This window comes from Chanodichthys erythropterus, chromosome 18, assembly GCF_024489055.1.
Source record: "Chanodichthys erythropterus isolate Z2021 chromosome 18, ASM2448905v1, whole genome shotgun sequence".
Lineage (NCBI taxonomy): Eukaryota > Metazoa > Chordata > Actinopteri > Cypriniformes > Xenocyprididae > Chanodichthys > Chanodichthys erythropterus.
The window spans coordinates 66006-138094 of NC_090238.1; the positions used below are offsets into that span (position 1 = coordinate 66006).

General features: G+C 41.9%; 2 protein-coding genes and 1 pseudogene across 2 annotated transcripts; 1 reads left to right on the top strand and 2 right to left on the bottom strand.

Moving 5' to 3' along the window:
• Positions 1 to 10119: 10119 nt before the first annotated feature.
• LOC137006330 (toll-like receptor 13) lies at positions 10120 to 18859 on the bottom strand (annotated as a pseudogene).
• A 6471-nt stretch (positions 18860 to 25330) lies between these two features.
• LOC137007094 (uncharacterized) lies at positions 25331 to 28653 on the top strand. The gene is made up of 5 exons (XM_067368391.1): positions 25331 to 25483; positions 26119 to 26226; positions 26306 to 26439; positions 26522 to 26707; positions 28516 to 28653. The coding sequence occupies exons 1-5, from the start codon at positions 25331 to 25333 to the stop codon at positions 28538 to 28540; spliced, it is 606 nt and encodes a 201-aa protein (XP_067224492.1). The 3' UTR covers positions 28541 to 28653.
• A 1993-nt stretch (positions 28654 to 30646) lies between these two features.
• On the bottom strand, positions 30647 to 41931 carry LOC137007095 (von Willebrand factor A domain-containing protein 5A-like). Its single transcript, XM_067368392.1, has 20 exons — positions 41845 to 41931; positions 41518 to 41567; positions 40743 to 40945; positions 39308 to 39530; positions 39010 to 39170; positions 38806 to 38920; positions 36345 to 36520; positions 36175 to 36263; positions 35945 to 36089; positions 35781 to 35860; positions 35582 to 35696; positions 35331 to 35489; positions 34998 to 35101; positions 33838 to 34055; positions 31748 to 31825; positions 31609 to 31647; positions 31442 to 31525; positions 31192 to 31331; positions 30993 to 31116; positions 30647 to 30919 (listed from the first exon to the last, which is right to left on the bottom strand). The coding sequence occupies exons 2-20, from the start codon at positions 41558 to 41560 to the stop codon at positions 30840 to 30842; spliced, it is 2376 nt and encodes a 791-aa protein (XP_067224493.1). The 5' UTR covers positions 41561 to 41567; positions 41845 to 41931; the 3' UTR covers positions 30647 to 30839.
• Positions 41932 to 72089: the final 30158 nt, after the last annotated feature.

Below are 72089 nucleotides of genomic sequence, written 5' to 3' on the forward strand. Positions count from 1 at the left end.
AACCCGGCGTAACTGCATTTGACTTTTTTAGTTTCGGCACATGCCCCTCAAAAGGTCTGTGCACGGCCCTGAAACCACCCCTTCCAATCCGATCGAAATTTCATTCAGATCGAGCTCAGTCGGATCGATTAAGGCGTTTACATTAATAATTTTCAATCCGTCAATCCGATTACAAATGGATAATTTGGGTGCATGTAAACGTAGCCGAGACCTCATCAGGTGTCTCATCATTGATGGAGATGGCTTTAGTGAATTCAGTCACGTGTTCGTCATTTGTGTGTTTGACTGTCACAGAAGAAACTCTTCTCTATCCTGTCAATCCAGGTACGTCATGTCTTTGTCATGTTTGATGAATTTGGGGTCATGCTAGTGAAGTGTTGTTCAGTTGTGAAGATGAATGTTTGTGATGTAGCTCGTTTGTTTCCTCACAATCTTACAGGTGTTGCAGCTGTGAAAGTTTCTTTTGTGCTGAAGTTGTGTTGTGTGCTGTGACACTTGTTTGATTGTGATTGTGCTTCTTCTAGCGTGTGTGTGTGTGTGTGTGTGTGTGTGTGATGTGCTGCTCACTGGAGTTGTTGTGGTGTGTTGGATGATAGTAGCGCTGCAGGAGCTTGTCAAAGGGGTTTTTCCATTCTACTCACTAAAAAATATTGGGTTAAAAATAACCCAACAAGTAACCCAACTATGGGTTAACATAGCACCTTCCCAACTGTGGGTTATTTTTAACCCAATGGTTGGGTGCTATGTTAACCCATAGTTGGGTTACTTGTTGGGTTATTTACTAATTATGACTATTATTCATTACATTATTTTAATATATAAAATACACTTTGTTTTCTAGATTGTTTATTTGTATAAAATAATATGTTTTAACAAATATATTTTAAATGACAAATTAAATATTGTGGAGCCATTTAATGTAAATATAAGTGTACATATTAAATTCAAAACACACAAGTGTAAATAAATTCAAAACCTATGCAAATTTGTACAAACAGTACACATTCAAAACCTACACAAACATGTACAGAGTAAACTCAAAACATAAATAAAATATGTATACAGAACACAAAAATTCAAAATGAACACTATTTAAACCTACAAAAGTGTACAGTAAATATTAAATTCAAAACCTATAAATTTGCAAACAGTACACAATTAAAACCTATATTTAAAACCTTCGCAACCATGTAAACTCATACATAAAATATACAGAACACAAAAATACAAAATGAACACTAAATGAAAAACTACGAGTACACATAAATTCATAACATTAAATCCTTCAATAAATAAACATATCACACGTACAGCAGGCGCTTGAGGTCCGCAGTGAGGTCGGCCACAGGTAGGAATAATGGAATAGGACTCCGGTTCTATTTTGTTGGTCAACACTGTACATTGTATGCATTGATGTGTTGTAAACATACCTTAAGTAATAAAACCACAAATATGTTGGACCTAATGATGATGATCAAAGTTCTTAAGGAGGCAGCAGTGTTGAAGGAATCCCTCTTAATAGTCAACATTTGAAGTGGATCCAAAAAATATATATATACATAAAAAACTTGGGAGTTCTCTTTGTCCTCAAGGCATCAAGTCATGTGGATCCTGGCTTGTCTCACTGCTCAGGTAGTGCCAACCTTCAAAGAATAAATAAAGTTTAGTTGGCATGCACTGTGACAACATAAGCAATGTAAAATTATGTAAAAGTTACACTGAAGCAGTGCTGTACTGAATTAACATATAGTCACTGCATTACACCTGCTGTTAAAGGGTTAATTCAGCTTCCCAAAGAGCACAGCGTTAAGGGAACAGTGGATGAAGTTTCAGGGCTCGACAATAAGGACTGCCCGGGGCTAGTGTGAACGATGCTCGGGACAGTAGACGGAACGGTCACTTGTCTGATCGGGCCAGTGTTGTAGGGTGTGCGATATGTATCGTCTGTCTATGATATCGCAATTGTTGATTTAACGATCTGAAATTATCAAGTATGTCCCTCAATTTACAAAACCAAACAAAAACACACCCATTGAGCGCACGCATGCAATATGTGACGTAGTCTAGTAACAGTTAGGTTAGACTAGTGCGCGTGCATGTTTAGAGTGTACGCTTTCACTGCGCGTGGTTTAGTCTATTAAAATGCCTTTAGAATGACCCAGAATTCAAGGTAAGAGGCAAAAATGCTCCAGTATATCCTTTATATTTATATCACTTAATATAGTTCACCAACATTACACAGCGCAATTTTTCTCCAAATATCAACAATTTCAAATGTGATATTGATTTTATTCGGCGTACAGTTTAATGAACAATAACTTAATATCAATGGACTTTAATTTTAGACACTAAATAGCCTGTTTCACTCTATTTCGCCAACGAAAATAGTTCCAAACAAAGTCCACAGAATTGTTTTGCGTCTCTGAGCAACACTTCCTGAATTGCCGTTTTAATGAATCGTTTGAATCTCAATGACTCGCTCATTAGCAGGGACTTGCTGCCACCTACTGGCGGGTTTAATTTCAGGTTTAAAGTGTCTTTTCATTTTTTAAATAATTTCAAATAACCCTTCTGGGCAATAAAAATTTTAGTTGCGTGGACTCTTAATGGAGGGACAGAAATTTCTTTAAATATCTTTAAAAAAGATTTTGATTTGCGTTCCAAAGATGAACAAAGGTCTTATAGTTGTGGAACAACATGAGGGTGAGAAATTAATGACAGAACTTTCATTTTTGGGTAAACTAACACATTAACAAGCAGAATCAATATGTACAGAGCAGTGTAATTTATCAAAGCTAATTTTGCAGTGTTGCTTTTACTTACAGGGTGATTGTCAGTTAAGCTGTGCTTCATTTCAGCACCATTTTCCCATCTGTGAGACATGGCGATGATGGCAGGACAGCGGGAAGGGTTTTGAAGGCAGTTTCTCCATGGCCATCTTTGAAAGACAAGTTTAAAAAATTTTATTTATACCACGTGTGTGTGGACAAATTTCATAAGCATGACATGGTCAATACATTTTTTCCCAAAATAAAACAACCCTTCACTATTCTGAACATCATTAAACTCAGCATTCCATTTCTTCAATAGTTTTTGTTCCAAAGGATAAAATCCATGCAGTTTGTTGAGGTGTTGTACGTCTAATGAACACATTAGCTTGGCTGTGAGGACTTCTTGCGTTCTTTTGATACTAAATCGTTGTCAGTCATTAAACAACTTGGATTCTGTTTAAATTAAAACATAATGTATTAAAATGAAGGAAGACAACTGAGAAAAAAACAAAACAAGAGTAATAAACTGTACCCCAGTGTTTCCCAAACAACCTGGTTCTGTAGTAGCCCTAGCACTGCACATTTTGTCTTTCTAATCCTGATTTAAATAACCAGCTTGTTAGCAGAGAGACTCCAAGGCCGGAAAAGGGTGTCAGATATAGAAGACATCACAAATGTGTATTGCTGGGGATAATCTAGGACCAGTTGAGAACCACTGTCATCCAGCAGCATAATAAAACTTTCATCCACTTCTTGCTCTGTGTTACAATAAAACAGAAAAAATGAAATATTGACAGTATTTTAAAAAAGTTGTCACTTATTTAAATAATTACCTTCAAATGTTTCCATTAAATAGCAGGTTGTTGTAGTCTTTGCTTCACAAATTATTCCATTTGTCTAAAACACAAGTATAAACACATTTAGTACAACACAAATGCAAGAACTAACATAACGTTAGCTTCATAAGAAATAATAGTACAAAGATGCTTCAGATACCCCTGTAATACATTTACATGAATTACTATATAGAACATGCATTATTAATATAACTGACCACATTTCTGCAAATACCAGATTTGCATTTAGTGTTACTACAGTAAATCTAATAAACAGTAGGTTATTTATCTTTAACTACTCATGAACTAATCGTTCATTGGTTGCACAACGTTTTTCCAGCTTTCGCATAGAAGCTGTTGGGAATATTGCGCTTTTTCATCTTACTGTAGATTTTAGCGAATTCAAACAGCCCTGTTGTGGTGCCGTATGATCGAGGATTGAGGACCGAGCTCGCGCTGCGTGGAGGGCTGCAATGATGGTTGACTTTCTACAACTTTCTCCCATCTCCCGACTGCATCTCTGGAGCTCAGCCACAGTGATCTTTGGGTTCTTCTTTACCTCTCTCACCAAGGCTCTTCTCCCCTGATAGCTCAGTTTGGCCGGACGGCCAGCTCTAGGAAGGGTTCTGGTCGTCCCAAACGTCTTCCATTTAAGGATTATGGAGGCCACTGTGCTCTTAGGAACCTTAAGTGCAGCAGAAATGTTTTTGTAACCTTGGCCAGATCTGTGCCTTGCCACAATTCTGTCTCTGAGCTCTTCAGGCAGTTCCTCCTTTGACCTCATGATTCTCATTTGCTCTGACATGCACTGTGAGCTGTAAGGTCTTATATAGACAGGTGTGTGGCTTTCCTAATCAAGTACAATCAGTATAATCAAACACAGCTGGACTTAAATGAAGGTGTAGAACCATCTCAAGGATGATCAGAAGAAATGGACAGCACCAGAGTTAAATATATGAGTGTCACAGCAAACGGTCTGAATACTTAGGACCATGTGATATTTCAGTTTTTCTTTAATTAATCTGCAAAAATGTCAACAATTCTGTGTTTTTCTGTCAATATGGGGTGCTGTGTGTACATTGAGGAAAACAAATGAACTTAAATGATTTTAGCAAATGGCTGCTTTCCGTACCCACTGAATATTCAGCTTTCAGATGATGTATCAATCTCAATTTCAAAAAATTGACCCTTATGACTGGTTTTATAGTCCAGGGTCACATATAACAAACAAACAAACAAAAAAATTTAATTAATTAATTAATAAATAAATTAACAAATAACAATATATAATATATAACAATATAAAATAATGAAAACAAAAGGCACTAAACAAGACCAATAACCTTACTGTAGCCGTTTGTATATAAATTTGAAATGGAGTTTATTTATTATGTTATGTATATTATTAATTATTATTATATGTGCATATGTGTTTTTATTTTGTGAGCTTATTTAGTTAATTCACCTGTTTGGGTTGTACGGATGTATATGTCACCGCGTATAAGGGCGGATGGGGAAGTGACAGAGAGAAAACAAATGTTTGGATTTGGGAATGGTGGTTACTAACAGTTTTTTGACCCCTTTAATTTTGCTTGGATTTTCGTTTGTTGGTATTATGAACTTAATTTAGAAATGCTTTTGAAACGAAACTTTTTGCTTTTAATAAACGAAATTAATTTTGAAATGAAAGCCTGCGTTTGGAGTGGAGTGCGTGCAAAATAGGCTAATCGCTATACCTGAATCCACGGCCTACAAGGAAAGGCCGACACAAACCTTGATTTATTAACCCATTAAACACAATATACCCCATTTACTATGATATATTTACTTACAAGTCATTTGCCCATAGCATAGCAGTTTGCCTTCGCTATGCTTCCGCTCATTAGGGAATCGCCCTTGCCGGGGGTCGGAGCTAGAGCCACCTGTGTACAAACTAGTGGTGAGCATAGATTAATTTTTTTAATCTAGATTAATCTCACTGTAATCTTGGAATTAATCTATATTAATCTAGATTAAAATGGCTCATTTGAATTCTGCCGAAGACATTCAGAATATGTGTGCTACCCAAATAATGACTAAAAGTAAACCGCCATTTTGTCCGACAAAGCAGTCAGGAGTTAGAAGATTAAAATCGGTGGAGTTAAACTTGAAAAATTGTGTATATTGACATCTTTCCGCGTTTGAAACAAGATTGATTCTCATGTTCATTGATGTTTATTTGATGCTATAAATGGACTCGTAGTAAGAGATGATCGGTTCACGAGCCTCTTGAGCTGAGGCGCTACAGCAATCTGTCACGATCATGGTCACAACAAATTAAAGAGCCACAAAACGGTTTTTATTGTTTGAATTTCTTAAAAACTACACAGGTTGAATGCTGGGACTTATCCACTTTGATCCGTGATGCATTTATCACTGTGTGTGGCGTGACGGCGCCATGGCTCGTCGGACAAAGCAACAGTTAATAAGGGGGGCGGGTCTTTGCGAAGGGTCAGTTCGGCTAGGTATACATCCGAGCTAAAATATCAAGGTGAAAGTCATCATAGCTTGCGTAGTATAAACCCAGCTCCCAACCCAACTTTGAGAATAGATTAACGGCAATATTTTTTATCGCCGATAAGAGTCTCACGTTAACGCCGATAACGGCCCACCACTAGTACAAACGTTGAGATTTTTGAACGTTTTTCTGCTAGTGCTGTGTAATTATAGCGTAATGAATGTTAAAAGCCATGAAACGAAACCCCCTGTTGTCATTGTGAAACTTGCTGCATCCCCAAACATCCTACAGGGTCCCCGTCGAATAGATAGCAGGCGGGAGTGACTTCAACTAATGAAGTTGTACTGGTGTATTTTGGAGTCTGCTGTTTTTGAATGAGCCGTTTTTGATGATTTGTTTTTCTTTCTCTCTCTCTCTCTCTCTTTCTCTCATTTTTCTGTGCAGGTGGATATCATATCTCAGACAATCTCATGTCAAGGAGACAACGATAAAACACTATGCCCAGAACGAGGCCCAGTACATGAATTACTTGGCTGAAACCCCTCCTTCGACATGCAGGCTAACCAAGACTGTCCTGATCAGGCTTCGGCGGGAGATGTGGCAGATCCTAAAGTCCATGCTCAGAGCGTGGTGGCGCACCAGGCAGCAGTGAAGGCCTCCAAGGAGGAAGCTGCGAGCTTTCGAAACAAGCTATCCCCGAGCTACTGGGTAAATATACGCACATTCGTTCTATCCACAGACATCCTACGGGGTCCGCGTAAGGGCGGCGGCCTCCCACCTGCCACCTATTCGACAGGGACCCCGATAGCAATCCGTGTACAGGCCCTTTGTTTTGTTTTTTGTTCAAGTTGCTGATGTTAATTTGTTTTTGTTTTTTCTCGTTTGTCTGTTTCAGCCACCTTGGAGAGCGCACCCACCGCCAAGAACGTGTGGCGTTTTTACGGCCACTTCTCCGTTTCTCGCCTCCATCATACGCCTCCAGGCGTATATCAAAATATGATCATCCAGGAGGTGGAGGGTGTGAGGAAATCAACGTCGGAGAAATCCTACGTAATAAACGTGAGCGGTTTACATTTTTTAACCCGATTGTTGTTTTTCTAGCCGCACCCGGCACGGTTGTGTTATTACTCGCATTGTGTCGTTTCTTCTCAGATCGAAAGCCACAAGACGAATCAGGCCTACGGGGTGGCCCAGGTGGCGCTGCTGGAGGAGGAGTACGGGCGGGCCAGGCGTTGGCGCTGAGGAACAAGCTGCCGGGGGGGGGAAGACGGCCAAACATTTTTTCTTCACTTCTACGCCGAACCCCTGCAAAAACTTGAACAGTTACTTCCAGGAGGTGTGGAAGGAAATGAAGCTGCCTGGCTGTCTGACCTTCATGGACCTGAGGACCTCGATCGCCAGCCACGTAAGCATCCCTTTCTCGAGCACCTTTTTTGTCTCAGCGTGGCGGTACGTGTCCATCTCACCACCCTTTGCCTTTATTTTATTTTTGCAGGCCAAGTACACTCACGGGGAGGACGACCGCATTTAAGTGGCGAAATTCATGTGTCACGACGTGAGAACAACCGACAAGTTCTACGTGATGAACCTCACGGCGAAACAGGCGTTGGAGCACAGCTCTTTGAACAGGCACTGGAGCCGGATGGGAACTAACAGTTTACTCAATAAATAGATGCTGTAATCCCTTTTCAGCAAGTGTAAAACTGCAATTTATGGGTTTTATTCAAGCGGCAACCTCCCCCAGTTTCTCGTGAAGACAATACGGAAGTAACTTAAACTGCGATTCATCGACTGGCCGCTAGGGACAGGCTGCAAAAGGGAGCAGAATCTCATTGACCACCATGTTAAAACAGCCAAGTTTACTGCAGAAAAAAACATGTTTGCACTCTGGTTCAAATTGAGTTTTGGTCTATACTGCTAATTTTGCCTTTCATGTCAACTCTGAGGGGGGTGAATTTTTTTATAACTCATCCGTTTAAATTATATTAAGCCTTAATGTTCTGCATAATTAAGGGCGTGGTCACTTGAGTGACAGGTGGATTGGCGCTGCTGTCTGTGAGCCGTCATCATGTTACCTCAGTTAATTCCAGCCACTGAATTTGGCATCTCAGCCGTATTTGTGCCTTTTTTCTGGATTATTTTATACAATATATGGCTTGCTGCATACTCGAGACAGATGTCAGTCTGTGTACATGTGCTCGCATGCGGGACACACGTTGTTGGATCGTCGTGGCATTGGCTAAAAGTTTTGTTCCTGAGATTTACAACAATGACAATACCAGGAGGATATACAACTCCGACAGCACTGCTTGGATACTAGACTAAACTGCTGCACTATTTTGAAAAATTATACTTTGGACATGTGCTCATTAGTTTGAGAGAACATTTGAGAGTTATACAGATATCTGGTACTGTATGTATAGAGTTTTACATTATAAACGCTGCTCAGATTGCATCCTTTCTTGAAGAACGATGATGGAGAGCAAATCATTCCTTAGATATGTAATGCAAACGATGGATAATATATAAAGATTTCATGGATTTAATGCTTTCATGAACAAAAAGTAGGGGTTTTTTATGTTTTGAAATGGACATTTTACCCAAGTGCAACAGATTGGATTCATCTCGCGATCTCTTTTTCATTAAAGGTATGAAGTCCCAGTTGATTTTTTGTGTTATTTGCACACCCCACAAATGAATTAGCCTACTGGTGTTAGAGCATCTAACGTTATAACGTTATCTTAAAAATCACCGTAGATTGACAGTAAAACTTTAGTACTTTCTAATGGTATTGTTATCTTTATTAATATTTTAGATAGTATCTAAGATAGATATGCTAGGCGGGCGTGGTTTCAGCAACAAGTCGTATGGGCTCCAACTTCGTCCCGCCTCTTTGCCCATTTTCAGTTATTCGGGAGTGACGTGCGGTCACGTGCAGCTAAGATGGCCGCGGCCTCATTTACGCGTCAAAACTGCTGTTCAGAACTCTATGGGTGACGTCACGGACACTACGTCCATATTTTTTTTACAGTCTGGTTTTATTTACCATTTAAAGGTATTTCACTTGGTAGAAAGGACTGGATTGTTTGACACAAAGCAAGTAAAATAGGCTTCTGCTATAATCATGTAAAAATCATGCTCGATTAAGCAATTAACGGCAAAATAATTCAATTAATAATTTTGATTTATCTGTTACAGAAAAAGTTTATTTGCTATTAGCATGGACATATTACCACAGACACAGAGTTATATGTATTTGCAGGTTATGGCCGTTTGATCATGATAAAATCAGTTGTAGACATGTAGAAACAGGGGCGATACCCTTTAAACATGCTGTGCGCGCTCCCGCGGACGGCAGTCAGTTTTCGGCACGACACCGGCGTCATCCATTCAGGAGCGTCAGTGTTTGTTGTTGTCAGTGAACAAGAGTGTGTCACGATCATATAAACACAAAGAACAACATCATATAACAACATGACATGACATTAAAGGTGCCGTAGAGTTCAGATGCCCTCCCTCTATGACCATTCATTCCCGCACTGTGTGTGTGTGTGTGTGTGTGTGTGAGTGCGTGTGATTGTGTGTGTGTGTGTGAGAGACTGTGAGTGTGTGTTCACTACACTCTGATCCTAATGTGTAAACACAAAGACTACAGAAAGAAGAAAGAGGTTATTTCCTTATTTATTTCAACATGATTATTCTTCAGATGTTGGTAAGAAACACTGAGACGTTTACATGCACAGCGATACGTTACTAACTCCCTGAGATCAGTTTATTGAAATAACCCTGTAGAGAAGTTGTGTTTGTAGAAATGTCCTTTAGGATAATGAATGGAGCATGTCTTTCATATTAATAAGAGATTCAGATGCGCATTAATAAAGATGGTGATGCCTGAGAAAACGCTAATCTTTTCTCCTTTTCATTCAGGATTGAAAAAATACATTTACATTATATACTTTTAGACCCTTAATCCTCATCTGGGATCGTGTAGAGTGACCGGCCAAAGAGAGGGGAACAAAATCTTTCTGCACACTTTTGAATTGGTCTTGAAAAGATCCAAACACTTCTGTGTAATTATTACTCCTTACTATTTAAAACTATAAAGAGCAACTTTAAACACTGAAGCATCCACTGGAAAATCAGAAACTTAGAACATAAACAACAACACAAAAATATAGTGTTAATGAAAAATGATATGAACTCAGTTATCCCTGATTTAAAGAGAAATAAATGTGTAAAAGAGGAGATCATTATAATCAATCATAGTCTAAGAAGGTGGGAAAAGGCTATACATAAAAATAAAGTCGCAGAATATTTTCTTCAGTTAGGTTCAGTTAGATGATCCCTAAATCCCAGCCAATGGATGCTCCGTTTCTGAGGAGTCTTTGTTTTCCAGAGCGACTCTGAGCTTCTGCCAGAAGACCCTGGTGTCCTCTCTGGGTTCAGGCCAGCTGAGATAGCTCTTCTTCTGGATTAGTCTCTTCATCCTGTAGTACGGAGACAGCTGATGACTCGGAATATGCTCCAGGAACACCAGGATGAGAACGTCTTTTTTCTCATCAAAGAGACGGAAACTAGCAACCTGGATCTCTCGGGAACACCACTCACTCTCCAGGTAGTGATGGCTAATCACACAGATGGTTTTGCGACTACTATAAATGCCGTTAACAATATTATCCATGATAGGTTTGCCTGGTTCAAAGTCCCTGTGGTGCAGACACAACTTCCAGCCCTGCTCGCCTTCCAGCTGAGGCAACAGTTCCCTCATTACCCACAATTCATCATGAACATTATAGGAAATAAAAGCATCGTACTGCAGACCGTTGGGCTTTCTCTGCTGTTTGTTATCATGGAGGAAAGCAAGGAGAAGGTAATAGGCATAAACAACCTGCCATCTGAGGAAGTGAAAGAGAAAAGAGCCGAGAAGGGTCATTGACACTAGTGTGGCTGTGGAGATGAAGCAGAAGAACCCCACATCTACGTTACATGAATCCACATCCAGATCCAGGAGTTTGTGTCCTTTGACTTTGTCTGGGTAATTGCACTTGAGTTCATAAGCACTCTCGACTTCAGTGTCATTGCTGCTGATGGTCCAGTTGACGAACCAGGCGTTGGTACAGTCACACGAGAGATAATTTCCTCGCAGATCAAGGTAAATCAGAGTCGGCAGAGACCGGATCAAGGTCTCGTTAATGACTGATAAGGCGTTCGTGCTTACATGCAACAGATGCAGTTTACTGAGATTTGCGTTAATGAGAAAGTCCAAAGATTGCAAGCCAACTTTGGACAGGTGGAGTGTCTTGAGGACCCGGAGGGGCAGAAATATTCTCGTAGTGAGTGAAAGGAGTTCATTCCTGCTGAGATCCAGTTCCCACAGATAAGGAGTGTAAGTGAATGTGTCTGGATCTAAAGAGTTTATATTGAGATTCTCTGCTTGAAGTTTTTCCAAAGACTTCAGTCCCTTGAAAAGGTTTGAGGGCAGATTACGCATTCCTTTATGACCTTGGCTAAAAATGTGCAGAGTCTTTAGCTCTCTCAGATTTTGAAAGGGTGGATGATCAAGAGGCTTCTGGTTGTCATATGAGATATAGTTATTGTTCAACAGAAGGGTTTTCAGGTTTGGGAGTCTGGAGAACACAGAGTCTTTTATTGAACCCCGAGAGAGCTTGTTTGATTGCAAATTCAGGAAAATTAAATTTGTCAATCCATCGAAGGACCCTGCTTCAATAAAAGAGATTTGATTGTCTGGAAGAGACAAATTCTTCAGGGATTTTAAGGACTCAAAATCTCCCCTACGGACCGTGTCCAGCTTGTTATTCGCTAGATCCAAAATCGTAAGTTTTTGAAGATCTTTTTAAAATATCCATTGTGAACGAGTCTGTTAGATCCAATCATTAGAGTTTCTAAGCCTTTCAGATCTTTAAAAGCAAAGTCGTCAATAAAAGATATATAATTACTGTACATCTGAAGGGTCCGTAATTGGGTTAAGTTGGCAAAATCAACACGACTTATGCTCTTTATATGGTTGAAGGTGAGGTCCAAAAACTGAAGACCTGGCAGGCTGCTGATGACAGCAGGAACACTGTTCAATCCGTTGTTGGACAGATCCAGCTGGGTTAACTGTGTGCAGAACTGCATCTCATCTTTGGATATGGATGTAATGTTGTTCCTCTGCAAGCCCAGAAATCTCAGAGAAGAAATCAGACAGACGTTCCTCATCAAAGCTTTCACCTTTACATCCCCCAGAGAGTGTAGCCTCAGGCTGGCCAGAGAAGAGTTGAAGGTCTGCAGGAGATCTGTGATCTTCTCCACGGGCAGCTGTATTCCACTTAGATTCAGATGTCGCACGCTTTGAAGATAGCTTCTGTCCTGCACATCCCATGTCATGTTTTTAGCAATAAAAGCCAAGCTCAAATTATCCAGGCGAGGGAAAATATCGGCAGTGACACTGAACACTTCCAAAGGATTCTGAAATAAATCCAGCACTTTCAGTCTCAAAGATATGTTGGACACCTCCGAGGTCTGAAAAGAGCTGAAGTTATTGCTCCCAATGTGCACTTCCTGTAATTGAGGTAATGAAAAGAGTGGCTGAACTTTGCTTATTTGCTTCAGATGATTTCTGGACAGATTTACTTTTCTTAAACTGATCAGGGGTGAAAATGCAGAGATGCTGATATTTGCGATCAAGTTGTCATTTAGATGCAACACAGTGAGATTTCTCAGATCCTGAAACATTCCTCCAGAGATGTCTATCAGTTTGTTGAAGGCCAGATTCAACTCCTGCAAAGCCACCAAACTGCTGAACGCTCCGTCCTCCACTTCCCGGATCCTGTTGTGTAGTGCAATAAAACTTTTTAGTTTTGTTTAGTCTGATTAGACAGATGAGAGAAATACTCCTGGTGTATCTGCTGTATGACATTGTCAGAAACATCCAGATATGTGGCTTTGTCTGGTATATTCCTTGGTATAAAATGCAGGTTCCTCTTATTACAGAACACATTTATGTTTTGTGCATATTGCAAAGACCCTCTGACGGTACAGTTCTTTACTGAGTATCCATTGACCAGATTCATGAAAACACAGCAGTGAAGCAGCCTTATAGTCAAACCAATGAAGCACAAACCAGCCTCTATCTTCCACATTTTGAGATTTATCCTGTTATTAATCACTTAAATGAGTAAATCATCCAGGTGGAATTCTTGACATTTTCTTCTCTTCAGTTTTCCTAAGAAAGAGAAGACCAGAGTAAGTGCAGTGATGACGGTGTTACGCACAGTGTCAGTGATGCATGGGTAACCCATTTAATCCCACCGATCACAACAGTGACCGAAAAGAAAGTTTTCATTTATGAAGCTAAAACTGTTTTTTAGTGCAATAAAGGGTCTCAATGAAATATGTGCAGTTTCTCATGGTTAGTGCAAATGGTCACATGACCAGAGCAGTTTAATTCGTGTTTGCACCATCAGTAGATGATGGCTGCAGCAAAGCTTTAAAATAAAAGGTTAATAAAGTATGTTAACTACAGAGCCCCGCACATGATATGCAAGGAAGTTAAGTAAATTGTGCAGACGATTAACTAATTCATTCCCTCGATTTGCTAAATTGTGCGCACGATTTATTATTTTGTTACCTCGATTTGCTAAATTGGAGATGGTCCTCACTGCAGAACACAAGTTCCAACTCCACCCACTTTACATATCCCTAAACCTCCTTGTCTCCGCCCCCTGGCTCTAAACCTCCCCATCTCCGCCCCCTGGCTCTAAACCCACCCGTTTCCGCCCCCTGGCTCTAAAACTACCCGTCTCCTCCCCCTGGCTTTAAACCTACCCTTCTCTGCTCCCTGGCTCTAAATCTACCTGTCTCCTCCCTCTGGCTCTAAACCCACCCGTTTCCGCCCCCTGGCTCTAAACCTACCCTTCTCTGCTCCCTGGCTCTAAATCTACCTGTCTCCTCCCTCTGGCTCTAAACCCACCCGTTTCCGCCCCCTGGCTCTGAACCTCCCCGTCTCCTCCCCCTGGCTCTAAACCTCCCCATCTCCTCCCCCTGGCTCTAAACCCACCCGTTTCCGCCCCCTGGCTCTAAACCCACCCGTTTCCGCCCCCTGGCTCTAAACCCACCCGTTTCCGCCCCCTGGCTCTAAACCTACCCGTTTCCGCCCCCTGGCTCTGAACCTCCCCGTCTCCTCCCCTTGGCTCTAAACCTCCCCGTTTCCGCCCCTTGGCTCTAAACCTACCCATTTCTGCCCCCTGGCTCTAAATCTACCCATCTCTGCCCCCTGGCTCTAAACCCACCCGTTTCCGCCCCCTGGCTCTAAACCTCCCCATCTCCGCCCCCCTGACTCTAAACCTACCCATCTCCTCCCCCTGGCTCTAAACCTACCCTTCTCTGCCCCCTGGCTCTAAATCTACCTGTCTCCTCCCTCTGGCTCTAAACCCACCCGTTTCCGCCCCCTGGCTCTGAACCTCCCTGTCCCCTCCCCCTGGCTCTAAACCTACCCTTCTCTGCCCCCTGGCTCTAAATCTACCTGTCTCCTCCCTCTGGCTCTAAACCCACCCGTTTCCGCCCCCTGGCTCTGAACCTCCCCGTCTCCTCCCCCTGGCTCTAAACCTCCCCATCTCCTCCCCCTGGCTCTAAACCCACCCGTTTCTGCCCCCTGGCTCTAAACCCACCCGTTTCCGCCCCCTGGCTCTAAACCTACCCGTTTCCGCCCCCTGGCTCTGAACCTCCCCGTCTCCTCCCCTTGGCTCTAAACCTCCCCGTTTCCGCCCCCTGGCTCTAAACCTACCCATCTCTGCCCCCTGGCTCTAAATCTACCCATCTCTGCCCCCTGGCTCTAAACCCATCCGTTTCCGCCCCCTGGCTCTAAACCTCCCCATCTCCGCCCCCCTGGCTCTAAACCTACCCATCTCCTCCCCCTGGCTCTAAACCTACCCTTCTCTGCCCCCTGGCTCTAAACCTACCCTTCTCTGCCCCCTGGCTCTAAATCTACCTGTCTCCTCCCTCTGGCTCTAAACCCACCTGTTTCCGCCCCCTGGCTCTGAACCTCCCCGTCTCCTCCCCCTGGCTCTAAACCTACCCTTCTCTGCCCCCTGGCTCTAAACCCACCCGTTTCCGCCCCCTGGCTCTAAACCTCCCCATCTCCGCCCCCTGGCTCTAAACCTACCCATCTCCTCCCCCTGGCTCCCCCTGGGCAGGTAAATAAAACATAATTAAATGAACAGTTACTAAAATCACAGTTATACAAAACATCAATTTCAAAAATTATGAATACACACATTTCCACATCATTAAAAACAAATTACCCCCCTCCCTCCATCTTTTGTAAATAAGTCCCCATCACACACACTCACACATACATTCACAAATGTCTACAAGTTTGCTGTGACAGCATCCAATGTTTTGTGCGACATGAGAATGTTTTAAAATCCGTACATGTAATCAGCTCTGTTGGAAGTGCGTTCCATTGATTTATGGCAATAAAAGAGAAAGATGATTTACCAAAAGAAGTCCTGCGTTTAGGAATACAGCATTCTCCCCTGGTAACTGATCGGGTAGCTCTTGTTGTTTTTTCTGAGCAGAGTGTAACCATTTTTTTCAAAGGAGGAGCAGTAGCATTATGAATAATTTTAAACAATAAGCATACATTTGTGTGCATTATTAGATTTTCAAAATTTAAAATACTATATTTAGTGAGTATCTGACAGTGATGATACTGCCGTGTTTTTTTGTCGTGAATCTTAAGGGCACTTTTATATAATGATTCAAGTGGTTTTAGGGCCGTTTTACATGCCTGAGACCAACTTGTCATACAATAGAGAAAATGTGGGAGAATCATTGCATTTAAATATGTATATGATGCTTCAACAGTAAGTGAGTTTCTTATGTGTCTGTAGTTTATAAGATTAAATTTCAGTGTGTTACTCAGCTTTTTAACATGATTTTTAAAACTAAGAGTATTATCAAGGGTAACCCCTAAATATTTGAATTCATCCACATTTTTGATTTTTTGCCCATTTACTGAGATTTCAGGACAGTCCCTGAGTTTGCTCCTGTTTGTAAAAAACATGATTACAGTCTTTTCAACATTTAGAGTCAAACAGGAATTATTTAGCCATTCAACAACCTTTTGTATTTCCTTAGTTAATTTCATTGCAACCTCAGTTGCATTTTTTCCATAAGTAATTATTTTTTAAAACTTTTTATGGAAAAATTGTGTGAAAAGTTTTGTTTTATGGTCAGTCACAACTGTGACCAGTGGGATAATGTGTATACTGAATTAACATATTGCTGCAGTCATCAGAATTATTATATAGCCCAGTTCTTCTCAAAATCCAGCCCATGCATTTACACATTTCATCTCATTACTTATACTCTAAAACCACCCGTTTCCGCCCCCTGGCTCTAAACCTACCCGTTTCCGCCCCCTGCCTCTAAATCTACCCATCTCTGCCCCCTGGCTCTAAACCCACCCGTTTCTGCCCCCTGGCTCTAAATCTACCCATCTCTGCCCCCTGGCTCTAAACCCACCCTTTTCTGCCCCCTGGCTCTAAATCTACCCATCTCTGCCCCCTGGCTCTAAACCCACCTGTTTCTGCCCCCTGGCTCTAAACCTACCCATCTCTGCCCCCTGGCTCTAAACCTACCCATCTCTGCCCCCTGGCTCTAAACCCACCCTTTTCCGCCCCCTGGCTCTAAATCTACCCATCTCTGCCCCCTGGCTCTAAACCCACCTGTTTCTGCCCCCTGGCTCTAAACCTACCCGTCTTCACCCCCTGGCTCTAAATCTACCCATCTCTGCCCCCTGGCTCTAAACCACCGGTTTCTGCCCCCTGGCTCTAAACCTACCCATCTCCACCCCCTGGTTCTAAACCCACCTGTTTCTGCCCCCTGGCTCTAAATCTACCCATCTCTGCCCCCTGGCTCTAAACCCACCCGTTTCTGCCCCCTGGCTCTAAATCTACCCATCTCTGCCCCCTGGCTCTAAACCCACCTGTTTCTGCCCCCAGGCTCTAAACCTACCCGTCTTCACCCCCTGGCTCTAAATCTACCCATCTCTGCCCCCTGGCTCTAAACCACCGGTTTCTGCCCCCTGGCTCTAAACCTACCCATCTCCACCCCCTGGTTCTAAATCCAACTCCTCCCACTTTACATATACCTTAACCTACCCGTCTCCACCTCCTGGCTCTAAATTGATGGAATTTGTTCCATCAATTTGTTAAATTGTGTGCATGATTAACTATTTTGTCTTGTGCATGATTTACCCTACTATTTTTGTTCCTGCATGTCATATGAAGGGCTCCAAGATTTCTGGTACTCATTATCTTTAAGGTGTCTATATTAATATATGAATTCACAATTATTCAGTTTTGTTGAATGTGGTCATAGAATGAGTAATCATGGTGATGGAAACAGTAGTGACCAGTGGGATAATACAGGATTTCCAGTTTCAGTTGTCAGGGAAGGCTGAAAAATGCCACAGTGACAGTTACAGTTAAAATTGCACTAAACTAAAAGTTCAAATGCTATAAAGCAGGTTTCCAAATAACACAAAAGGTTAATAATAACTCAAAATGATGGTAAGGTGATGTAACAACATAACTGAGGGCTTATAAAGACAGCAAACAGATGAGATAACGAGACTAATAAATGAGACACAGCTGAACTGAAGACACTAATAGACACCACGGATACAAATAAGTGGCAGGAAACTAAGAACAAAAGGAGAACATGTGACAAATAGGGCATGGTGCAAAAACAGACAGACATGTGACATAACAATATTATTATATATGTTACAATAAAGTAACATTTTTGAAATATGTTGATGGTTGTATTATTTTGTATAAGGGTTTTTTATGGATAACTGTAATGAGATGAAATGTGTAAATACATGGGCTGGATTTTGAGAAGAACTGGGCTATATAATAATTCTGATGACTGCAGCAATATGTTAATTCAGTATACACATTATCCCACTGGTCACAGTTGTGACCGACCATAAAACACAACTTTTCACCAATTTTTCCATAAAAAGTTTTAAAAAATAATTACTGATTATTTCAAGGGGACACTAAAGACACATCATTTAGATATTTTCATGTCTGGGAAAAATTTGGGATTAAACGTCTTAATAAACAATTGACTCGGCTGAGAACACAGAATGAAAGGCAGTTTCATTGAGCAAACACTTTAAAATGTACTAAATGCACACTGAACAGCACAAAACATCCTTTAAAGTGTCATTATGTGAATCTATACTATGAGAAGTGAGGAAATCTGTAATACTTTTCACCCTAAATTAAAAATGAACTGTTGGGCATATATGAAATATCTGGTGACTTTGAATACAAGTCAAGTGAAGTAACATGTATGTCTCTTGTGTTTAGGTTTTAAATAGTATAAACACGTTGTTTGCGCATACTTAAACAAACTAGAGCCTTATTTCTTCAGAAAGAAACTGTCCTGACTGAAATCTCTCTCAAACAGAGCAGTTATTTTCAGAGAAGCTCAGATTATTTGAAATGTGTGTAAAAGAACAGTTGCACAAAGAGAAATGAATTGATTCAGATGAACTTGTCTGAATAAGGTTAGAGTGCCTCATCTTTTACAAGGATTTAATGAGTTTTGTTTGATTGTTTGAACACTTACCTTTAAACGATTCAAGCAAACGCAGATCAGCGATGATGAAGCGGGTCACCCTAATGACTGCTGATCCATCACAGCAAACACACTCTTTCCCTTCAGTTCATCATGAAGTTCACTCTCGGGAACTGAAACCCTTCTGCTTCGCTGTCGTTTCACTTCTTACTGCCATAAATTACACTCTGAACGAGATCCAGAAGGATGAGGGATGTGAAACCAGGGAAGCTGGAAGTTGTATAAGGGTCAACAGAAGTGTTCTCAGAAGATCTTGAGGAGGACGGAAACCCAGTGATTATATGTTTGCTTTAGTACCCTTTTTGCTGTAATAAATATGTCAAGATGTCCTGGATACTTGAGGAAGAGTCAGAAAGGTTGTGGTCAAAACTCTTCATATGGACACACACATATCTCAGGTTGATCTCGCCACACTTTTGAACACCACGTGATCACGCAGTCTAGATTTAAGACTGATTACTCCTGAGAAAGATACTCACATCTGTCTATTCTGGCCTAACTGACCGAACTATTAAACAATACTTTCAGTTGTCTTTAAGATAATGTTACACTTTTAGTCTAGTCACTGCAGTTTTTCACAATTCTTCAAACAATTCAGCATTTTCTCTTGCACAAACCTCGAACTTCCAATCATTATATTCTCTTCTGTCAGAATCAAACTTTGGCCTCAGATGACGCACAAAACTTGACAAACACAGACTAGTGCACTGCGCAGTGAACACTACTGAGATAAATCCGGTGCACTTTTAGAGTTTTAATAGAGAAACAGTGTGTAGAACAGGCCTGAACAAACACAAAAACACAAAATAAATCAATCATAAATATGCACTTTATCAGTCTGTGCATATAATGAGACATCAATACAAATACTTTATAACTGTGCTGAGTTAACTGAGCGTGATCTAGAGAGTTTGTCCTCATTAACACTTCATGAACCATCATCTACGGCCATCAGATCTCACCTGAGCGACTGCGGTAACGGCTCACTGTGTCGTGTTAATGGAGACACACATCAACATTAACACACTCACAGACACTCATTGTCATGTTACACTGTGATCACCATGACCAAAATAACCCAAACTACTTACAGTCAAACTAAAGTATGGACATTTTAAACATTTTAAGCCTTGTGAATAAAGTATTCAGGACAACAACACAAGGAAATAATGTGTGAACCTGATTACCAAGATCTGGTGATTTATCATTCAGTAGGATTATGCTTTTGCTTTTGAAAGAGTCTCTTCTGCTCACCAAGACTGCACTTATTTTATCAAAAATACTGTAAAACAGTGAAATATTATTCCAGTGTAAATCAGCTGTTTTCTATGTGAATATATAGTAAAGTGTAATTTATTCCTGTGATCAAAGCTGAATTTCCAGCATCGTTACTCCAGTCTTCAGTGTCACATGATCAGTTTAATGCATCCTTGATTAATAAAAATATTAATTTCTCTCTCTCTCTCTCTTTAATCTTACCACAGATGTTTGAATGCATTACTGCATTATTTCCACAAAAAAAATTTCAGCAAAAACTCTTTCAAAGTAAAAATAAAATAATAATAATAAATTATATTTATTTGATTATATTTATAAAAATCATAAATGTTTCTTGATCATCAAATCATCATATCAGAATGATTTCTGAAGGATCATGTGACACTGAAGACTGGAGTAATGATGCTGAAAATTCAGCTTTGAACAAAGGAATAAATTACACTTTATTATATATTCACAACAGCTATTTTGAATTGTAATAATATTTCATTATATATTCACATTTAAATTTACATTTACATTTAGTCATTTAGCAGACGCTTTTATCCAAAGCGACTTACAAATGAGAGTAGTAGAATCAATTAAATCAACATGAGAACAACAGTGTGTAAGTGCTGAGTGAAGTCACAGTTATGTCAGTAAAGTGCTCATAGCGATTTTTTTTTTTTTTTTTTCTTTTAAATAAATAAATACACAGATAGGAGAAGAATATTAGTCAAGGTAAGTGCTACTACTACTGGGTCAAGTGCTGACGAAAAAGATACGTCTTTAGCATTTTTTTGAAAATGGCTAGAGACTCGGCTGCTCGGATAGAGCGTGGTAGGTCATTCCACCAGCCAGGAACAGTCCCGGAGAAGGTCCGTGAGAGTGATTTTGTGCCCCTATGTGATGGCACCACAAGGCGCCGTTCACTTGCAGAACGCAGGTTTCTGGAGGGCGCGTAAGTCTGAAGTAGTGAGTTAAGGTATAGCGGTGCAGAGCCAGCTGTCGTTCTGTAAGCAAACATCAGAGCCTTGAATTGGATGCGAGCAGCTACTGGCAGCCAGTGCAGACTGATGAAGAGAGGAGTGACGTGCGCTCTCTTCGGTTCGTTGAAGACCAGTCTTGCTGCAGCATTTTGGATCAGTTGTAGAGGCTTGATAGTGCATGCTGGAAGGCCAGCCAAGAGAGCATTACAGTAGTCCAGTCTGGATAGAACAAGAGCTTGGACAAGAATTTGTGTGGAATGTTCAGATAGGAAGGGTCTAATCTTCCTGATGTTGTACAAGGCAAATCTGCAGGACCGGGTTGTTGCTGCAACATGATCTGTGAAGGTTAGACCAGCATCCATCACCACTCCAAGGTTTCTGGCTGTCCTGGAAGGAGTGATGGTTGAAGACCCAAGTTGAACTGAAAGGTTGTGATGAAGTGTTGGGTTTGCACCGATCACAAGCAGTTCCGTTTTTGCAAGGTTGAGTTGGAGGTGGTGGTCCTTCATCCAGGCAGAAATGGCTGTCAGGCAGGCTGTGATGCGACCAGCAACCGTCGGATCATCTGGTTGGAATGAGAGGTAGAGTTGTGTGTCATCAGCATAACAGTGATGGGAGAAACCATGATCCTGAATGACCGATCCTAGTGATGACGTGTAGATGGAGAAGAGAAGTGGACCAAGCACAGAGCCCTGAGGTACCCCAGTAGCAAGATGATGTGACTTGGACACTTCACCTCTCCAAGATACCCTGAAGGACCTACCTGAGAGGTAAGACTCGAACCAATGGAGCGCGGTTCCCGTGATGCCCTTCGACATGAGTGTAGACAGGAGGATCTGGTGGTTCACTGTGTCAAAGGCAGCAGACAGGTCCAGCAAGATGAGTACTGATGATTTTGAAGATGCTCGTGCCAGTCTCAGGGCTTCAGTGACTGAGAGCAGGGCAGTCTCAGTAGAGTGGCCACTCTTGAAACCAGACTGGTGGTTGTCAAGGAGGTTGTTCTGTGAGAGATAAGTAGACAGTTGGTTGAATACAACTCTCTCAAGTGTCTTAGCAATGAAAGGAAGAAGGGATACTGGTCTGTAGTTTTCTAAAAGAGCTGGATTCAGAGTGGGTTTCTTAAGCAGTGGGGTAATCCTAGCCTGCTTAAAAGCTGTGGGAAATGTTCCAGTGTGAAGGGAGGAATTGATAATGTGAGTGAGTGCAGGCTCTTCTTATTGGCTCAGCTTCGGTGACATCACTGCAGGCGAGCTGACCCCGCCCACACCTGCACAAACGGACACAAATACAGGAGGTGAGGTCATTGTGATCTGAGCCACACTCCGGAGCAGAAGAGGGCGGTAATGCGCCTACAAGCTGACTGATAACTGCCCTGAAACAGAGAAGAAGAGGAGGAACACTGCTCTCACGCTTTCATTCATCCAAACACAAACTTTTCTCCTTTATCAGAGACTCGTCTGCTGTGACAATGCCTGAACTAACCGAGATGAGGTGAGCTTGTGTTGCCTTTCCTTCAGAGGATGTGTTCTGCGTTTGAGAATTAATCTATCCAAGAATAAACAATTTAATATATGGTGGTCGCATCTGAATGAGGGTTTTATCTGACGTTATATGTAGAGTTTATGACAAAGCAAGTTTGATTATATAATAATAAAAAAATGTTAACAATGTTTTAACTGAGTTTTTAAAGTTTCAGTAGTCGAAGCTGGGCACTTTTTCTCTTTCCCCTGCATCTGGTCTCGCATGTGACGCGTCGCGCTGTATGCGCGTTCACAGAAAACAAGCGTTTCTGCTCTGACAAACGCGACGCGCGCGCAGTGGACTGGAGAAAAGCTGCACTGATTTTAACTTGAGCGCTATATATTATTTATATATATATATATATATATATATATATATATATATATGTATATGTGAACGGAGCTTTAATATAGATTTTAAGTACATGTGACCTTTTTTTGACGAATTAACTTTTGGCGATCTAGCGATTAATAAACAGAACTGCAGGCGTCTTGCGGAAGAACATTGTAGCCGGAACTACTTCTCTGTGTTTATGTCTGTGACGAATCACGCAGACCTGTGCTACTCCGCAGTGGTGCGACCTGAACCAGACTAAAATAGTCCGAATATAAACACTTATTTTAGGTATACTGTAGCGATTCAGGATAAGATAAATCAGGTTTTGGTAAATAGGTTTATGGTGTTTTTTTTATCATTATATATTTTTTGGTAAATTTTAAACAAAAAAGGTTAATGTTTGTAATCACCATTTTACTACAGAAACCACGGCCAAATCTATGGTTAGTTTAGCAAAACCATGGTTAATTTGTGGTTACAGTGTTTTTATTTTATATTAACTAGGTTTTTTTTTTTTTTGTGGGGGTTCAGTAATTGACACCCTTTCTCACCCGCTCCAGTCTCTCACAGTAGAAGTGCTAACAGTGCAGACGCCGTTTATTTTCATTGAATCACTTCTCTTCATTTCATGTCCTTTTTCCTCAGGTCTGCGGATCGCCACATCGTGCACTGCTTGCGGTGCTACAAACCTCACGACAACCTCTCCGTTCACCTGGCCAGGGTGTGCATGAAGACCAGCACGTCCGAGGAGCGCGTGGAGGAGCTGCAGAAGGCCAAGGCTTCCAGCAAGGAGTGGACCCGTAACAACAGGACCTGGACGTACGGACAGCTCTGTGATCTCCTGCCCCACAGACGCTCCCGGATCACCCTGGTCAAGGAGCTTCTTCAGCGTGGGTTCTTCATCTTGAACCTGCCGCAGGAGTCAGAGATGGTCCTGGAGCCTGAAGATGATGCTGCTGCCACCACCGTCACATCCTCCAGAGATCCTCCAACCACACTCTCGTCTGAGAGGACAAAGATGAGGGAGGCCGGTCTGCATCGCAGGTTCCCTGTGAAAACCAAGTTCCTGGTGGGATTTAAAGAGTTCCTGATGAAGACACTGAAGGTGCCCAATGTTCAGCAGGAGGTAAGATCTCTTTTCAGAGTCTTCTGTGTTTTTCTTGGTCTTCATGCAGACATTCATTCTCTCCGTCCTTCTTCACAGGTTGACAGCGTGTCCCGTTTCCTGCGGCACATGCAGCCCACCAGGAGTAAGCTGTCTCTGGACTTCCTCTCCAAGAGCACGGAGACCCGGGACCTCCTGACGACCCTGCGGCGCGCGGACGTGCGATCAGCCTCCATCCTCAGCTACGTCAAGAGCATTAAACGGTTCTTGGAGTACTTGACGGCAAGGCGGGATCTGCGGAGAAAAATCCCACAGCTCCGGAAAAAATGCAGGAGATACGCTGTCATGCTGAGGACTCTGCGGAAGACCGTATCCAAGACCAACGAGGAGAACACCTGCGACTCCAGGTTAGAGGATGACATGTTGATCTTGTACTGAGGTTATTTACAAGCGTTGTTTTAAATAACCTCTCGTCTGTTTAACCCGAACACAGACGGTGTGCTGAGGACGCTCCCGGCATCAAAGACTGCCAGCAGATCCTGCAGGTGGCAAAGCTGGACTTCCTCCGGCTCCACGGGGATCTGGTGGGAGGGAAGGTGCTTTCAAACACAGACATGACGCTCTACCGGTATTACTGCGAGGCGCTCCTGGTGTACCGTCACATACAGTCAGTCCTTCTACAGCTTCGGGACGCTGCAAGTTCATCTGTTTCTCGAGGTCAAGCACTGAATTATGATGTTTCTCACGCTCTGGAAGTCTACAGCAGCCCATAGAGCCGCTTATGGGAAAGTTAGGAAGTTTGGACTCTCTAACTTAGTTCCTCTAGCGCCACCAGGTGTCCAAAGTGTCACATTTATGCTAATAATTTTTGAACCATAAGGGCTAGAAACAAAATTATTTTCCCTCTGATTCCTAAACTCCTCCTCCTGTTGATTTTCATGAACGCTGAACCAGATCATCTTCAGAACATGTCGACAAAAAGTAATGGAATTCAAGCTGATTTGTCAAACTGTTTATGAAAAACGTGCAAACAAATTGAATGAAGCGCTTGCTAAAACATAAATAAGGCTGTATCTCCTGTACCTCCTCAGTGCTTCATTGTTTTCAAATCAAACCTGGTCCATGTCAGTACAAGCATGACCTGAGGTTAAATGCGGTTTCAGCGCAGTGCCACCTACTGCTCTGGAGTTATTAAAAATGACTATTTTTGATTATAACTTCTGAACAATTTGTCCAAAAATCACAAGTTAGATTTGTTGTATCATGCCGAGTCGATTGATTTCCAATTTCCCCCATATTGGCCATTTTGAATTTTGTGCTAAAATGCTGTATGAATGCATTAGTGTATTATGAAACTCAGTATGGGTCATGAGCACAGTGCCCTGAAGGAGCATGGGAAGATTCAAGTGGTAAAATCAAATATTCACATGCTTATTTTCATGGGAGTCATCTCCTTCGACTCCCGAATCCTTGATGAGTCCAACGATGCCAAACACGTTAAGTTTCAGCTTATGGTTTGTGCAACATTGTGATTTAGAGCTTGCTGAATATATTCAAAACTGTTAGTCCGAGATGAAACCACCGTAGGAAACACAAAACCATAGTTCGTTAACAATATGCTAATGCACAAATGTCAGTTTTGAGAGGAAGTGGCAGAAAATCCAATCAAAGCCATCCATGGGTCACTTTTTTTATTTTATACATATAAATGTCTATAACTCCGAAATGAAGTGAGAGATTTTCACCAGATGTGACACACACATGAATGAGGACACACTCTGAGGACACACAATAAAAAAAGTGTGCCTGTTGGTGGCGCTATAATAGAACAAAACATGAAATTTCCATTAAATACAATACAGTATTATGATATGAAATGCTGTATCATATGAATGCACTGATTTACCATTACGAAACTCAGGATGTGTCATCGGCACCATGCTCTGAAGGCACACAATAGGTTTTGAGGCGCCACCTTGTGGTCAAACACTATACTTTTTAAAGTTTTTAAAAAATGCTAATTGCAGCTGGTCTGACGCTGATGTTGGACCAGCTTATCGTGCAGCTATATCAGTGAGTTCACACTTGGTTTGCTGTGATATTTGCACAGGGATGCATCAGTAAATGACACTTTCTCAATGTTTTCCAGGACGCAGACTGGGTGGAGCGGGTCTCTCGGGGTGGCAGGGTGGTGATCGGTGTGAGGAGAGAGAAAACTGCCAGTGTACAGATCGCCCTGACGAAAGAGGAGGAAGCTGTAAGTGTCAGTTCGACTCAAACCGCAGATCTCTTGCGCCAGTTTTTGACAGTCAGTGACTCTCCGGTCTCTTCCACAGGTTCTGCAGCTCTACTTCAGGCAGATCCGGCCTAAGAACATTGGGCTGGAGAAATTCTGCCGGGGTTTTTTTGTTTCATCGTCCAGCGATACAGTCCATAGTGTGTCCCAGGACATGAACCGGCTACACGAGATGTACGTACCTACACAGATCCACGCGCTCACGTGTGTCGTTGCACCTGTCGGGCATAGTCACATGTCGTGTTTGTTCCTGCAGTTATAAGCTGGCCCCTTTCACGAGCCAGGACGTGAGGAGGGCTGCTGGGAAGGCGGCGCAGAAGCTCCCGGCACCACAACAGGAGGCTGTGAACCGGTACCTGGCCCATAGCGCCGGCGCGGCCCAGCGGGACAGGACGCCGCAGGATGTGGTGGACGCAGCGGAGCAGCTGGACTCGCTGGCTGGGTACGTCTCTTCATCCAGTGATGTCCAGCTGAACTGAGCTCTTGTTTTAAACTGTTTTCCTCTCTTGATCAGCACTTCTTCAGACGACAGCTCCTTCCTAGCTGAACCGGCACGGCTGTTTCCAGCTCGTGGAGAGATTTCTGCGCTTTCGTGACCAGATTCCCCGTGTCTCTGGAGGGCCAGCCACCCACCAAAAGACAGCGGGTCGATTCAGGCTTTCCCCAAGACCGCGTCTTTTACAAGTGGCGGGCCACCCAGTACGCCCAGAGAGAGGAGTACCTGCTGTGTAAGTGACTGATATTAATGCGTTGATGAACTCATTGACACAAACGAGTGACGGGCACGAGTAAAGTCCTGTGATCGTCTTTCAGCGCGCTTCACACACCGCAAGCCTTCGGCCGCAAAGGTGGCGAGGCTGATCGCGCAGGAGGGGTGGAAGACCAACCATCCCAAGCCTGAAGAGATCGAGCGCTTGTGGAGACCGCCTCCCAGCGGCACCGTTGAGACCAATGAGGTCATCATAAAATGTGTGTCGGAGCAGACCTGGACAGGCCTGGCCATCAAAGACTTCGGTGCCGAGGAAGGTCTAGGTAAGAAGTGATGACTTCACTCAAACGTTCAGTTCAGCTGCACCAGGACCTGAAGTTTTCCTCTGCTGCGTTCACTAACTCCATGTGATGCTCTCTTCACCGCAGGAGTGGTTGCGACCCGACCGATTTCCAAAGGCGACATCGTGTGTGACTACCACGGGAAGGTGATCCCAGCAGCCGAAGGGATGGCCATGATTCAGGGCCTTCATGGCCGGGTCAGGAACCTGTTCTTCTTCAGAGCCGGACAGAGAGACCTGTGCGTCGACGCTCACACCGTCCCCTGCGAGTGCCACCCCGACACGGACACTGTGGACAGAAGGATCAAACGCTCCTCCACGAGGCCCAACCTGGAGCCCTTCCACTGCGTGCTGAAGCTGAACGGAGCGGACCGCGACGTCATCCTCCTCACAGCGCTGCAGGACATCAGCGTCGACACGCAGCTGAGTTTTACTCTGGAGTGGTCAGGAGGTCCTTCCTTGGCCTGGAGCTGGACTGGCTGGATGAGTAGGTCGTGTTCACGGGTCCAGCAGCCTGAAGAACCCAAATCACGCTGAGCTTCATCAAAACCCGTCTCAGCACGCCTGTCTGCAGCGACGGCACAGATTAGCCTTCACAGTGACCTTTGACATTTGTGTGATGATTGCTGGAAAATGGAGGCAGTGTTTGTAAAAAGTTATTTAAGTTGGGCACACGCTCAGCGTGGAGCCGCTACCGCAGGAACATGGAGCGACAGTCGATCAGCGAGAGGACCAAACCAGCTTCGTTTAAAACTGGACCTCAAAGATAAACTGACTTCTGCAGTGAGCCGCGCAGGACCATTTGTGTTCGAGAGTTTCAACGCTAGATGACCACGTTAGATCTGAGATAACAGGACTCCCAGAATCCGTTCACGGGACGTTCACAGACAGGATCTGCTGTTTCAGTGTAAGTACAGCTGGACTTTGGTTTGTGGAGGTGTTTTTGGATGAACTGATGAAGATGCAGGATTTACAGTGTTATTAATTTAGTAGATTAGTGGTGCGTGTTTAGCATTGCATGTTTTTATTGCAGAACTACAATACATGATCGTGTTTCTTGTGAACCGTTGCACTCCTGTTCTTCAGTGAAACTAGGTGTTTTGAGAGCTGTTTTGGAATCAAAGCACATGTGCAATAACTGAACATGCCTGTAACACTGTCTCTTTGATGTCAAATCATTTATTTTTATTTCTCCTCTCAGAAACATGTGCATCTATCAGACCTGAAGCATCTATTTCCATTGGTATGGATGGACCTGAAGTTCCTCAATCATCTCCAGCAAGAACGTGCTGAAGTACATGGAGGTCAGCAGCTGTGGATGTCACATGCTACATGATTCATTCAGGACTGGCCACATGAGTATTGAGAACCTGTTGAGATCAGTTTGATTTGACAATGACCCTTCAACACGAGAAGATCGGACAAAACTGATCTCCACCCACTCCCATGCTATCTAACCAATCATTTCTTATATTAAATTTATACATATAGTAAATAAACTTTAGAATAAGAACTCTAGAACAAGAAATTATTTGGTAGATAATATATAATATTTGGTTTATTGAAATAAATATTTTGTAAATACAAAATTTGTCTTTTTTTTTTTTTTTCGTTTTTACATATTTTTGCAAATGTATGTGGAATTGCAAAAACAGACACTTCAAACAACAAAAACAAAAAACAAATCTAACCTTTCACAAAAATCCAGATTTTATTGTATTTATAATGGTTAAATATGTCAAAAGTCTGGAATCTGTAAGATTTTTAATGTTTTTGAAAGAAGTCCCGTCTGCTCATCAAGGCTGCATTTATTTAATAAAAATACAGTAAAACAGTGAAATATTATTCCAGTGTAAATCATCTGGTTATTACACTGTAAAGTGTAATTTATTCCTGTGATCAAAACTGAATTTTCAGCATCATTACTCCAGTCTTCAGTGTCACATGATCCTTCAGAAATAATTCTAATATGTCAATTTGCAGCTCAAGAAACATTTATTGTATACAATTGTACAAAATATTTGTGTACAGTATTTTTTTTCAGGATTATTTGATGAATAGAAAGTTCAAAAGAACAGTGTTTATTTGAAATATAATCTTTTGTAACATTATAAATGTCTTTACTGACACTTTTGATCGATTAAATGCATCATTGCTGAATAAAAGTATTAATTTCTTTAAAAAAATAAAATAAAAATTCTTACTGACCCCAAACTTTTGAACACTAGTGTATATTGTTACAAAAGCTTTGTATTTCAGATAAATGCTGTTTTCTTGAACTTTCTATTCATCAAAGAATATATAATAATTTACACTGGAATAATATTTCACTGTTTTTATTGTATTTTTAATTAAATAAATGCAGCTTTGAGCAGAAGAAACCTTTTAAAAACATTACAAAATTTCAAACTTATACATTATTAATGTTTATAAGGTTGTGATTGGAGCCGTTGGTCACATCCAGAAAAATGAATGAATGGATATGATATATATGGTCACAACACAGCTTCTAGAACTGCAATTCCTGCAGGTTTTATTTCTAACCAGCACAATTTTGCCTCTAACGCCTAGATCAATATCCAGAAACAACTCAGTTTAGATCATTTTTTTTTCTTCATAAAATTATATTTCATGTGCAAGCTAATGATTGCGTATGATTTATGGTAAATTGGTAAACAAAAAAAAACAAAAAAAGTAATTATCTCCCAAAACACAGCAGAAATGTTTATGAGAAACACACACACAATGATTATTTTTACTAAAGTAAAAAAAAAAAACCCATTACATATAACACAAAAATTAAATACACATAAATTGATAATTTTTATTTTACTGAAGAATAAATAAAGGGATGGCCAAACGTGTCCCCAAAGGGCTGCTCTGTGACGGACACGAGAGGGTCGAGCTGTTTCTGATGAATTCAGAGTGATTTAGTTTCAACACTGAATAATCATTAAACTGATTACAGTTCAGGTTTTGGGACACATTAATATATATATATATATATATATATAGTATCTGTGGTCAGTCATGGGTCATTTATGACATTAAAAAGCATTAAATTAGATCTGAAGATACCTGTTTTTTTAAACCTGACCAATGTTTTACCACAGTTTTACAATAAAAAGTGATCCAATGATTAATTAGAGTCAGGACGGCACATCAATCATACAGAAATAAAGTGATATTAGCATTATTTCACAAAAGAGAGAGGGTCTGTTTATGATTATTTGTAATCACACAAAACAACATTAGCGTCGAAAGCATGTGCATTAAAAAATATATTGATGCTTTCTCTTTGATAATTTCTTTAATTTTCCGCCCAATGCCCCAGGATAGTGTTCTGAAGTCCAGAACATAGAGCAGCATAAGATTATACATTCACAGTCATATTTAGAGCAATAACATGAACTGAGGTCAGGCCCTAAAGCTTCCCTCTGTCACGATACAAACAGAAATGTGTCTGTGTTTCTCTATTAATTCTGTTCAAGATCAAGAGTGAGTTATTTGTTCTTCTGACAGTCTTCAGATTCCCAGCATGCCTTCAGTCACCTGACATCCCAACAGGACGTTCCCGTCACACACACACTGAGACAGGCCGTCCGCTGAAACACACACACACTGTAGCAGAACATCTACAGGAAGCACTGAACGCTGAATGAATGGATGTCGACTCACGTTTCTGAGAGCGGATCCATGACGCCGCCTTCATGGCCACAAACTGCCACTCCACCTGGTCACCTGATCTACACGAGTATAACCAGATCAGAGCCAGAACGGTGGCCCACACGGACCCGTCCACCTGGAACACACAACCACACGTCACACACTCACGCTGAACTGATCACACACACACATATGACATCATATACCCCACCTGTGCCGGTCTGTGATTGGTCACCTCGTCCTCAGTCTTCCCAAGCACGTAAGCTAAGTCGTAGCTCAGCTCCCAGCATCCCGAGGCCTTCTGAAGAGAGACCAGCCGGAGCAAAGGGTCCATCTGGGGCTCGGGTTCGGCTGAAACACACAGAAGGAAGCTAGACACGTAAAGCAGCGCTATTTCTGATATGATGATTAAAGCAGATAAATGAAATCCAGGGCACTGTTTTCTGGATGTGTGGATTTACCTGGACGTAAAGCACAACATTCATCAGACGAATCAGGAGGAGGTTGTGAGCTGAAGAACTTAGCCACTGATCTACAGGCGCGTGCTGAAGAACAAAAAAGACTATTAGATTCATGTACACATTCAAAACAGAACAAGAAAAGCTCAGTCAAGTATATCTCGACTTACACATTATAGAACCACCTGCTTTACGGGAAGACAACCTTGCTAAGAAAAAGAGAGAAACTGATAAGGGTATATGCTGAAAACAATCATTCAAAGAGCGACATTCAGATATGGAGAAAAAGATAATTAGATTAAAAAAAACACTGAAAAAGAACAAAAGTGGAGTGAAGTGTATTTCTCTTACACTGAAGAGAACAAGCCATCAATCGAGCCGCCATTGCTAAGAATACAGAGACAAAAGCACATGTAAGAATATAAGACACTTTAAAAACACAAATCTGACACAACCACAAACAAAAACACTCACACCAAACCAGCTTCTGATAAAAAAAACACAGTTCTGCATTACCAGCACAAAGAGATAAAGAAAAAAATAATAATACAAAAAGAAGAAAGAAAAAAAGAACAGAAAATTAAAAATGGTCAAGCGACCCCCATTGGACCACTAGTGGTTAAATAAAGAACAATGCATATGATTTCTTTCTATGATTTCCCATAAGGCCACCATACATCGTGAACATTTCTAATAAAGAATGCAATTTCACATATTAATGATGTGAGCACACTAGTATTAAACTATAATGTGGCAGGAAAATGTCTCGGGTTACGCGTGTAACCATGGTTCCCTGAGAAAGGGAACAAGACACTGCACCCTCTTGAGGACACGATGGGGAATGAACGGTGTTTGAAGAACTGAAAAAAAAGGTCGCTGTTTGGATTTAAATAGGCATAAGCTTAAGAGTCTATGAATGGATCATTATTACAGTGATTATTATGTTTTTAGCATGTTATATGTTTAGCAACAGTTCTTTTAACCCTACAGATGGAGTGTGTAGCTTTTCATTTCTTAAACAACCATGTTTTAAGATGTACTTTAAGATGTAAGATTGGCACCTCTGAGTCCAGAGCCTACATTTACTGAGAGTCTTTGGGATGTGCTGGAGGAGACTTTACAGAGCTCTCACCTCTTGCATTGTCAATACAAGATCTTGACCAAAAATTGCTAACCTCTTGATGGAAATGAATGTTATGATGTTATTTCCATCAAGAGGTGCATCAGTATTTGGTGAGAAATATTCTTGTATGTGATGCTAAAGTCTACTAAAGTCTATGAGCTCCCTCTGTTGCTCTGACTGCAATCCTCGGATTGCAATCACATAATTTCAAGGAAAATTTACAGAAATGTGTGGTAAACATATGATATATTATCAATATATTTCTAAATGTGTAAGACTTTGGATTTAAAAGCCTTAATGGAGTTGTTTTGTGAACTCCTGTGATTGTAAATAAATGGAAGCAGGTGTGCGTTCTCTTTTTATGTGAATATAAATATCAGTTAGATTCAGCTTGAATGATGTGCACCCCTGACAAATTAAAATTACTTACTGTAACATTTTTTATTGTAAAACATTGGTCAAATATTGATGTTGGAGTCTTAAGTCTTTAAGTAAAGATCAAGCGTTCACTGCAGTCATGCTGGCCAAACAGTGGAAATATAACTTGATTTTGGCCTCGGTGCTTGAGGTCCGAGGCTATTGGCCCAGCTCGGCACGTTGATAGCCCTGCCTCGCACTGGCCTGACAGTGGAAATGTGGCTAAGGAGGCTCACAGAGAGCCTAACAGCTCAAACACCGGTCATGCCGGAGGCATTCCCTATAGTGTCCTCAAGAGGATGCAGTGTGAGTTCCCATTCGATAGGGAACTGATTATGAAATCATACTCCTAAACAATCCTGATCCTGGTGTACTGCAGAGTTTAGTTCCAACCTGCTCCAACATACTCACCTGGGCCGTGTCCGAAATCACCCACTAGCTGTTAGACGCTGGTCTAATGTGGCTACGGCATAACATCAAACAAGTGTAAATTTTAATTGATTATTAAATCATTTTATTAATGTTTATACATGCTAGTTTCCATGAATTCAAAATAAGACTTTTTATTACTACTGGAGCAGCCAGGTTGCTAATTTTCAAGTAATTATTAAACAGGAATCACAAACTGTGCAAAAGAGGCAGCCCTTCCAGCGCACTCAGTGTCTGAATTCACTCACTCGCTTTCATTTGGGCTGTATTAGTGCACTAATGTGGGGAATAGTGAATGATTTCATATACACCCCTGGAAGTTTCGAGAGAATTTAATAAGGATGGGAACTAAACTCTGGTGGACAGTGTCTCTTCAGGATCAGAACTGGGCAGCCCTGCTGTAAACACACACAGAAATCAGTGAACTTACCCTGTACTGGCACTCTCCTCTGCAGCAGCGGCCCTTTCACCGTCTGTTTGCTGTCTTTATTAACACCGATGAAGGCTGTATGAACGCTGCTCACTCCTGCCTGAACACTGAGCTCCACGATCCTGCTCCTGACGGCCTCCGCGTCTGCTCCTCCGGCCCGCTCCTCCAGCTCCAGAGAGCGGATCACAGACCGGGCCGCCAGCCGGTGGATCGTCAGTCTGAAGCAACAAACACAAACCTGTCAAATATACAGTCTTCACTGTCAGAGACGCAGCTCGGAGATCTGATATGGTGGAGTAATGTCAACACAACCATGATATTAGGTCATATGATCCGGCTCTTCTTTGTATAGTTTCATGTCATATCTATAATTGTCCTGCTAAAGCCAAAACAAGCACTGACTGAAAACTGAACAATAATAAACCCTAACCCGGCTGATAGAAGAGGCAATGGAAGATCACAGAGGTAACAAATTCAGCAACTTAAATAAGTAAATAAATACATAAATAAATATAAATCTGAGTGTGTATCAGTGGTGGACAGTAACAAAGAATTTATATTATACAATTTTATCAGCGACTTAAGTACTTAACTGTACTTTATCACAGTAGTTTTATTTTGGTAAACTTTTACTTTCACTAAATCTACCATAAAAGCTGTTTCAGCCCATTGAAACGCTTGAATGTGAAGATGTCACTGTGTGTACAGAGCAGGCCCAGCATATTCCCCGCTGATGTGTGTGTTTGCACAGCATTCCTCTAGAAATGTTAATGCATTTTGCCACATGTAACATTAGTACAGTCTAATTTTATACTATTTGTTGCCACATTTACACAAATTTTGATTTTCCTATTTTTTGTGGTACATATTTTTACTTGTTTGAACTTGAATTATCAGTAACGTAAACTGATATTTTAGTATATGTTTCAACAGCGTATAACAAACTAAAACGTTTTCTTATTTGCATATCAGTACTTATTAAATGTCTGCACTGATCTTTTATTATTAGTACTCTGACTAATGACTGGCCTGACTAGTAAAAAACAATCAGTATTTTTACATTTAATACCTAATTTAAAAATCAAGTACTTTTGTACTTTACATGTACAATTGAAAAAGAATACTCAAAGGGTTAGTTCAGCCATGAGTGTGTGTGTTACCCCGTGTCTTCCGTTGGTTTGAGAGTAAACTGGAGCTGGTTAGTCACTGGTTGGTCCTTCAGTCTGTATTTCACAGTTACAGCTCCTTCTGCCTCTCCTGAACTCTATGATGAGAGAGAAAGAAAACGTAACGTGCGCATTTGATGATTTTACACTCTTCAGCTCTTTTCTTTCAAGGACCAGTGGTGCACCACATCTGGGTTCGGACACGCCACACAAAATGATCGACATGTTGGATTTTTCCCAGTGGCTACTGGTTGAAGAGCCCTTGGTTTACACAGTGTGGCACTGGTCTCCAAAGTTTCTTTAAATTAACCATTAAAAAGCTTTGACCTGTCCTTTCAGCTGAGCGTAGATGAGCGCCCTCTGACCCTGGAACAGGGTGTTGATGGGTGGTGACAGCGTGTCCACCGTAACGCCCTCAGGAACGGTCCAGTCCACAGAGATATTATCCACAGCCGGCTGGAGAGCAAACCTGAGCGACTGCATCACCTGACAGAGAGGACAAGAAGAAAGAGTGGTAAATAAAAACCCTGAACATCTTGTACTGATTCTGTCCACTCTGTTTCCACAGCAGATCTTACTTTGGGCTGCATGCGGTCAGTGCCTGTGATGAACTGAGCGTGACCTGAACCTTCTCTGGCCATTCCTGTGATGAGAGCCGTACTCGCACCCTCACCGATCCCGAAGGAGAAACACCTGAAGACAGGAGAACACAATCACCTGACATGAGCTAAACGCTGTGATGTCAGGAGATGAGGAGGAGTGAGACGTGAGCTCCACCTGTGAGAGTAGACGTGACTCTTCACCAGGTCCAGCACCTCTTTAGTGTTCCACACCTCTCCATCCGTGAAGATGAACAGCTGAGAGAGAATCAGTGTCAGGCTGAGGAAACACCTCACCGACGTTCAGAAAGAGTGTTTGATGATTAATATGTTTGGCTGTACCTGTCGGGGGTGATCCGGGTGACAGGGCTGACTGTAGATGTGTTTCAGCGGCTGGAGGATCTCTGTGCCGCCCATGTCTGCATCCATGTCCTTTACTCTCCGTAGAGCCTCTTCCATTGTGTCCTCGCTGTACACAACACTCTGACTGCAACGACACACACCACAGTCTCTCACAAAAACACCACTAAACAGCATCATTCCTGAAGAACAACTAGCGTTTGGATACTGACGGGAAGAAGGACTCAAATCGAGAGCCGAATCCATAGATGTTGAAGTAGCATCCCATGGGCAGACTCTTCAGCAGCAACAACAGCGTGTCCTAGAGAGACACGTGCACAGATGAGTACAGTGACTCAATACATCTCAATAAACGTGTCATATTATAAATCCTAAATCTTACTCTTGCACTTTCAATGCGCATCTGTACGTCTTTCCCATGATGCATCCTGCATTCCATACTGCCAGATCTGTCAACCACAAAAACAAACTCGCCTTGAGATGCCAATGATGACATCACGTCCGCAGGGAACTCTGGGTACAAACTGATCATGAGCACCGGGTCGCCCATCAGACACCCTGAAACAGAGACAGTGTAAACAGGGTAAACGGGTGTAAATGGCCTGAATTTAGAAGCTGAATTTAGAATTTATGAAGCTGCTTCATCAAGCCCCTCCTCAGTGGACAGCAAGCCAAATTAGCTAACCTAATACCCTAAAGATTATATGGGCAAACAAACTCGTCAATGGGACTGTCTTGAGAGTCAGAAGCCTCAAATGGATGGCCTGCCAAACCTTGCAGGATAATTGATATGTCCAACAATGGGATTCGCACAGGACAGCAAGGCCTAAACTGTCTTGCCAAGAAACCAGAGGGAACACCTCCCAAAGGCATATGACCCACTGCCATAGCAACTACATAAACTTTGGGGCTGGTGCCCCTGCTGAAAACAGACTCTGTATTAACTCCAACACTGAACTCACAGGATAGTAAACTGGGTCAAAGTCATGTTGCCTATATGAGGAAACAACGAGCATCCACTTAAGGGCTTACAGCCACCTTGTAAAAGACGCTCTATTGGCAATCTCAGCTGAGAGGCCAGAACACATCAGCAGGCCACACCCATGGATTCCTCAAATATGGATGCCTTTTCTGAGGATAATCTCCTAACCGTACCTGAAAGGGCCAGAATGCAAGCAACAGGCATTCCGCCCTGTCTCTCGTCTGAGAAGACGGATCAGTGGGAAGGCATACAGAATGGTCTCAGGCCATTCCTGATTCAGTGTGACGGGAGGGACAGAGAAAACCAGAACGGACAATTAGTGGTATCGCTCAACGCAAACAGATCCACCTCAGCTTGGCCAAACTTATGCCATATCAGGCTTACCACCTAAGCCTGTAACTTCCACTGACTGGGCTCCAGCCCCTGCCTTGAGAGTAGGTCTGAAAACATGAAATCCTCATAGAAGAAGTAACAACCATCTGAGACCTAGATACACTGGCAGCATCTCCAAACGATTTATGTGCCAGCTGTGGTGTGTCCGTCCAAACTCCGAATGCGGATAGGAGCGGGGGTCTCATCCACAGCAGAAGGCACGAAAGCCTCTGCGTGTTAGCATAACTCTGCAGCAATGATGCCAACAAGGAAAAATCCCTAGGCCTTATATTCTCCACTGGAATAGCCTCATATGGAGCAGACCCAACTGAACTACAGGGGACGCTGCTGCCATAAGACCAGGAAATCTGCGGCATATGCCTGCTTGAACTACGCGTCCTGGTTTGAACTGAGTCAAAAAGTCCGGGAGAGATTGAACATGTGCGGGAGACATGCATGGTAGGACAATCTTAGCGCCTGGGGTTAAGGACAGACGCTAAGAAGAAAAGGAGAAAAGCATCAGCAGCGACAGAGAAGAGAGATGGGAGAGAAAGAAAAAAAGATTGTTCCGATTCCCAGACAGACTGGCGCTCAGTCCTCAACCAGCCGAGAGGCTCATGAACCAATCTCCGGCCTGGAACTGACTGACTGAAAGATTGAGATGACGCAAGAAATTCAAAATTGGATGGTGTAACCATGCTAAATGGTTTGCAGTACCAAGCGTAAGACACCTTGCAGGCGTTGCCACATGCTAAGCAATCTGCCAGGGATGTTAACCCTTCTTTGCCTGGACAAGGATGTGCAGGGCTGGCCCTTGGGTTTGTCTCAATCTGTGGGCGTCAAGGTGTCCTCTGATTGCAAAAAACCAGTGGAGTCAGGAAGGACATGTGGATTAACTACACCCTGAGGCTTTTAGATATACTTTCTTTTCTGCATGGGGCCTTGAAGCACCTGAGTGGCGGGAGACGCCTTTAAAACAGGGAACAAGCCAACTGCAACTGCAAGGGCATTGGATGCTGTCAAAAATGGGCTGTGAACACACAACCTTTGGCTATTTCTTGGACTCCAAAGGCCAGAGAGCACTGAGAACTTGAGACGCTGCTTGTACAAAGGGTCAGGCCTAAAACTTTCCAAGGCACAACGTGCGATGGAACAGGTAAGGTAGGAGCCAGGAGGTCATGCTCAGAGAGGCAAATACGCTTTTGCAGATAGACCAAACTCTCCAAAGGGGGGCTTGACCTCCAGAAACAAGTAAAAAAAAAATCAGGAACTACTATTGGGGATACTGACAAGGGTGCTGTAGAGAACTTGAGCATGACCAAGCTCACAATGTGCCAGGACTTTTATCCAAGGTCTCACTAGGATCACATTGTACACTCAAGCAAAATGGTAAAGAACTGTTAAAACTATACAATCTGTACCGCTTTAACTCGCATATTAGAAGTAAATTTACACTAAACAGAATTTGTGTACAAACAAAAACATGTACCTGGCTGAGCTGTGGGCGCTCCGGCCTCCACTACAGCAGTGGGCTGATGGGTATTCTCATAGTACAGAAACAGCTCAACATCCTTATCGAACCGGTGACCAGCACTCAGATTCACCTACACACACCATTACAGCCTTCTTGAAATTAAAACTGCATAAAAATTGTACACACACACACACACACACAGAGAATCACACACAGTACCGTGGCATGAGTATGATCCGGGTGGAGGAACACCAGAGGATCCAGTGGGCAGCTGGACTCCAGTCTGGAGATGCGGTCTGAAGATCTCACATCGACACTCAGAGACAGTGTGTAGGGAATAACACATGCTGAGGAAACTTCTGGAACACTGGCTGCTGAAGCTGAGAGAATGACAAACGTAAAAGGTTACACTTGTGTAATTAAGTGACCGAATGGACAGTCCCTGTTGTGGCCCATATATGATGATGATCTTGAGCTCTTAGTGTGGTTCTGTTGTGAGATCAGGTAAGCTGTGCACCTGCAGGTGAGTATCTGGGGTTGAGTACAGCCGGCAGACTGAAGCGCAGCGCATGATCGGCCTGAACACTGAGCTCAATGATGTAGACGATGGAGATGATGGCAGTCTGACCCGGAGACAAACACCCGATGCTCAGTTTGAACACATCTGAACTCGCATCGCTCTCTTCCAGCAGAAACGCCTGCTGACCCGAACTCACAGCATCATCATACTGATCCCGCGCCTGGAAGAGACGAACACACCCATAACCACGATCACCAGAGGAACCTTACTTACCGTCACTATGGCTGACATATGAATAATAAGAGAAAGATATGAGGACAATGTCTGAGCAGAACATTTCAATTTTTGTTTTTACTGATCAAAACTTTCAAACTTCACAGGACAAGTACCACTACTTCTACATTTAGTGCATGTAATATTTTGATTAATATTAATATTGCTGTATTTCAGATAAATCATGATGCTGCATGAGCCTCATCAGACCTTTGACTGGCTCTTTGCAGGTCAAAATAGCTAAATAATGCTTAGAAAAATAAAGAGAAGATGATGAAAGAATGACAAGGAAGAACAAACATGAACACACAAGAGTATATTCAAACAAGAGCCAGCAGCACTCCAGCTCCAGACAATGACACTGAAAACTGTCCTGTTACTTCAGCGAACATTACAACCACAGCATATCTCAGTTCTGCGAAAACCAATGTTACTCACGTGTGAACAGAAACAACACAACCTCTGTTTTCTTCACTTAGGTGTCTCCAGCGCTGGAAAGCTTTGCTTACATTAACATTATTCCTAAAGCTCTTGCCTGTTCCAGTGATATTCCTCTGAGCTTTTCTCTTTTGTAATGTCTCTCAGGCATCTCTCTTTCTTCAAATCTCCCTCTTACTCACTCTAGCTCCTCCCACATCACGAGTGGAAACGCCCCCTACTGCTGATTGGCTACAAGTGTGTTGTGCTGCTTGCTCTGATCCACTTACAACAGCGTTTCTCAGAAATCACTTACTGCACCTTTAAACCATTAAGACTATTAACTCCTTTCACAATCACAGGGAGAAGGTCATTCATAACAGAGGTCATTTACATATAGAAGCCTTAAAAGGCACATCAAGAAAAAAATTATTCAAACGGTGAGAGGCTATGGAAACTGTGGCATATCATGGCAAAAGTCTCCCTGGAATTAAATGAGTTCAATGGATTGCTGTAGAAAAATAAAGAACACTTGTGCTTCTCAGTCAACTGTGCATCACTGCTCGTAAAAATATATTAAGTTCTGCTACTTGGAACACAATTTACGAGGAATTATCAAGCACTAAGCAACGTTAAATCTAACATTAAAACTTCTAGATAATGATTTCACGTAATTTGAGTGGAAGGAGTGGAACACCTGTCATAGAAAAACACCTAAACAACCGCTGGTGTCTCGACTCACGCTCTGTTTGTCCTGCACCTCCGCCACAATCTCCTGCTCTCCGATCTTGGCACTGAAGTGGCAGACGGCGGCATCGGCGGGCAGCGGGAAGACGAACAAGGCCTCCAGGGGGCGCTCCTCCTCATTGACATACTGCAGACTGGAGCTGACGGAGGCCACGTGATCCTGGACCTGCAGCTGCACTGAGATGCTCTTCAGAGGAACTGAAACCCAAACTTATCAACACTCTCTTCAGAAGATCAAACATCTCAACACTCTCTTCAGAAGATCTGCACCATAGTGAATATACAGTGTTGGGGAGAAGCTAACTACAATACAAGTAGCGACACTACAAACTTAACTACATGTTTCAGTAGCTTGGCATTAGCTCAGTTCTGTCATGAAAACTAATTGACTAATTGACATGGTAATGGATGTGGTAATGTTAATTTATTAGTTGTACCGAGTACTGCTCCCAGTTTAAGATAACGTTACACACAAGCAGTTTTGGACTTTGACAGTCGTTTGAGATACAGGCTATATCTGAGTATTGTGAGTATTTTTGGATAGTTTACAAAATAAATCTATATAAAATAAATAAATAAAGCAATTATTCAGTTACTTGTAATATACTGTTATTGTAAAAAAGAAAAAGATCTACCTTTTCCCAGTAATTTGTGGTGTTGCTAACTACTCTGTCAGAAGAGTATCTCAGCTACTTTACCTCATGATCTTATGAACACTGTGGATATAACCAGAGAAAGCAGTGATTGTGAGGAGGAAGTGTAGTTTATACCTGGCACATTTCTGTCAGACACGAGACCACAGCAGTTCACCATCCTGACCCTGTGTGAGAACAAACCAGCGTTTACTGCTCATCATATTTCATAACCTTCGACATATCATCAATTATATCTGCTGCAGAGCCGCTGCAGTTATCAGTACAGTAAAGTCGCAAATACAGTAAACACACCCATTTAGAAGAAGAATAGTTAGTCATTCAAATTTTAAAGCGCTAATGTGAATTAGAAACTAGTTCATGAAAAACTGAAAGCGATGAAGTCTTTTCGGCGATCTCCTGTGCTTTCTTACAAAGTGAAAGTAAACAGAAAACAAGTCTTACTGCTTTTATGAGTCCTCACGATCGGCTCAGTCTGTGAATAAGATGAGTTTCTGACTGACTGACCGCGATAAAGATGTTTCAGGAAGAGTCTGATGATCTGGATCTGAATCTGAATCAGCGCAATGGTTCTGCACAGGTGAAGCACGTGACTCATAAAAGTCCCTTTTTCGTTCAATATAAAAACATACATATAATACCTTGTGCACAGCGTGAAGGACTATCGGTCTTTGTCAGACACGTGATTTTGTTGTGTGTGACGTCACCGCGGCGCCATATTTGTGGTATCCCTGCTGACTGTGAGAATGAAAGAGATTACACGAGTTGAGATAACAAGCATATAACTCGCAAATATGAAAAAGCACAAGAACAAAGTTAAAATTTCATATCGCGATAAACTCACCAAAGATGCCAGGGACCGTTATTTGGAGAAATTTCCATCCATTCATAACATAGATCTGTACGAACTGACTGCAGTAAGTTGGAGTGCTACTGACCCCGCATTGCTACCTAAATCATCATACTTAAATATTGTTAACTGTCTTGTTTATGGCATAAACGCATAGTGAACAATTTAAAAACTATAAATCCCTCGAAGCTCACAGATATTTCACTAATGGGTGCAGGATTTATTTATGTTCTGAAGGAAGGACTGCGATAACAGTATAGTAACGATAATGATGATGATGTGTTAACTACCGTATATAACAAATACATGATTAAGGATGGTTTAGTGTTATCAGGAAGAATTTTGAACTAATACTACCCTTTTTTTCATGCATTTTTTTTCTTTATTGCATTAAGTACATAAACCAATGTATAACACTATAAACATTGTTCCAATAAACAAGGCATCATCAGAGATGTATGTAGAATTTAATAGTGTATTTTATTATAGTACATTCTGATATAGTATACCTTTTAGAGCCAAAATAATTTGTAAATTATTGTCCTCCATCTACCTGTGTTGTCTGGGTCAATGACATTATGAGTCTTTTTTTTGTCCAAGAGCCTTAATAATAATAAAAACAAAGATATGTCATGCAAGTTAAATATCTGATTTATAGATTGTGTATATTATTAATTATCCTATTAATACTATAAGTGCATATAACATAAATCTACAAATCACCCTGAAAAATTTTATTATACATGCTTTATTGTTCATGCAAGACTGGATAAAGCATCAGCACATTTTTACACTACAATTCTACAAAAGATTCAAACATGCGCAGAGGCACAAAAAAAAAAAAAAAAAAAAAAAAAATTGTAATAACGCCATAAAGGTTCCCAGGTTTGGCAGACCCGTATAGTACATTAACATCATCTCCAAAACAAACATCAGACATCCTGTACATATCAAGTCGGTTTACTTCTGCACATGCAGATCACCATCTCCTCCAGCCTCCTGCATCTTCTCAGTGTGAAGATGATCACTCTCTCCAGCCTGATGGACCATAGTGTTAGCTGACTGACTTGGGTAAAGTTGGTTTTATATTCGCACATCCGTATTCAATAGCCTTGTTAATCACACTACACTGGACATTCAGTGGACATTCACAAGTAAATATGTCATTAAACAATACTTGCCTATTTTGATCGACTGTGAAAAATGTTATAAGTTGACAATCGTTGGTTGTCAATATCATGTCGCTGCTTAAAATTCGCAAACATTAATTTATTGCATATTTATTGGAAAGTCTCAATTTATCAGAAGTCTGAATGTGCAAATATAAAACCAACTTTACCGAAGTAGCTGACTGGATTGTTTTTCCTTACGTCTGTGTGTGCATCTCAATCAGCTCTGAGCTCTTGAATCAGTATATTGTGTATACAAATTTTGTGACTGAGACCGTCCTGATCAGTGCCCTAACTAATGAACTAGGGAGCTGATTGAGACACAGCCTGTGTTTAATGCTGATGTGGCCTTAATGTAGGGAGGGATGGTGTCCAGTTGGGGTCAGTCTCCATAATCTTTAAGCAGGCTGATCTGCAATGAAATGAAAAGGTCCACAGACCACAGCTGTAAAAAGTAGTCAGAAAATAAGAATCAGTATATGGATACAGAGCAAAAATGTCGTACCTTAAGTATAAAAATGCTGTAGCAAAATTAAGAAAAAATGTAGACATATTCAAGTAAAGGGATTCAGTTTAAATTGACTTGTTTCATAGCACATACAATCCAAAACAATGCGTTGCTATAACGTTTTCTACTTTAGAAAACAGAAACCTCTAACTTACCTTTGTGAAATGTAGAAAGCAAACATACATGAATGGAGATATCTTGACGAAAGTGATGTCTCACCGCGGCAACCCATGCGATCCAGCGCCTGTTATTGCCTCTACATACTCTCCGTACAGCCTTTTTTCAAGTAGGAAACCGACTAAATCTAATCTCGTAGTAAAGTTTTTGACATTTTCTATCGTGGGACATATTATTGCAGCTTTTCACACAACAAAAGTGTGCCATTTTTACAATGAAAAGTAGCCAAAGAAGAAACAACTCTGCACTGATACAGAGATTGTTTGGATACCTCAGAAATGGCGGCGACACCCATAATGCACTTCGGTTTTCACGAGTGTGACGTCACCTGACAAAGACCGATAGAGCTTTGACATTACTGGAAGAAGAAAAATACTCTAACATTTCAAGTCTAATCATAATATAAAGAGATTTAACAGACAACAAATGTGCACTTATGTATAAAAACTTGGCAAGAAAAAATAGATTTATAATAAAATACAGATTTTTTTTATTTTACCAGAGTTATAAATTCATTCCAAATAAGACATCCTTAAACACCAGAGAAAACTTTTCAAAAAAAGAAGCACATACAAATAAACAAAATTTCTTTCAAAAGATCCCACAATCCCTAAAAAAGTGAGGATAGACTCATCTTCCACTTCACAAAAAGAGCATAGAGGATCCATCTCAGGAAACTTTATATATAAAGATTCTTCTTTATCCTTTTGGTGATCACATATTTGTTGGGTAAAGACCGCACCTTCTTCCAATGAATATCATCAAAACAATCCCTCTACTAAGAGATTTCAGAAGGAACAATATCATTCTTCTATTCCTGAGAGGGACTGGACAAAAAGCAAATCTTCCCTATTGCTGTGTCACAAGGATGATCCCAAGAGCTGGAAGAAGGTGAAGACTCTCCTGAGTTTTTAAAGTGGGAATGACATCCATCCCTACAGAAAAGTCTCGTGGGGTGACAATATTTAGTTCATAAGAAAGCAAATGATGTTGAGAAACCAGAAGCAATCTTTCTCTGTGAGTAACTTTATGTGTTGTTTTTTACAGGATATGAATGTACAAATATTAGCAATGGTAATGAAGCACATCAGAAGTGAAAGTGAAAGTCAGGATTCTGAGAGGGAGGACCAGATACACAGACTGAAAGAGTGTGTGTGTGTGTGTTTGGGTATTTATGATGGCTTGAGCTACATTGGCATCGAAATATGGAAGTAAATCAGTAGCAAAACACGAGAGGTTGCTGATTTGAATGTGAGAACTTGTCGTATTAATATTTGTATTTGTAAACTGAAATTTACACTCACAGTCCTGATGTGAAAAGCTGAATGTTTCGATTTGCACACGCAGACAACAATCAAAACACCCGTGTTACGAAGTTGTAGTTGCAGATTAATAGTTACAAATGTGTAAAATGGCATTCACATAAACAAAATGACAGACACAAATGCGTGAGACATATTTACTTTTACACTTTACTTCAGTTTCGCTGTACAGCTTCAAGTCGCCGCTTACAACCTCTCAGATCTGGCAGTACAAGTTCAATTCCCGGCGCTTTGACTTTTGCTACTCTTTTTGCGATATTCCTGTAGCAAAACTGACTTGAGCACTTGAAAGCAGAAGTGAGAGAGCAGAACGGGGATGGGGGGTGAAGGCGTTTTATTGGTCGATGCCTGACCAATGAACAACGCCATCCAGTGCGACTTGGCATGCGGAAAGAAATAATTGCATATGTATGAGACAATATTTTCATTAAAATATCGTTAGTTTTAACAGGTTTTTAATATTACAGTGAAAGAGTAATAAAGTTTTGGACCACCAAAACAGCGCAATCTGCTCTATGTAGTGACGTCATTGCGTACAAAAACGTCCTATTTCATTGGCTGACTCCAACCAATAAACGACTTTACTACTCAAGATAATATGAGAGGGCGCTATTTTAATTTAATTATTTTTTTTTATTTTTTGCGTAAACTCATTACATATTAACACTAGAAGTCCCAGAGATTTGTAACCCTCCTTTAGCCAAGTGGATGCTAACTGGCTAGTCTTTTGGCTATCATTAGCATCAATTCATGTGTAAATATGGTCATTACCTGAGCAATCTGCAGGGGGGTTGGGGGTGTGTGTGTGAATGGTTGCTGGTGGCTTGTTTGTATGTGTGGGGGAGGGAGGGCTGCTAAAAGCAGAGAACTTGATTGACCATGGGCCGGTTTCAGAAAGGAGGTTAAGTGAAAACTCTGAGTATGTTAACCCTGAAATGAGGGAGTGCAAGTGATGTTTAAAAAGTTAACTCACTCATTCACACTGCAAAAATGCTTTTCATACTAAGTATTTTTTTATCCTATTTCAAGTAAATTTAAAAAAAAAATCTTAAATCAAGATGGATTTTCTATATGAGAAAATTATATATGATATTTAGTCTTGTTTCCTGGGGGGATCTAAATTAAGTGAATTTTACTTAAGTAAAATGATCAATATCTGCCAGTGTGGTAATAAAAATAATCTTAATGCAAACGGAAATTGTTGGAGTGTCTACCCAGGTGAAAAAAAGTGCAGTAAAATACACTTTATTTTAGTACACTTTTACACTTCCATAATGTACAGTGCTCTATTTCCGTGCACTTATTTTGTACTTAATATACTAAAAGCTCTTCTTTAGTACTTCTTAAGATAATCTTAAGAACATCTAAGTGTACTCAACTGTGCTATTTTGAGACACCATGAATTTGAACTAAAATGTGCTTTTAACATACTATCTCTGTATAGAAAAATGTATTTAGTTACCACTTGTAGTACACTTGAACCCATCTTTCAAACACTTTTAAAAATGGACTTATGATGTATTTCAAATATAAGATTAATATATAATGAATATATACAACATGTATTTATAATACATATATTGCCAGGCAGTGCCAGGATTGTGAGTGATTGCTGGAATGTACTCACTCACTTTTTAATATTATTTGTAAATATGTGTACAAATGGTTGGTTTCTTTATTTTATTTTGTACTATTTTTATCAATAGATCTCAGCAACAAAGGAAAAAAAAACATGTGTGTTGATTTCTCCCTAAGATGGCAAAGTGAAACACAAGTTTCCTTGAAGTGGCTCAGCATGGCCCCACATTGTTTACATAACAAAAGCAACTGTTCACAGCTGATTAAGGATATTAGCCTAAAGCCTTCCAGCCCATCGGCTGTCCTGCGGGTTTTATAGGTAGAAAAGCCAAATGGCTGCTCTCTGGGACTTCTAGTGTTAAGAGAGCAAGAGAGAGGTTTCAAAGCATCAAAAGGTTTCAAAGCATTAAATGTGTCGAAAACAGTGCCATCTTGTGGCAGGTAAAATTTACAGCAGCCATAAACCTGAGATCGCAGCTCCGTTGTTTTATCCATTAAACACAAATGAAAGCCTGACGACACTAAATGTGTTTATTTTAATAATGTAATTCACATCTTAAAGCTTGGCAATAAATGAAATGGATCAACAAAAAGAATAATTATAATAATTACTAATACATAGCCTACTGAGTAGTTTGATGCAAGTAAATTGTGCTGTTGTGTGTTTATTGTAGCCTATATGACAGAACATATTATGATGTAATATAGGCTACAGGCTTTATTTAAAATGTTTAGTAAATGGACTTGAACTTTCATATAGTAGTGGTCTGGGTTCAAACATTCTAACAGGCAAAGTGAAGCATTTACATGACTGGAAACAATGTGAGGGTTTGTTTTTCATTAATCACATGTTTCTTGGGGGGGGGGGGATAAAATCCCTGTTTTCATTAAAATTAAAATATCATTAGTTTTAACTGAGTTTTATATTACAGTAAAAGAGTAGAAAAGTTGTTTATTGGTTGGAGTCAGCCAATGAAATAGGACGTTTTTGTACACAATGACGTCACTACATAGAGCAGATTGCGCTGTTTTTGTGGTCCAAAACTTTATTACTCTTTCACTGTAATATTAAAAACCTGTTAAAACTAACGATATTTTAATGAAAATATTGTCTCATACATATGCAATTATTTCTTTCCGCATGCCAAGTCGCACTGGATGGCGTTGTTCATTGGTCAGGCATCGACCAATAAAACGCCTTCACCCCCCCATCCCCGTTCTGCTCTCTCACTTCTGCTTTCAAGTGCTCAAGTCAGTTTTGCTACAGGAATATCGCAAAAAGAGTAGCAAAAGTCAAAGCGCCGGGAATTGAACTTGTACTGCCAGATCTGAGAGGTTGTAAGCGGCGACTTGAAGCTGTACAGCGAAACTGAAGTAAAGTGTAAAAGTAAATATGTCTCACGCATTTGTGTCTGTCATTTTGTTTATGTGAATGCCATTTTACACATTTGTAACTATTAATCTGCAACTACAACTTCGTAACACGGGTGTTTTGATTGTTGTCTGCGTGTGCAAATCGAAACATTCAGCTTTTCACATCAGGACTGTGAGTGTAAATTTCAGTTTACAAATACAAATATTAATACGACAAGTTCTCACATTCAAATCAGCAACCTCTCGTGTTTTGCTACTGATTTACTTCCATATCGAAATGTAGGAAACCATAAAAGATCCCTACTGCCCCTCAATGGAAAGTCCCCATAAATATAGGAAATGACGCGTCACGTGTGTGTGTTTTGAGTAGGCAGTGCTGCGCTGAAATAAAGCAGTTTCTCTTTCTCTTCTGTCGTGATCTGTGAGAAACGAGTGTTTAAATGACTAAACCGAAAGAGCCGATATGAGAGGAGAGACGATTAGCTGACCGGCGCTGAGACTGAGTGAGACATGAACCTGCCTGAAGACACTTACAGGAGCCGTCCTGTTATAAGATCTGTGTGTCTGTGTGTGTGTGTGTGTGTGTGTGTGTGTTGACAGAGTGTGATGGACGAGTGGATCCCTGTAGACCCGGAGCTCAGCGAGTCTGAGGAGCCGATGGCGGGACTGTCTGCGTCTGAGTTCAGCTGTCACTGCTGTTACGAGGTGCTGGTCGAGCCCACCACACTCACCTGTGGACACAGCTTCTGCCGCCACTGCCTGGCCACATGGTGGGCGTCCGCTCTCCGGACCGACTGCCCAGAGTGCCGAGCGGTATGGCAGGGCTTTCCCAAAGTCAACATCCTGCTCCGGTGAGAGACGCGGAATGTAGTTATCATCAGGTTTGGAAGTAACGGGATACATAACGGCGTTACGTAATCAGGATAAAAATATGGCAGCTGTAATTTGTTAGTTACATCCAAAAACAAATGAATCAGAATACAGTTATATTTTGAAGAAAACGGGAATACTATCAGGATTATAATGGTTTCATTTAAAGCTAAATAAATTAATATTTTGACATAAAGCTGTATTAAACGCTGCTTGATTATAGTCAAGTCACCTTTATTTATATAGTGCTTTTTACAATGCAGATTGTGTCAAAGCAGCTTTACATTGATAACTGGTACATAATTTTGGCTGCACAGCAGCTCTTAAAGAATAGTGTCAATGCAGGCAGATCAAAGCACTGTTGAATAAATGTCAAGAATACTATTGAATATCAAATGTCAAGTCAAATGTCAAGTGTCCCCAACTAAGCAAGCCAAAGGCGACAGCGGCAAGGAACCCAAACTCCAACAGTTGACATCAGGTGGCAAACAAGTGGAAAATAGGTGTTAAAATGGAGAAAAAAACCTTGGGAGAAACCAGGCTCAGTCGGGGGGCAGTCCTCCTCTGGCGAACAGTGCTTTGTTACGATTCAGGTTGCTATCATAAGACTGATAGGATCGCAACAATCAAAGTATTTATTTCAGTTTGTTGGAAATCTCAGAAGCATAGACCAGGAGACTTTGGGATCTCTTGAAGCAGAAGTTACTCTTTATTGAGAAACGCGCTGTGTGTCGCTGTGGTCATCCAAAATCTAACTAAACCAGTGACTTGGTAGTTCATATACATTCAAGGGGGAGGGATACATAGAGTAGAGGTGTGGACAATCTAAACAAAGGATGCAAATGCAGTACAGGAATCAGATCATTGCTTACATTTCCCAGCCATGGTCTAATCAGCATAACTGTGTCATTCAAATGCATAGGTGCTAATCCAATCAGTCTGGCAGTATCACCTATACCTTTACATTATCATAGAGACAAAAGCACTGCTGTATCTTGAGCTTGTCCTGCCAAATGGTCAGGATGTAGGATCTGCAGATTTTAAACAGATTCTTAAATTTGTAATTCCACAGTTCCCCCTTTGAGAGTTCTAATAACTCTCACATAATACAAATTTAAACCTTCTTAAATCCCTTCTATAACATATGTTTGTTAACATAAGTTCCATCTTCCAGTCATGCAACTTGTAACAGTTACAGGCACATACATCTTATTCTGTGTCGTGTCCAACATTTACATAAGTGTTGTTCTTTAACTTGAGTATACTGTTGACACACATATACAACGCAGGGTGGTAACATGTTGTATTAACTACATGATGACACAGAAAAACCATGTAGCATAAGCGTGGAAGTCCTAAAAGTCCATGGTGCCTGAATAGCTGTGGAGTCTGTTCCCTGTAGAGTCCATTTCCATGTTTGTCCCAAGATGATTCTTTGTCGTTGTGCAACTCCGAGTTGCTTAGATGACTCCGTCATCATGAAGGTTGTTCATGGTTATCTGAGGTGATGCTTTACACCAGGTGCTGCTTGAGACGTCATGGCATATACACATACCTGCACACAAGAAAACAAAGAAAAAGCAGACCAGCAGTATTCATGCATAGACTTTAGTACGTTACACCTCTGATGATCCTATAGTTTTTCTGTCTAACTCTGATCAACATAAACTTCTAGTGATCGTATAGTGGTTTTGTTCTTCTTTTTCTTAACCTAGTCTTAATCAATTTGACACCTATAGACCAGTAAGGTGGGGATAAACTGAGAGAGGGGGAAACCTATGAGGAAGTCTTCACCACAGGGTTTAGCCCCCGAGGCCTTATGCACTTCGGTTCTTCCCTGGGCTCCTCACTGGTCTGTGTGTCCTATTCTCTCCCTGTAGTTAGTTTCCAAATTTAAGGTGCTACATCTCCATCTTCCATTGAAACATCAGTCATAGCAGACATCATACCCCATTGAGGATGGACAAGTGAATAGAGTGTGCTGTAGCATAACATTTAAGGCTGTGAGTATACTTAACCTGTGTCCCCAAATGGTGGAAGTGATAGTCAACTTTCTTTTGTTCAGAATGAGTCTTTAAGCTTTCTTGTAAATGACTGGGGAAATTAAGCACTCACAGCCCAAATGGTTAGCATGTCAGCAAGCTGCTGCTCCAAGAGTTTGGAGAAGAGGGGAGGGGCAGTTTCAATGTAGCAAGTAGACTGAGTAGGAGCTGAGTAAAGCTGTTAATTTCTTTTAATGTCTTTTTGTTTTTCCTACACTCTTTCATCCAATGTCCAGGTTTACCACAGTAATGACATCTGCCTTCTCTCTTAGGACATTTACGTTTCTGTCGATTCTCTGTGTTGACCTTAAAGGATGCTGCTGCAATCTTTACTCTTGTCTTGACATCTGAGTCTCTTTCCCAAATAGCTAACCTATCCAAGTTGTTTTGCAGGGTTCCATTGGACCATGTGAGGTCTAAGAAAGGCAATGCCTTTCTGTATTCTGATGAAAGCCCATCAAACCACATGCGGACCAGTGGTCCATTATCCTCTAACACCTTCTCTGGAGTGTCAACTATTCCACTGTATGCTGCCGCTGACTGACAAAATCTTTCAGTGTACTCACTTACAGTTTCATCCTTCTGTACACAACTAGTGATCTTTGACCAGTCTACCTTTGGTCCAACAAGGTTCTGTAACACTCTCAGAACTCCTTCTCTCAATTCGCCTTTACTGGAATGCTGAAACTCAGAATTATTTACAGCACTTTCAAAATCATTGAATTCTGACTCTTTCAGGATTTGTGACATTAGCTGTGTGACTTCAGCTAGGGACATATCATAGAGCTTCATTTTTCTGGACAACTCTGTCCTAAACTCAGAAAAATTTCTATGCACTGATGGCAAATTCTCAGCAATTCTTTCTATGTCTTCAGGACCTATAGAGGTACTGACTGCTTGTAACTGCAGTATGGGGGTTACAGATGGAACTGTGTCAACCCCTTTTGCCCTACTCTGAGCCTTTTGTCTCACTCCACACACTTCAACTGCATTTATATCTTTATCCATGAATCCAGTATTGCTATTGCCCTCTAGTCTACAGAAAGACTGTAAGTCAGGATAGCTTTCATCTGACTGTTGGTCTTTTGAGTCACATTTGGTTGAGGCTTTGTTAAGGACCAACTTCTGAGTGAGACGAGACACTCTAGTGTGCAACTGTTTGTTCTGCTCTTCTAACTTAGCAATATGTTGGATTTGTTCTTGTGCAATGGATAGAGTAAATTCTTTGTGGCAGCAGATAATGCCCTTCATATTTTTCTTCTGAATACAAGCACCAAGTACCTTTTTGCATTCTTCAATGGACCAAACTTTTTCTGGATGAATCCCAAATTTCTTTGTCAAATCCAATCTGACTGAATCAGTCACTATTGAGTCCATGTGTTTTCCTAACACTGATTTGAACTCACTATCTGTCCATAAAGGAGTAGCTAGTCCGCCTTTCTCAGTTGTTGGAATAAGTCTAGCGTTCTTTCTCAACATTGTGTAATGTCTTTCTGGTACAACAATACACTTCAACACTTCCCTGACAGAGCAGAGGTTAACCTAGTTAATACACATCGTAATGTATTCAACCTTCTCTGACGAGCAGAGTTGAAACAACTTGCTACCACACTTTAACAGTTATAACCTTCCCTGAATTAACAGAGGATGAACCTTCTTCTCTAGCAAAGTAGAGGATGGCTATTCTGTTAACACACCACCTTCCCTGATAAAACAGAGGACAACACAAATTATTAGCACATTACACTAATTCTTCCCTGCCTGAACAGAGGATACCTAATTATTAGCATGTGATGCTAAACTTCCCTGCCTAAACAGAGGATAAACTTCATCTCTAAAAGAACATTTTTAGAGGATAACTTAGTTAACCAAACCCTACAGCTGTCTGTTAACTCTTCTCTGACGGCGCAGAGGATAACAACTGGTCTTAATGGTTCTTCTGGATAGAGTATCACTCACCAACCCTTGGGTGTACAGGAAAATTCAGCCTGGATCTTCTTTTGGATCAGATCTCTGTTGTGCTTGAAGTTCCAATCTGGATTGAGGTGAGAAGCTCTATCCGGGTCACGGCACCAAAACTGTTGGAAATCTCAGAAGCATAGACCAGGAGACTTTGGGATCTCTTGAAGCAGAAGTTACTCTTTATTGAGAAACACGCTGTGCGTCGCTGTGGTCATCCAAAATCTAACTAAACCAGTGACTTGGTAGTTCATATACATTCAAGGGGGAGGGATACATAGAGTAGAGGTGTGGACAATCTAAACAAAGGATGCAAATGCAGTACAGGAATCAGATCATTGCTTACATTTCCCAGCCATGGTCTAATCAGCATAACTGTGTCATTCAAATGCATAGGTGCTAATCCAATCAGTCTGGCAGTATCACCTATACCTTTACATTATCATAGAGACAAAAGCACTGCTGTATCTTGAGCTTGTCCTGCCAAATGGTCAGGATGTAGGATCTGCAGATTTTAAACAGATTCTTAAATTTGTAATTCCACAAGTTCCATCCAGTCCAGTTATAGTTCCTGGTTCTGTTGCCAGTCATGACTCACGTGAGCCACCTGCTGGTGTATGCGCAATAACACCTGTGTACAGTCATTCCCTCAGACGCTGAGACGCTGCTAAAGGCTGAAGCCCCGGGTATACTTCAGCCGTCCGTGTTCGTGACGTCATTTTCGGCCGCACTGCACGGTGCGCGTGCAACAGTGCATGCGCAAGCAGGAAAGAAGAGTCCACTAGATGGCAATATGCACAGTTCTGAGCACAATGTGCAGTCGTCGACGAAGAGTGTGTGAGGAACGATTCAAAAATAAGACGAGTAAACTCAAAATCATGCCTTCTCCATCGTTTTTGATTCCTGTTCTCTTGGTGTATCTTCTGAACTATGTTGCAATAGTGGCTGCACTATTTTTCTTCTCCAATCCTGCCTAGCGAATGTCCGGTTGTCTGATAATAGTTTAAAAAGAAATTGCACTGCAAATGTGTCGAACTCTGTCATCCGCGCGCATCCTTGGTTTAGTATACTTTGAAAGATGCGCGTGAAGGCCCTTTCACACAGGACGCGGTATGCGCTGCGCTCGCCGCTGGGTTCAGCGCAGCTCTTCAGATAGAAAGCGATTTGCGCTGCATTGGCCAGAGCACAGTAGGCGGAGTTTTCCAAACATGTATGGGGAGTTTTATACGTAGTCATTTGATTGTTGTTCCACCTTTCGTCAGCAGCAAAGTTTATGTCCCGTGCTAAGAAGTGAGCAATAGCAATAGCCCTGCTTGTACGAAGAAGAAAGAGCAGCTCTTGACAGTGTCTGTCATGTCTTCATGACACAGCTTTTCTCCCGATGTCTCTATACGACCAGCAAACTTGTATTGTATAGCTCTGGAAATTCCAACACAGTAAATAGCTTTTTATCCATTTTGCTTTCCGATTGTTTGGATGCCCCGTTGCTATTGGTCGCGCGGGTAATCGTCACAGAGTGCAGTGGCAAAAGTTTAACTATTTTGAACTTTGACCGAGGCGTTGCACTCAAGCTGCGCTCCGCTGCGTCTGCACTTCGGTCAACGCAGTCCTCACGCGGCGCTAGCCATTGAAACAAATGGGTTTCATAGCGCAGCGCATACTGCATCCTGTGTGAAAGGGCCTGACGCGCCCGGGCGCGGAAGGTGAAGTATACCCGGAGCTTGATACTTCTGCGTCGGACCTACGCCTGAGCCTCTGCGCTGTAGATTATCTGTTTTCATTTATACTTCAGCGTTGACATGCATGCAGACCACTAGGTGGCAGTGTCCGCGGTCATGTTGAGTATCAAGTCAAAAGCCGAAGAAGAAGCAGCTTGTCATGTACTTGTATTTATTATGTCTATGATGTACATTGTCAGAGAAGCTTCAGCAGTGATGGCGAAAATGTAAATGGTGTTTTTTATTTTTAAATGTGTGTAATCAATAAGGTACGAGAGGCTGTGTGTGCTGTATCGTCAATAAGTCACGGCTGAAGGGTGTTGTTAGGCACGACGTAAAGCGGAGTAACCCCTTTAGCGTGTCTTATTCATGATACAGCACTAGCCTTGAGTACCTTATTGCTTTTATAAAACGGTTACTACACAATACAAATATTAAAGCCAAAAATATGTATCAGTGCAGCTTTCATGAAGTAAACTTTCACTAAAGCCTTCCTTCCTGCGGAAAAAAATAGACCCTGACCGTGAACAGCAACAGAAGTTACATTATTACACCATTAGATGGCGGCAAAGACTGTCTTTATGAGTGTGTCAGTCAGTAGTGAACATTGAAAAGACTGAATTGTTGTGAACACAGAACAAGACGCACCTGACAAATGCTTTGACTAGTGCTGTCAGTCACGGGAAAACCCCTTAACTGTTAAAAGGACAGGATAATACATCATTTAAACAGATGTTTTATTATGAACTTAGGACTGACCTGAAGGAAAATGTTAAATCTGAATGCAGGTAATAAACTCGTTCACTCAATCTCTTTCTCACAACACTCACATGATACAGTTAGATTCAATGAACAATATCAGCTGAGAACAAACTCTTTACGTTGCTAAGAGTGGTTGCAAAGGGTGTTGATACACAGAACTGTTGGGTGAAGCAGTCATAGTCGTGTTTTATAAACACAGCTATGATCAATGACAGGAACTAACCGTTTTATAAATAAACTATAAATATTTTCCCCCTTCTACATGTTAAAGGATTAAAAACAAAAAATTAAACCACCTGTAATACCATACTTTAGCCACTAGCAGAGCCTTTTATATTAATATACGGGGCTGGTGAAACAAGACACGATAGTTTTGTTTTAATAGCCTAGTTTTTATTAGTTTTAATTTTAAATTCATATTAAATAAAAGTACTTTGATTATATTATTTTTTTACTTGACTTTATTTACATATGTGACCAGTGGTGTAGTCTACGTGATACGCAGGTATACGCCGTATACCCACAAGGAAAGATCAAGGATTTCCGTATACCCACTTAAAAAAGCACAAGGATACGTAACCATCCAATAAATCACAATAAGATTTGTGGTTTGTTGCTTTTGACATGAAACAAAGTTCATATTCAGTGAACTGCGAACAGGTGCACATGCCAGAAGGGAGCGCGAGATTCGGTGAACTGCGACCTGCGATTCAGTGAACTGTGAACAGATGCGCGTGCCAGAAGGGCGCGCGAGTGCATGGAAATATTAACGCGAAGGGCCTTGCATCACAGACCACCATCAGAAGCTGAAAGCACGCCTGGCCTCGGCGATTTACCTGACTGAATTTGGTGAGTTAGGGCAGGGCTCGACAGGACTGCCCGATGGCCCGGGGCCAGTGTGAACGACGCTCGGGACAGTAGACGCACCGGTCACTTGCCCGATCGGGCCAGTGCTGTAGGGTGTGGGTTATATATCGTCTATAATATCGTAGGCTAATTGTTGATTTAACGATCTGAAATTATCGAGTATGTCCCTCACTTTACAAAAACAGTCTAATGTTACTAGACACAGCATAGTTATTGTTACCTACGGTTAAAGTGTACGCTTTCACTGCGTGATTTAGTCTATTAAAATGCCCCCAAAATTCAAGATAAGGGGCAAAAATGCCCCTGTATATATTTCATATATAATTTAATAAAGTTAATCAATATTACACAAAGAGCTCCGTTTTTCTCCAAATATTAGCATGATTACAAATGTGATATTGATTTTATTCAGCATACAATTTAATGAACAAGAACTTAATATCAAGTGACTTACATTTTAGACACCAAATCGTCTGTTTCGCTGTATTTCACCAACGAAAATAGTTCCAAAGTCCACAGAATTGTTTTGCGTCTTTGAGCAACACTTCCTGAATGAATCAGCCGCTTGAATGAATCAGTTGAATCTCAATGATTCGCTCATTAACAGTGATTCGCTGCCACCTACTGGCGGGTTAAATTTAACATTTAAAGTGTCTTCATTTTTAAAAATTTCAAATAACAGTATTTAACGTTTTATATTTTGAACATTAAAAACATTTTTATGCATCTGTAACTGCTCTTGATTAACTTTAATAAAGTTATCTATTCTATAGTTATACATTAATTACAATTTCTGCACCTGAAAATCTTCTGTTTAAACCTACATAAAAAACTTGAAAAGCACCATTTCATTTATATGTTTGTTCTGTTGTATTTATTTGTGCTATTACTCGTAATTTGATTATTTGTTACTACTTTACTACTTACTGTTTATTTGTCTAATTATATTTAAAATAAATCTAGTAGCTTTTGGTGTCATAACATTATGTATTGAGGTTAAATTTATCAAAAACAATGAAAACAATAACTATGCTTATTTTATAGGCCCATTTTCTTGTCTTTTACTTTTATTAATTTTTTTGTTGTGGGGCCCGGAAAATTTCGGCGGGTCAAGTAAAAATTTGAACTACTGGCCCAACTGGGCCAGCAGAAAAAATCCTTAGCGTTGAGCCCTGAATGGTTTCAATAATTTTAATATTTTCTGGTATATAAGTTACCCAGGAGCTCTGTTGACATAGACTTAGCTAACGTTAGCTACAGCTTGATGAATTAAGTCATTGAACACAGTAGGAGAGAACACAACGTTAGCCAGCTAGCTAAAGCTCCGGTGGAAAATTATTAGCTAATGCTACCGTTTTTGAGGAGTTAGATTTTGAGGTGAGAGGACTGACAAGGCAGAAGGTAAAGTGGTCCACTGTTCTAATAAGTAGACCTGCCAACCTGTACACAATTTACGTAGCGGATACGTATTTTGACTTCAAAGTATGCTGGTACGATTTTTAACTCTAAGCTACGCAAAAACCTGATGACGCCTCTGTGCACGCGTTAGGTTCTTCCCCCAAATATACTGTAAATGTTAGACCCAGTGACAGGCTGGCATGAAATGGCTTGCATAATACTTAGTAAGGAGGCCATAATAATTTTTGACTCATGGCTGAAGTTAAGTTTCTCCAGCTCTCCCCAGGTTGGCAAAAAAAAGCATATCAAAATGCATCAGATTGATGCTATTGATGATATTTAAATTTTTCTTCCGGGGGAGCATGCCCCCGGACCCCCCTAGAGGGGTAATATCCTTCTCACCTCTTTCACCCCTGACCCGTTTCAATATTCAGTGACCATAAACTCGTGACCAAAAATGAACTCTTGAGAGGAGCATTTAGCTAAATGTATGCACCGTATTACATATTAATTATAATTTTTAATGTTCTTCAATAGCCTATATAATGACTGTTTGAATAAATCCATCAAGTTGGCAGCCACCATTTAAATGTTTATATTTCCAAAAATACATTGAAAAAAAAAATTAAGTTAGGCCTAGTAGGCCTATTATAACTTAATTATTACAATATAATATGTTGGGGGTTGGGGTCACAGTATACTCACTACAAAAAACTAGACTACACCACTGTATGTGACCTTGAAGGAATCAAAAAGTAATCAGATTACATTACTTTCATATTGGTTCTATTTCATATAGGTTCAAACAGTTACTGATCGAGTTAAGTTTGGTGCTGGTGACTGTCTAATGTTCATGTTCTCAATCAGACACACAATGAAACAGCCTGTGTGTGTGTGTGTGTGTGTGTCAGGGATGCGGTGGAGAAGCTGTTTCCCGCTGATGTCAGCCGACGGAAACAGGCCGTCCTGGGCAATCTGCGGCTCCGTCATGTTCTCCAGGCCTTCCAGCAGCAAGGGAAGGGTACTAAATCTCTTGGATCTAGTTGAGGTTTTTTAATAAGAGGTTTAATAATAGCCTGCTTAAAGGTTTTTGGCACGGATCCTAGTGTTAAGGATGAATTAATTATATCAAGAAGTGGACCTACGACCTCTGGAAGCATTTCTTTCAGTAGTTTAGTCGGCATTGGGTCTAACATACATGTTGTTGATTTTGATGATTTGATAAATTTAGATAATTCTTCCTCTCCTATAGCGGCGAATGATTCTAGTTTTACCTCAGGGACACTACAGTGCACTGTCTGAAGCGAAACTGTAGACGGTTGCATGTTTATAATTTTCTCTCTAATATTATCAATCTTGCAAGTAAAGAAGTTCATAAAGTCATTACTGCTGTGCTCTATGGAAACGTCAGCAGTTGAATCTCTGTTTCTAGTTAATTTAGCCACTGTGTCAAATAAATACCAAGGATTATGTTTGTTTTCTATTAAGAGATTTGAAAAATAAGTAGATCTAGCATTTCTTATGGCTGTTCTGTACTCAATCATTTTTTCTTTCCACGAAAGGCGAAAAACTTCTAGTTTTGTTTTCTTCCAACTACGTTCAGCTTTTCTAACAGCTCGTTTTAGAGCCCGAGTGTGCTCATCATACCACGGCGTTGGATTAGTTTCCTTAATCTTCTTTAGACGTAAAGGAGCGACTGCATCTAATGTGCTGGAAAAGAGAGAGCCAATAGTTTCTGTTGCAGCATCGAGTTCTTCTAAGTTGTCAGGTATACTAAGGCGATGAAACTGCTCGGGGAGATTATTTATAAAGCAATCTTTAGTGGTAGACGTGATGGTTCTACAATATGTAGAATTTCAAAAGCATCAATATCTATTCCATGCGGCAGTATTAGATCTAGGGTATGATTACGACAATGAGTGGGTCCTGACACATGTTTTCTAACTCCAATAGAGTTTAAAATGTCTGCAAATGCCAATCCTAATGCGTCTTTGTTATTATCTACATGGATATTAAAATCACCAACAACAAGGACTTTATCCGCATCCAGTACTAACTCTGATAGAAACTCAGCAAATTCTTTGATAAAGTCAGTATGGTGCCCTGGTGGCCTGTATACAGTAGCCAGCACAAATGTCAACTTACATAATGTTACATAAAGCACCATCACTTCGAAGGAATTATATTTGAAATTCTTTTGAGTGATTCTGAATATATTACTATAAATTACAGCAACACCTCCCCCTTTGCCTTTCTGTCGAGGATTGTGTCGATAGTCATAACCTTGAGGACTAGACTCATTTAAAGTAATGTAATCGTCTGGTTTTAGCCAGGTTTCTGTCAAACACAGCAAGTCTAGTTTATTGTCTGTGATAATTTCATTTACAATAAGTGCTTTGAAGAAATAGATCTAATATTCAGTAACCCAAGCTTTATCATTTGTTTATCTGATTTATCTGTGATTTTCATTTTTTGAACATCAATTAAATTTTTACCCTTAAAAGGTTTCAGAAGTTTTTTGTATTTACTAGTTCGAGGTACAGACACAGTCTCTATGTGATAATATCTAGGTGAAAGAGTTTCTATGTGCTGTGAATTATCTGAGTTCTGTGACGTGAGGCGGCTAGCAGACGGTCGGTTTAGCCAGTTTGTCTGCGTCCTGATCTGGGCCCTGGTTTGTCATGTTTCAGCTCTAAGACTATTTGCCAAATTTCTAGATAGAAGAGCAGCACCATCCCGGGGGGGATGAATACCATCTCTTTTCAACAGATCAGGTCTGCCCCAAAAGCTTTTCCAATTGTCTATGAAACTTATATTATTCTACGCACACCACTTAGACAGCCAGCCATTGAGTGATGATAACCTGCTAACTATCTCATCACTCCGACGAACAGGAAGAGGGACAGAATAAATTACTTCTGCTGACATTAAATTTGCGAGTTCACACACCTCCTTAATGTTAATTTTAGTGATCTCCGACTGGTGAAGTCGAACATCATTTGTGCTGACGTGGATAATGATTTTAGAATATTTACGTTTAGCATTAGCCAGCACTTTTAAATTTGCTTTGATGTCAGGTGCTCTGGCCCCCGGCAAACATGTGACTATGGTGGCTGGTGTCTCTATTTTCACGTTCCGTGTAATAGAATCGCCAATTACTAGGGCACTTTCAACAGGATTCTCAGTGGGTGCGTCACTGAGTGGGGAGAACCTGTTTGATGTTCTAATCGGAACGGAAGAGTGGTGTTTGTTCTTGCCATTATGCCGCCTCACAGTCACCCAGTTAGCCTGCTGCGTGGCTTCTACAACCGGAACCGAATGTGTAGTGTTTACTAGGCTAGTCGCATCCAAAGCAGTATCTAAGGCCCTTTCATTCTCACTATCCTCAATTAAAGTTTGGATGCGTGTCTCTAATTCTGAGATTCTCTCTGTCAGCCGGACAATATCCCTGCATTTATCACATGTGTAAGTCTCACTGCTGACAGAAAGAGCTAAGCTGTACATGTTGCATTTACTACACATGATAATCGTCGGACATGACTGACCGTGTGTTTGATGAACGCCGTCCGAAAAACTGCAACGCACACGGGACTCGCTGGCTGGATGTCTCGGTCGCTTGCCGGTGCCTGGGGCAAGGGTGGTGTGCGGGACGCTGTACCTCGCGGTGGATCGATGAATGCCGGGCAGCAACGTCTCCACAGCTTCCCGATCTGGCGAGGACAGATCAGAATAACATACATCGGATAAATCCGCCATTCAATCGACAAGGAACGTTGGTTTAAAGGAAAAAAGAAAGTAGACGGTAGCTAGCAGGCTAGCGGGCTATGGCTAACACTAGGTGATTACGCTGGTGGATTGCTAGTAATAAATCGTTCCGTTTAGTAATACTATGCAATAGGTTAAGTAATCTAGTGAAAATAAGAAAGTTATATTATGTGAATAGGAATAAAGAGAAGGATTTAGGATAAACTCCACGAAGCTCCGAGCGTAGGTCAGACAGCAGACAGGCAGCAGCGTTGAGTGAGTGAAAGAACAGAGGAGCCGCTTTCTGGAAAAAGCACTCCGTGAACGCAGCGAATCGAGAGAGAGCGTGTGTCCTTAATGAACGTGACCTGCGGGGGCTGAGCTGGCAAGCGACGCGCTGAGAGGCTCTGCATTTTACAACAAACACCAGAGATATGATCCTGAATATATTCCACAAGTCTTGTCTGGATCAGGGGAGAGCGTCATGTCATATTCAGCTGAGCTCTGTCAGCATTGAACTCGCACTTGCGCACTCGCAGTGAGAGCGCTCGTCCTCAATCAACGTGGCTTGCGGGGGCGGAGTCCGCTCGAGAGCAGGCAGTCTTCGAGGGCGCTGCAGGTGGTCGACGAGTCTCAGCTAGTCCACTGCGATGCCTCTTCAATGGCGAAAAGCGAGCTTGATCTGCGGCGAGCAGGCTAGAGAAGGTGAAGGTGTTCAGTCTCGTCCAGCGAAGAGAAGCGTCGTCGCTGAAGGAGATAGATCTGAAATCCTATGGTGAAATGCTTGGTTACATAGCCAGACGCCCTGCCCATTTTTGTGGGCTTTGTGTGCGCTGCATTGCCATAGGCTCACGCAGCTCCGCCACACCGTCAGTGGTTCAAAAAGTTTCCCAGTTTGAACCAATGGCCATGCAGTTACACTGCATTATTAAAAAAGGCTTCAGTAATCAGAGAAAAAAAATGAGTTTTTCCCACACGGAGTGTGAGTGAAGTATCGAAAGGGAACGAGTGAGTTGTACATCAGTTGTACACTTATTTATTGCGGTGCACTGTGGGATTTAATGAGTGCACTCGATATCGTCCACTATGGTTTCGGACACCCCTACAAATGTCTGTGCCTCAACTAGTGCCCTATTTAAGGGTATAGGGGGTGATTTCGGACACAGCAGAGACTGTCGCTGTGCCCACAGCTGATTGGTTCAATATTTGTTTGCGATCTGCTAACCAGAACAAAACCCGTCTAGCTGCAGGTTACAGTATTTCACTAGGCAAACAACACCAGTTACTGCTAGTTTAGGGTACATTTACACGACAACGATATGCTTAAAACTGAGAAGTTTTTCATTTGAGTTTTCTGTGTACAGACGACACTGTAAAATTTGCATTCCAGGGGCTAAATATCATGTTATTTGGGTTCGTTTAAACCCGCGGCAACAGTGATAAGCAGCCCGATTCCGCGGGAAAACCGGGCACTTGGCAACACTGCTCGGACGTCACATCACATGGTCATGTCTAAACGAATCAAGCTCCGGTTCAGCTCTTCACTGTGAGATGTTTGTTTCTGTTTCTGTTTTGATTGGAGCTTGAAGTGTCGGTGCTGAATGAACATCAGTGAGTTTGACGGTAAGTTCAGTTATCAGCTTTATTTAATATCGTGTCATGTTGTTATATGATGTTGTTCTGTGTGTTTATATGATCGTGACACACTCTTGTTCACTGACAACAACAAACACTAACACTCATGAATGGATGACGCCAGAAATGAAGGTACATATACCGGATCTGCGTCATGACTTCACTTTTGTAATCTTTATCCAAATTATATCAGGGGCTAAGATGGCGTCTTCATAGGAGGGCACGTAAGTGTGGGCTGTGATGTGATGTGAGGTGATGTGGTGAAACAACTAACTTGTTACTAACCTCAAAACCATGGACGTGACGAGCGAGGGCGAAGCAATAGAGGTGCATGACTTGTGATAGAAATATTTTATGTCAACATGAAATGTACAGAAAATGCAGACTAAGGATGCTCAGGTCAAAGACCAGTCACATGATTAGCTTAGACCATTACAAACCAATCAGCAGAAAAAATCACAATGAAGACATTGATTTTTACTCAACTGTAAGACTTAAATGTGCATGTATCTTTCTATTCATTGAGACTCACTCTGTAGTTGTGACGAGTGATCTCCCGGCCGTAAATAAAACTTCATTTCTACAAAGAGCAACTTGGAAGTCGAGTCAGGTATATGCTGCGCAGCTGAGCAATAGAAGGACTAAAGACTCTACGCTCAAAAGACCACAGCAGAGACAGTGATAGTGTTGGAAGACTACAGAGTCGCCCTCGGGGCGAGGCTGTAATACTATGAGTTAGTATTAATGATCCTGTGTCGGACCAGCGTACACCTGAGAAGGACGGTGAGAGTGTATAGATGCTAAAGACCTGTGTGCTCATGTGTGATTGAGGTAGTGATAGTAGCTTCTTGACGGGACGCCGTCACCTTACTTCGGGAGGGGAATTACCTCGAGATACTGAAGTATTACATTATATTCAGGAAGGGAATTACCTCGAAGGTGTTGTAGTACTATATTGATACTGAGTATTATATATATTATATTGACAACTGGAGGTTGTTTGAATTGTCAGTGGTGAAGTCGGATTAGTATTGAGAATTTCCACGACAGACTCGACACCAATTTTCGATGAGGCTCTTGGTACTCCCTTTCCTGAAACTCGATGGCCAAAAAAAACAAACGTCAGGAGGATAGATGGCCAGAAAGAAGCGATGGAAATGCGAGTATACTATCTGCAATACGAGAAACTTTCAAAAAAATTGCAACAATTGAAATGACAACCGATTCTACATCTAAAATGCTTGAAAGTCTCTCATCGACGGTTCATCAACTGGTATCGGATGTAGGACAACACAGCGAAACACTGAAATGTCTTGATAGTGAGACAAAAACTTTGAAAGAGGAAAATAAATCCCTGAGAGCCGGTCTGTGTGAGTGCAGACGTTATAGCTGGAGGTGGCTGCTCAAGTTGCACGGGGTTAAAGAAAGAGCAGGGGAGGATGTCAGGAGGGTGGAAAATGGCACCAGATGTTCGCACCAGCTTAAATGATGGCATGGATATAGCTCATCGGCTGGGTCCAGCAAGGGATGACGGAAAGGCAAGAGCCATCATTGTTTTGTTCTCCTTCCACCGGGTGCGAGATGGCATCTGGCGGGCTGCAAGAAGATGCAAGTATCTGGAAGACAACTTTTTTCTCTTTATGCAACATCTATGGGTTTAACTCTCACTCCTCTAATAAGATTCTTTTTTCTCAAATTTCTGCTAAAGTCAAAGAACTACTTACTGAATATTAAGGTTCTTATGTTATTCTAGTTGGTGACTTTAATGAGTGCATGGATGATGCTTTAGATAGATATCCCCCCAGGCCTAGTAATGTTGCACTAAGAAATGACTTGATTCTCTCTCGGTGTTCTGATCTTTCTTTGACTGATTCATGGCGTTTTTATAACCCAGATCCACTGGATTAAACTTGGTCCAACAAAAATGTATCTCTTCGTTTCAGAATAGATTTTTTTTTTAATCTCCTCTTCAATTCTTCATCTTACTAAAGACATTTCTCATGCCTTTGCTCCCCTATCAGGCCATAAGCAAATTTTATTACAGCTTGGTGGGCTGCAGCCTAACTCTAAATTGCGGGGCTACTGGAAATTTAATAATACTTTATTAAAGGACAGCAAATTCAATGATAGTGTTATAAACCTTGCAAAATATATTTTTTCTGACGTATGTAATGGTTACAAAGAAAAATGGGAATATTTCAAATACAAAATTAGACTAATTGCTATCAAAAGATGTAAAGAACTGAAAGCCAATAGGCATCTGTAACGAAGGCGGGACTCAGAGTGAGATCCATATGCAAAGCTTTATTAAATGTTGAGCGTGGTCGTACAGGCATGGTCAAACGGGGCAAACAGGAACATCAGAGACAGGCAGGAACGTAGTCAGATAACAGGCAGTAGTCAAAAGGCAGGCAGCGATCAATCACAGAACAATAGAACCAGACGGGGATCAGTAACGGGAACCGGAACAGACAGAGAGACAGGAGAAACGCTTGGAAGTGTAACACAAGTGAAAACAAGACCTAGCAGAGAGGTAGTGTGTGTATGAGTCTTTTATAGTCCGTGTAATGAGCTGCAGCTGGGTGTGGTGATAAGTGATTAGTGTGAAGTGTGTGCAGGTGAGTGGCAGAGAGGATGATGGGAGATGAAGTCCGGGAACTGACAGGAACAGACGGTGATCATGACATAACGCCCCCCTCCCGGAAGGCGCGTCCTCGCGGCGTAAAAGGAACAGCTAGGGAGGGAGGGTGGGTGCATTGGAGACCTGCATGCAGACAGAAACGGGGTCCCCAATGCAGGTCCAGGAGCCTCGGGCAGCCACGGCAGGTCAGGTGGCTCGGGCAGCCACGGCGGGTCAGGTGGCTCGGGCAGCCACGGCGGGTCAGGTGGCTCGGGCGGCCACGGCAGGTCAGGTGTGTCAGGAAGCCACGGCGGGTCAGGTGGCTTGAGCAGCCACAGCAGGTCAGGTGGTTCAGGCAGCCGCGGCAGGTCAGGTGGCTTGGGCAGCCACGGTGAGACAGAGTCCGTGAATGACCACGGTGGGTCAGAATCCATTAATGGCCATAGTGGGCTACAGTCCATGGGTGGCCATAACAGTACAAAGGCCGATGACGGCAGTGACCAGGCAAGGTCCCCACCCACAAGCTCCCCACCCGCAGGTATCCTGCCCCCCCCCCAAAAGTTCTTGGGGATTTCAGCGGGGTCCGTAGCGGGCTCGTGGGCAAGAAGTTTGGGTGGCGCCGGCAGCAGGGCAGACGTATCAGGGTGAGCGGCCAGCTCGGTGACGGCCTCCGTGGCCGTATCCAGGAGAGCAGGCAGCTCGGTAACGGCCTCCGTGGCCGTATCAAGGAGAGCAGACAGCTCCGAGACGGCAGCGGGCTCGGGCTGCTCCGGGACGGCAGCGGGCTCGGGCTGCTCCGGGACGGCAGCGGGCTCGGGCTGCTCCGGGACGGCAGCGGGCTCGGGCTGCTCCGGGACGGCAGCGGGCTCGGGCTGCTCCGGGACGGCAGCGGGCTCGGGCTGCTCCGGGACGGCAGCGGGCTCGGGCTGCTCCGGGACGGCAGCGGGCTCGGGCTGCTCCGGGACGGCTGCGGGCTCGGGCTGCTCCCGGGACGGCAGCGGGCTCGGGCTGCTCCGGGACGGCAATAGAGCTTGAGCTCCTCAACGCACGTAGGACAGCCAAGACATAAAAAGTGAGCACAGCCCTCTGGGCCAAGACAGGACAGACCAGGAGAGCAGGCTGTGCTGGAGCGGATTCACTGGTTGGAGCGGACTCAATGGCTGGAACAACCCCTGCATCCTTGAGCACCGCAGGGGCGGCCATCTTGCCCGTGGGCACTGGCAAAGCAGCCATTTCGTCCATCGCGTCCAGGGTGCTTAAGTCCACTGCAATCGGCGAACAGGAGTCCATAGCAACCGGCGAGCTTGAGAGCGTTGAAACCGGCGAGCTTGAGAGCGTTGAAACCGGCGAGCTTGAGAGCGTTGAAACCGGCGAGCTTGAGAGCGTTGAAACCGGCGAGCTTGAGAGCGTTGAAACCGGCGAGCTTGAGAGCGTTGAAACCGGCGAGCTTGAGAGCGTTGAAACCGGCGAGCTTGAGAGGCGTTGAACCCGGCGAGCTTGAGAGCTTTGAAACCGGCGAGCTTGAGAGCGTTGAAACCGGCGAGCTTGAGAGCGTTGAAACCGGCGAGCTTGAGAGCGTTGAAACCGGAGAGCTTGAGAGCGTTGAAACCGGAGAGCTTGAGAGCGTTGAAACCGGAGAGCTTGAGAGCGTTGAAACCGGCAGGTTTGAGAGCGAAGCGGCAGACTGGCTTGAGAGCGAAGCGGCCGGCTGGCTTGAGAGCGAAGCGGCCGGCTGGCTTGAGAGCGAAGCGGCCGGCTGGCGAGAGCGGCGGCCGGCTGGCTTGAGAGCGAAGCGGCCGGCTGGCTTGAGAGCGAAGCGGCCGGCGGGCTTGAGTGCGAAGCGATCGGCGGGCTTGAGTGCGAAGCGGCCGGCGGGCTTGAGTGCGAAGCGGCCGGCGGGCTTGAGTGCGAAGCGGCCGGCGGGTTTGAGAGCGAAGTGGCCGGCGGAGACTTGGGGATGCCAGCTGCTCGGACTGAAATCAACGGTGGATCGGTCACACTGGAACGCAACCCTCCCCGCTCCCGGACTGATCTAGAGACCTGACGTGACTCTGGGCGATCAGCGGCGACGTGACTTTGCTCTGGGCGATCAGCGAAGGCGTGACGTTGCTCTGGGCGATCAGCGGAGGCGTGACGTGGCTCTGGAAGATCAACGGAGAGGTGACTTGGTTCTGGAAGATCAACGGAGACGTGACGTTGCTCTGGAAGATCAGCGGAGACTTGACTTGGTGTTGTTGTGGTAGCCGCCATTACATGAAGAGACGAGGTTTCACGTTCCTCCGCGACACCCACAGTAAAACGTGAACCAACGGTAAGCAGGGCAAAGTCCAAAAATTCCATAAACGTCCCTCGGGGACCATTAGCGATTAAATACCCCTTAAGAGGTTCGTTTAGTCCATGGGCAAAAAAGTCAATCAGGGCACAGTCCGGTAAATCAGAAAAATGAGAAATGTCCAAGAATATCTGAATATGTGCCTCCAGGGTGCAGTTACCTTGACGAAGGCCTACAAGGCGCATTGCAGGATCCATGCTGGGACTAGGACGCCCAACAAAGCTGCTGGATCTTGATGAGGCTAGGTCTTCTGTAACGAAGGCGGGACTCAGAGTGAGATCCATATGCAAAGCTTTATTAAATGTTGAGCGTGGTCGTACAGGCATGGTCAAACGGGGCAAACAGGAACATCAGAGACAGGCAGGAACGTAGTCAGATAACAGGCAGTAGTCAAAAGGCAGGCAGCGATCAATCACAGAACAATAGAACCAGACGGGGATCAGTAACGGGAACCGGAACAGACAGAGAGACAGGAGAAACGCTTGGAAGTGTAACACAAGTGAAAACAAGACCTAGCAGAGAGGTAGTGTGTGTATGAGTCTTTTATAGTCCGTGTAATGAGCTGCAGCTGGGTGTGGTGATAAGTGATTAGTGTGAAGTGTGTGCAGGTGAGTGGCAGAGAGGATGATGGGAGATGAAGTCCGGGAACTGACAGGAACAGACGGTGATCATGACAGCATCAGTTAGACTCTAATTTGATTTGTCGATTAAATGAGTTATTATTAAAAGAGAACATCTCAGAAGAAGAAAAACTGGAGCTGAATAGTAACAATTTGCAAATCAATGAACTTTATTTAGAGGTAGCCAAAGGGGCTTTTATAAGATCTAGAGCCAAATGGCTAGAAGAAGGTAAGAAAAATTCTAGCTATTTTTTTTGCACTTGAAAAAAGAAATGGAAAGAAAAAAGCTCTTACTGCCCTTAATATCGATGGAGTAATTTGTAAAGATCCTATTCAGACCTTTAAATTTGTTACAAAATGTTATAGTAACCTTTACTCTTCTAATTTCGATGCTAATAGTTGTGATAAATCTATTGACCAAATTCAGTGCTTTATTCTATTAATGATTGCAATAAATCTTATTATGAATTAGATATTAGTTGTGATGAAGTGTAGAAAGCTCTTCATTCAATGAAAAAAGGGAAATCCCCGGGCATCGATGGCCTTACCATAGAATTTTACACTCACTTTTGGGATATTATTAAATCCCCCTTGCTCAATATGTATAAAGAATGCATCATTCAGAGAGAGATGACAGTAACTATGAAACAAGGGATTATTTCCCTTATCTCTAAACCCAACAAAGATAACTGGCACCCTATTTCACTTCTTACTGTAGATTATAAAATTCTAACTTCGGTTTATGCCAATAGATTAAAATTGAACCTCAATTCTGTTATATCTGAAACACAGTCTGGTTTTTTAAAAGGCAGTCATATATCCAGCAACATAAGACTGGTCCTATATTTGTTGGATTACACAGATTCCATGCACTCTCAAGGTCTTATTCTCTTTCTTGATTTTTACAAGGCCTTTGACATGATTGAACACCATTTTCTTTTAAAATCACTTAAGTTGTTTGGTTTGGGGGACTCTTTTATTTCCACTATAGTAGAGTTTCATATGTCAGAATGATGATTTATTACCCTGATTTTTTGACCCAAATTTCTGTGTGTTGTCAGTCAAGCTGACTGGACAGTGGATGTCAAATATGTTTTTTTATGGGGGTTTGTTGTCAGGAAGTCATAAATAATGATATCAAATTTACGACACAATGTGCAACAGAAAGAGCAAAATGTAAAAGTCCTGCATACATCACCAGAGAGAAGTTTACTCACTCATTCAATCTGCTTATGAAATTTGGCAAATAGTCTTAGAGCTGAAACATGACAAACCAGGGCCCAGATCAGGACGCAGACAAACTGGCTAAACCGACCGTCTGCTAGCCGACTCACGTCACAGAACTCAGATAATTCACAGCACATAGAAACACTTTCACCTAGATATTATCACATAGAGACTGTGTCTGTACCTCGAACTAGTAAATACAAAAATCTTCCGAAACCTTTTAAGGGTAAAAATTTAATTGATGTTCAAAAAATGAAAATCACAGATAAATCAGATAAACAAATGATAAAGCTTGGGTTACTGAATATTAGATCTATTTCTTCAAAAGCACTTATTGTAAATGAAATTATCACAGACAATAAACTAGACTTGCTGTGTTTGACAGAAACCTGGCTAAAACCAGACGATTACATTACTTTAAATGAATCTAGTCCTCAAGGTTATGATTATCGACACAATCCTCGACAGAAAGGCAAAGGGGGAGGTGTTGCTGTAATTTATAGTAATATATTCAGAATCATTCAAAAGAATTTCAAATATAATTCCTTTGAAGTGATGGTGCTTTATGTAACATTATGTAAGTTGACATTTGTGCTGGCTACTGTATACAGGCCACCAGGGCACCATACTGACTTTATCAAAGAATTTGCTGAGTTTCTATCAGAGTTAGTACTGGATGCGGATAAAGTCCTTGTTGTTGGTGATTTTAATATCCATGTAGATAATAATAAAGACTCATTTGGATTGGCATTTGCAGACATTTTAAACTCTATTGGAGTTAGACAACACGTGTCAGGACCCACTCATTGTCGTAATCATACCCTAGATCTAATACTGTCGCATGGAATAGATATTGATGCTGTTGAAATTCTACAGCAGAGCGATGATATATCAGATCATTATCTAGTCTCGTGTATAATACAATTAGCCAAGGCTACAAAATCACCACCCAGCCATAAATATTGTAGAACAATCACATCTACCACTAAAGATTGCTTTATAAATAATCTCCCCGAGCAGTTTCATCGCCTTAGTATACCTGACAACTTAGAAGAACTTGATGCTGCAACAGAAACTATTGGCTCTCTCTTTTCCAGCACATTAGATGCGGTCGCTCCTTTACGTCTAAAGAAGATTAAGGAAACTAATCCAATGCCGTGGTATGATGAGCACACTCGGGCTCTAAAACGAGCTGTTAGAAAAGCTGAACGTAGTTGGAAGAAAACAAAACTAGAAGTTTTTCGCCTTTCGTGGAAAGAAAAAATGATTGTGTACAGAACAGCCATAAGAAATGCTAGATCTACTTATTTTTCAAATCTCTTAATAGAAAACAAACATAATCCTAGGTATTTATTTGACACAGTGGCTAAATTAACTAGAAACAGAGATTCAACTGCTGACGTTTCCATAGAGCACAGCAGTAATGACTTTATGAACTTCTTTACTTGCAAGATTGATAATATTAGAGAGAAAATTATAAACATGCAACCGTCTACAGTTTCGCTTCAGACAGTGCACTGTAGTGTCCCTGAGGTAAAACTAGAATCATTCGCCGCTATAGAAGAGGAAGAATTATCTAAACTTATCAAATCATCAAAATCAACGACATGTATGTTAGACCCAATGCCGACTAATCTACTGAAAGAAATGCTTCCAGAGGTCGTAGGTCCACTTCTTGATATAATTAACTCATCTTTAACACTAGGATCCGTGCCAAAAACCTTTAAGCAGGCTATTATCAAACCTCTTATTAAAAAACCTCAACTAGATCCGAGAGATTTAGTAAGTTACAGGCCAATCTCGAATCTACCTTTTCTGTCAAAGATACTAGAAAAGGCAGTTTCAACACAACTGTGTTCCTTTTTAGAAAGAAATGGAATCTGTGAGGATTTCCAGTCAGGATTTAGACCATACCAT

Excerpts from the sequence above, each read along its gene's own strand:
- LOC137007094 (XM_067368391.1), top strand. The coding sequence starts at position 25,331 with ATGGGTCATGAGCACAGTGCCCTGAAGGAGCATGGGAAGATTCAAGTG. Across the intron at positions 26,440-26,521 it reads ATGAACCGGCTACACGAGAT|TTATAAGCTGGCCCCTTTCA; the intron begins GTACGTACCTAC and ends TTGTTCCTGCAG. Across the intron at positions 26,708-28,515 it reads CAGCTGGACTCGCTGGCTGG|AAACATGTGCATCTATCAGA; the intron begins GTACGTCTCTTC and ends TTCTCCTCTCAG.
- LOC137007095 (XM_067368392.1), bottom strand. The coding sequence starts at position 41,560 with ATGGTGAACTGCTGTGGTCTCGTGTCTGACAGAAATGTGCCAG. Across the intron at positions 35,490-35,581 it reads CTGACCGCATGCAGCCCAAA|GTGATGCAGTCGCTCAGGTT; the intron begins GTAAGATCTGCT and ends CCTCTCTGTCAG. Across the intron at positions 30,920-30,992 it reads ATGGATCCGCTCTCAGAAAC|CGGACGGCCTGTCTCAGTGT; the intron begins GTGAGTCGACAT and ends TGTGTGTTTCAG.